At 43.3% G+C, this 70,749-nt stretch overlaps 6 protein-coding genes across 11 annotated transcripts in view; 4 read left to right on the forward strand and 2 right to left on the reverse strand.

Annotated features, from left to right (window-relative positions):
- The window catches only part of LOC101777956 (putative receptor protein kinase CRINKLY4), a 4,112-nt gene extending 3,042 nt beyond the window's left edge, over window positions 1-1,070 (forward strand). For both annotated transcript variants that reach the window (XM_004979086.4, XM_004979087.4), the window contains exon 4: window positions 1-1,070. This exon is cut by the window's left edge and continues 2,113 nt beyond it. In XM_004979086.4, coding sequence (XP_004979143.1) covers window positions 1-630 — 630 coding nt within the window. In that variant the 3' untranslated portion in view covers window positions 631-1,070.
- Window positions 1,071-16,781: 15,711 nt separating this feature from the next.
- On the forward strand, window positions 16,782-17,918 carry LOC101779565 (tetrapyrrole-binding protein, chloroplastic). Its single transcript, XM_004979091.4, has one exon. It carries the CDS (start codon window positions 16,973-16,975, stop codon window positions 17,771-17,773), a length of 801 nt encoding a protein of 266 aa, XP_004979148.2. The 5' UTR covers window positions 16,782-16,972; the 3' UTR covers window positions 17,774-17,918.
- A 146-nt stretch (window positions 17,919-18,064) lies between these two features.
- LOC101778618 lies at window positions 18,065-23,640 on the reverse strand. Of its 2 annotated transcripts, XM_004979089.3 has the most exons (12): window positions 23,443-23,637; window positions 22,575-22,648; window positions 22,400-22,475; window positions 22,231-22,303; window positions 22,101-22,152; window positions 21,967-22,028; window positions 21,725-21,788; window positions 20,996-21,053; window positions 20,826-20,912; window positions 19,880-19,973; window positions 18,398-18,531; window positions 18,065-18,296 (listed from the first exon to the last, which is right to left on the reverse strand). In XM_004979089.3, exons 1-11 carry the CDS (start codon window positions 23,541-23,543, stop codon window positions 18,439-18,441), a joined length of 834 nt encoding a protein of 277 aa, XP_004979146.1. In that variant the 5' UTR covers window positions 23,544-23,637; the 3' UTR covers window positions 18,065-18,296; window positions 18,398-18,438. The 2 variants fall into 2 exon arrangements, with proteins under 2 accessions (XP_004979146.1, XP_004979145.1); XM_004979088.3 differs by lacking the exons at window positions 18,065-18,296; window positions 18,398-18,531 and adding an exon at window positions 18,760-19,161 and having other exon boundaries at window positions 23,443-23,640.
- A 1,856-nt stretch (window positions 23,641-25,496) lies between these two features.
- On the forward strand, window positions 25,497-30,287 carry LOC101779958 (endonuclease III homolog 1, chloroplastic). Its single transcript, XM_004979093.3, has 11 exons — window positions 25,497-25,741; window positions 26,371-26,495; window positions 26,716-26,779; window positions 27,176-27,217; window positions 27,843-27,961; window positions 28,436-28,502; window positions 28,815-28,906; window positions 29,155-29,292; window positions 29,371-29,475; window positions 29,583-29,666; window positions 29,822-30,287. Exons 1-11 carry the CDS (start codon window positions 25,636-25,638, stop codon window positions 29,954-29,956), a joined length of 1,077 nt encoding a protein of 358 aa, XP_004979150.1. The 5' UTR covers window positions 25,497-25,635; the 3' UTR covers window positions 29,957-30,287.
- An 18,980-nt stretch (window positions 30,288-49,267) lies between these two features.
- Window positions 49,268-57,447, reverse strand: LOC101780633 (mitogen-activated protein kinase 14). Of its 4 annotated transcripts, none has more exons than XM_012848541.3 (10): window positions 57,237-57,444; window positions 55,173-55,580; window positions 53,111-53,238; window positions 52,962-53,021; window positions 52,288-52,437; window positions 52,047-52,202; window positions 51,745-51,956; window positions 51,134-51,235; window positions 50,900-51,039; window positions 49,268-50,043 (listed from the first exon to the last, which is right to left on the reverse strand). In XM_012848541.3, exons 2-10 carry the CDS (start codon window positions 55,567-55,569, stop codon window positions 49,784-49,786), a joined length of 1,605 nt encoding a protein of 534 aa, XP_012703995.1. In that variant the 5' UTR covers window positions 55,570-55,580; window positions 57,237-57,444; the 3' UTR covers window positions 49,268-49,783. The 4 variants fall into 4 exon arrangements, with proteins under 4 accessions (XP_012703995.1, XP_004979152.1, XP_004979154.1 ...); XM_004979095.3 differs by having other exon boundaries at window positions 49,268-50,046; XM_004979097.3 differs by lacking the exon at window positions 57,237-57,444 and adding an exon at window positions 54,378-54,450 and having other exon boundaries at window positions 49,268-50,046; window positions 55,173-55,391.
- An 8,109-nt stretch (window positions 57,448-65,556) lies between these two features.
- On the forward strand, window positions 65,557-65,973 carry LOC106804461. The gene has a single exon (XM_014805627.1). The coding sequence runs from the start codon at window positions 65,557-65,559 to the stop codon at window positions 65,971-65,973; it is 417 nt and encodes a 138-aa protein (XP_014661113.1).
- The last annotated feature ends 4,776 nt before the right edge of the window (window positions 65,974-70,749 follow it).

Consider the following 70,749-nt stretch of genomic DNA (forward strand, 5'->3'; position numbering starts at 1 on the left):
GATGTATACAGCTTTGGAGTTGTTCTCCTAGAGATCTTAAGTGGCAGGAAAGCGATTGACATGCAGTTTGAGGAAGGGAACATTGTTGAATGGGCAGTACCACTGATCAAAGCAGGGGACATCTTTTCAATCCTTGATCCAGTCTTATCTCCTCCCTCAGACCTTGAAGCCCTCAAGAAGATTGCTTCCGTGGCATGTAAGTGTGTCAGAATGCGAGGGAAAGATCGGCCTTCCATGGACAAGGTGACAACCGCTCTAGAGCATGCCCTTGCACTGCTGATGGGCAGTCCGTGTGTCGAGCAGCCCATCCTGCCGACTGAGGTTGTTCTCGGAAGCAGTCGGATGCACAAGGTATCACAGATGTCCTCAAACCACTCTTGCTCAGAGAACGAACTTGCCGATGGGGAGGACCAGAGGATCGAGTACAGAGCGCCATCTTGGATAACTTTTCCCAGCGTGACCTCATCTCAGAGGAGGAAATCATCTGCCTCGGAAGCTGATATCGCTGGCCGAACAACCACTGAAGGTAGGAATGTTGGGAGCAGCATAGGTGATGGATTGCGGTCACTTGAAGAAGAGATCGGCCCAGCCTCACCGCAGGAGAAACTGTACTTGCAGCACAACTTCTGAAGAAATGTTGTGGCTTCCTGCTATTTATGAGCACCATTCCAAGTTCACACCTGGTAACCTGTCGCTACATGGAAAGCATCCCAGTGTTTATGCATCCTACAGTGGCAAGTCATTTAAAAATGATAGCTAGTTTGTAGAGTACTCGAACAAAATTAGCATGCAGGGGGATTCCTTTGTAGATTTACAGTCTCTTCATCTTTTTTTTTCATGGATGTTAGTTATCTGTGCATGGCTTCAGTTGATGGGTTATCTTCCACGATTAGCTTACAGAATTGTATAGTTTCCTCAATCCTTTGAACCGTTTATTTTGGTTTGTGATGTTTCTTTGGCAACAAATTTGCCAAATTGCAGTGCTAGCCTGTTAGATCATTAGATGCATATCTGGGTTATCCAGGAGCAAATTTCATATGTTCTTGTGGAAGGTTTCTTCAGTTGCTTGATTTGTTATTCTCAGTAACCGGTTGGTTAGCCCATTCTTCTTCAGTAAAACAGGTGAGATGTGGTTCTCAGGATTCAGGAATGGCTGCAGCCATGTTTCATGACCAGTTTAGGATGCTGCTTTCAGCATAATGAAGGCTGGTTGTTAACTAATTAATGCTACTTGACCTAACAAACTCACCATTATGTCTGTTGAGAATGCTTCTTTCAGAAATCATATTTGCAAGACCGTACGTACTGAATGAGTTCTGTTGCTTTTGCGACAGATGATACCCATCAATAATGTCTTGCATCTTAAACTTTTTTTTTGTCTTTTTGCAAATTTGTCTCCAAACAAATGTGCCTTTCCTTGTCGGACACCATAAATTCGATATTGATTCATGCCATTGCGAAATTTTTGTTTTGTCCCCATCAGACTGGAGGAAGGACCATTATGCCTCTAGCTACATTTTGCAAGTATTTCTGTGGAAATTTTGAAGGAAAAAATTGAAACCTGGAAAATAAAGTATCATGTGATTTTGCAAAAATTCTGGATTTAATTATAATTTATGCATTGAGACAAAGGAAAAATAAAGTGGGGTGAAAATTAAAATATCTTCCCTTCATTTTTTTTTTTGAGCTCGTTGGCCTCCGTAATGTTGACAGACTCACAGAGGCCCGATGGCCCTCATTTTCACTGGGTGAATGTCAACAAAAATTGATACCCTGCAGAGGGAAAACTACGTTGGCATTAGTCAACAACTTTCATAAAGAAAAAAAAATTGGTACAACGTACGTTACCATTGTTGTTAAGAGCAGTAAATGTGATCTAGATGCCAAAATGAGTGCAAAGGGATGGAAGTCAAAGTAAAATGTAAAAATGTGAATATGCATGCACGATGCACGAGAAGCAAGTGTGATAGGAGCGACTCGGGGGCGACACTTCCAGCGCCCGCTGCCCCGACCGAACCCACGCCCGGGGCTCCTTGGCGCTAGGGCGGTGGGTCTGTTGCAGTCACACGCAGGGCGCGCCCGGATCCGTGCTTCACCAGGCCCTCCAACTATGATGAGGCAGCGGCCCCTCTCCTGCTGCCAATGCACGGCCGGTTTGGGCTTCCTCCCCGCCGTCAAGGCCGCCGGTGGGTCAGGATGTCGTCGGCACATTCAAGGTCGCGCTTTTACAAGCCGTGTCACCACGCTCCCCCCGGCAAGGTCGGGATGTTGCCGGCACATCCAAGGTCGCGCCTTTCCGGGTCGGGTCACCTAGCTACCCTCGACGGGTCGCTGCTTTGTTGCCGCCGGCTCCAGCCGATGGCTTCATGGCGGACACCCGGCGCGGCGTCCACATTCGCGGCACCATGGTCATGGAGGAGGACGGTGGGGAGGTTGTCGTGCCACGCAAGAGGAGGGCGACGCGCTCACTGGCCTGTCCACCCGCCACCCGATGCCGGCTGACCTCGTCAGCCTGTGCTTCAACTGCTTCTGGGATGACCACGTAGCTACCCTCTTAGGTGATGGCGGTCGCTGCAGTGAGTCGCTCGCTCTTGGGTCGCTCCTGTCAATGGTTGTCGCTCATGAGACCATGCCTCCTCAAGCCGTCTTCTTCACTGGTAGGGATGGGAGGATGGGTCTTCGTCCTCCCCATGGTGCTTCGGGTCGCCGCCATCCCACGACGACTGCCGCTACCATGGATCGTCCCCAATCATCATCGTCGAGTGTTCCTGTGGGCCCTCAGCTCCCCCTCCCCCCATGGTTGTTTTTTGGTCGTCGCTGTCGCCCCTGTCGTCTTTGGGTCATTGTGATGCCGATCGCTAGCCTACGGATGTTCCTCATCATCATCGTCGTGGATTGCTCGCTACCATCCCATCGATTTGTCTCTTATCCAGACCTTGGTGGTCGACTGCGTGGAGTTGGTTTTGGGGGCCTTAGCAAAAGCTTTACCTGGCATTCACCGGTACAGACATCAGTTACGTTTCTTAACGTAGCTCACCTCGCTAGGGGCGTTGTTACGGCAACCAATCCATTTGGTTTTGCCAGGTGAAGACTTGGTCTGCTCCTCCGTGGACACACGGGCGATGGCATTGTTAGCTTCGCTCCTCCCTTGGAGGCATCATCCTGCATAACATTCTCTCTCTACCTCCGTTGGCTTCGGGTTGTCAAGCAATCGGTGATGTGTGCGTGTTCGTGGTGTCCTTATCTCCTGCAGGTTTCAATCGTCTTAGGTCTTTTATAGTGTGGTGGTGGTGTTGTGGTTTCCTTTCACCGGTGGAAAAACGGGCATTAGTCCCGGTTGGATAGGCTCATATATCTCAAAAATCCAACAGGGACTAATCTTTCGAGACTAAAAGCCCCTCCCTTTAGTCCCGGGTCATTCACCTGGGACTAAAGAGGCCGCCATGCATGCGCATGCAAGTGCATGCACGTGGCTCCTTTAGTCCCGTTGGTATTACCAACCGGAACTAAAGACTTTTTTTTTCTTTTTACCCTAAATTCTTTTCCATATTAATACTATAGTTGCTTCACTTATATATATACACCTATATGTATACATCCTTAGCGTACACTACTTACTATGTATATGCCCGTATTGTATGCATGTTGTATATATATATTTCATGATAGTATAAGCATAATATTAATTTTAACTACTATATATATAATTCTTAGTATATTATACACATCAAACTAGTATTTATACAATTACTATATATACAATAATTTGTCCTTGTAATTCTTAGGATCCTCCCATCGTGGTGTTGCTCAGTTCGGCTATTGAATGTCCATCGTAATAAAATTCTCTATTGGGATTTATCACCTTGTCCACTAAAAATCCTATGAGAGCTTCTTGGATTGCTAAAAGTCTCTCCTTCTCTAAGAGTTCTTCTCTAATATGCATCATCTGTAATTTGGAAATATGTGAATGTTACACCAATAATTAAATATAAGGAGCTAGAAAATGATTAATTATTAATATGTCTATTTTACATACAGTTATATTGTCCGATATCACCTTATCCCTCACAATGTAGTATCCACATAAATTATTCCCTTGTTCCTGTCTCAAGCACTTTAGTGGAGAACAAATAAGTTATGAAATATTTGTGTTATAGAATGTACAAAATGTGCAAACTTCATACATACTGGGAATGTTGTACTGAATGTATGTTTTTCTTTAAAATCACCATGGTGATGCTTACGAAATCATTTCCATACGCTGTGAATTAAAATAATGAATGATTTAGTGTTAGGTGAAAATTTAGGAATCAAACTTTTGTATAGAGATAAAGGTCCAGAATTATTACAAGTTAAGCATGTCTTGAATGTTTTGGTACTCGTCTTTTGGTTTCCTCAATGAATCAAACAAAATAACGTTGCTTTGAGCAATCATAATTATAAGGAGAATCTAGTGGAAACTGCGTACATAAATATTCATATTAGAGCTAACTAATATTAACTAGGTAACGAAAAGGAAAATAAAAATAGACAATACCCACACTTACTTAAAGTTGTAAGTTAGTAGTATGTATTGCTTGTAATTTTGTTGCTCCAAGAATTTGTATATTCGGTCCAAGGTATCCTTTAGCTAATACCGAATCTGATCTTGGTTAAAGCTGTTGACGCCAAATTTTGACATGTGTTTGGATAGGTGTCAAAGGAGAGGAAGGCGGCCGACGCGGCAAGCAAGAAGCTATAGTTGGGAATCGGCCGATTAGAGCTACAGTGTTTTGGCTGATTGGCTGAAGAAGTCAATAAAGGTTGGCCGATTGGGAGCTAGAATGGCTTGGCCGATGTGGGATGAAAGTGGGCTAGGGTGATGATTAGCCAGAGAAGAAGATTGGCCCGTGAGAAAATAATAACCAACTCTGACGCGGGTTGTGTTCATTTGTAAATATTTGTTATCTTTAAATTAGAGATAGATCCTAGTCGGTTAGGAAATCAATTGTAACAGGTTATAAATAGCTGCCTCGTAAGGCTTGTAAAAACAACACATCAATCAATACAACAAATCTACTTTTTCCTTGAACTTTACTTTCAAGTCGGCGACTTCGCCAAAAACCTTTTCTTTTCACGAGTTCGTACAAGTTGGCAGGGCTGCATCAATACAACCTCCGGTCGATTTGTAAGTTTTGCTTATTGAGTAATATCTAAGCTTTAACTTCGGGCGCATCGCTGTTGTTTTGTTTAGATTTATTCAACAGTTATCGATATTAACTAGAATTATAGGTTTTACCTGTTGTTTTAGTTTTATCACCAATTATCCAGCTTGAGACACGAACTGTCAGCTTTGTATCATTATTTTTATTTATCATCATATAGCTGATTAGATCTGTTCCAAGTGTTACTTTTGTAGCATTGTTTAAGTTGCTCTAGTGATTTCTTTCGCAATTGCTACGTGATCATCAGCTGTTTATAGCCGGTCATCTCTACAGTAAATCGGTCAATTCACTGATACACTTTTCAAGACAGATCGGAAACTTAGCCGATCGAAGCCCCTGGAATTTAACACTTTTCTTTCCTTGTCAATCAACAGGTCAGATTGACTGGCACGCCGCTTGAACTGCACCAGGGCGATAACCCGAATAGGAGCTAAGCAGATTCTCCTGGGTCGTGTGTCCGACACTGAAGGTCATCGACCGATTTTTAGCGTCAACAGAAGCCAACGTTGAAGTACGATTCTCGGTGGCACCTCTGAATTTGCATCCTACATAAAATGAAAGATAAAGTTAATGGGGTGACACACACAAATGATCTGAGCCAAAATTAATATTTAATAAACATACACTTACAGAACCCAGGCGCTGATGAGAGAGATATCAAGGGCATCTTGATGGTACACTTCATAAATATCCTAATTCCAACCACAGCAGTTTCTCACCTTCACCAAAAAAATCAATCGATTTAACAAGAAGAGCGAACATGACCCTTTCCTTGGCCGATTGCTCCATGTACCACTGATGAAATTTATACATCTTAGTTGAGAGCTTTTGTACCAATTCAGCCTGACTAGAGGCTTGGCTAACTCAAAAGACCATTTAGTTACAGTCTTTTCTAGAAGTGGCAGTTCGGCTCGCCCTAGAACTTCAGGAAGTAAGAGACATGTGTCTTCCATAAACTTAATGACATTGATTTATTGTTCTGAAGGCATAGCTGCTATAGCTAGAGCGTCTTTATCTCCTTGCTGATCTTGCTGCCCAAGCTGGGGGGATAGTACGACTGGATGATGACTCTCCTTATTTTTCCTTCCAATAAGACTTAACTAACGAATGATCGTAGTTCGATAGTAACATCTTCTTGACTTCTTTTTTCATTTCAATAAAAAACTTTAATTTGCCTGGATATACTAGCTTAACCTCCATCTCCTTCACTTTTCTTTCTACAGTGATTTTTTCAAACCACTCCCTTACATATGCTTGCAATGCCTCCTCCAATTCCTCAAGAGTCATATCGCCTACTAGCTTCTTAATAGGTTCAGACTTCTTTGTTTGCTTCCTCGGTTCTTTCGCCTTTGGTTGCTTTGGCTTGGAAGGTGGTGGTCGCAACTTCTTAAGAGGTGCTGCAAGTTCCTTGCACGTACCAGACTTTAGTCATGGCGCTACAGATGGTGATTGGGGAGAGGTGTTTTGGTCATTGTTGCTCGCACCTCTAGGATTCGATGGTGCTGGATACGGTGATCAAGCAGGATGCGACGGTCCCGGTGGTGACGATGGCCCTGGAGGTGGATGTGCTGCAGATGATGGTCTTGAGTTCTGAGGAGATGGTGGCTACGGGGGATCTATGGGAAGAAATGATGCCTCCTGGCTAGGGATGATGATGTAACGTTTGCACCATAGAATGAGACCGTGAAGTGCATCTCGTAGTGTCCTTTCCCCATCACCTCCCGGGAGGTCGAGCTCTAAGCCTTCATATTGACTATCACAAATCTGCTCTACCCCAACTCTAGAGTAGCCAGCTGGAATCGCCATGCCATGGCTTGTCTGCCATCGCGACTTTCTAGCGACATTTTGGGGAGCAATTGGCTGGCCCTCTTTTGTCACTTCGGTGATGTAAATCCTTCCCTCCATTATCTTTGTATGACCACGCGGCTTCTTTTGCTTCATCGATTTAGAGGGCTAAAAGTTCAAGATTCATTAATTAGTACATAGTAATAATGAATATGAAGAAGTTATAGATGGGGTAAAACAATGAAAATGATATATACCTTGTCGGAACCTTCCATAATGGAAATGTCTTGTTCCGCATTGTCATCAACGTTGTACTCCGGCTCATCATTGCCATCACCGGATATGTTGAGGAACATGTCCGCCTGGCTACCCTCATCCTCGGTGTAGGTTCTTGGAACATTTGAGCCACTACCGCCATCCTCTTCGTCTCCCATCTCAACTAATAAGGACATTAGTTATTACACACATGTAATGATAGATACATTAAATTAAAGGTTGTCTCAAGTAGTACAGTAAATGTATATACATGAAATCATACGACAATCATGAAATCATACAAAAGTTATCATATATAGAATCATATATATTCATAGACACATGATTGAAAATATACACTTAAAACCATATAATAAAACATGTAAAATTTATTACATGAAACTTACATGAAATTAAACATTAAAAATATTTACATGAAATAAATACATATGAAACCATACATTGTACTAATTTTCTATAATTTCCTAAGCATTTATACTAATTTCCTAAGAAGTTATACTAAATTATACTAATTTCAAAACATTTCCACTAATCTACTAAATTATGCTAATTTGCTATTTCCACTAATCTACTAAATTCTACTAATTTCTACTAAATTATACTAATTTCCAAATCATTTATCCTAAATTATACTAATTTCTACTAAAGTATACTATTCAAAGCATTTCCACTAATCTACTAAATTACAAAAAACTCTACTACTTAATACTAATTTGTACTATTTTCTATTGATTTCTACTAATTTTCTGTTGAATTTCTTGATTTTAAAAAACACTTCGGCTTGCATCAGCAAGCCCCTCGACTTGCGCCAGCGCTACCGTGCACGCGTACCTCATCATGAGGCGGCGGCAGCCAGGAGGCATGTGGTGACGACGAGGAGGCCGGGGATGGGGATGGTGCGCATGCGGCGAGCCGCGGGGCGACGACCAGGAGGACAACAAGGAGCCGCGGGCACGACGATCAGGGAAGAGGCCGGCGACGATGGCACCGCACCGTGTGCGGTAGTGTAACATCCCTGATAATTAGCAAAGCAAATCAAAGGGTGATCAAAGTCATTAAGCAAATAAATCACCATTTAACTCACTTTGGTGACTTGTCAAATTTCAAATGCACCTGCATTTTCTAAGTGTTGAAAACACCACTAAAAGGTACTTTCATTGGGTAGAAGTTAAAAACCAAATTTTATTTAAGAACTTAACTTTTGGCCAGTATGAAAGTTGTAGAACTTTTGAAACAACCAACTTTTGTTATTTGAGCTTTCACTGATTTCGAGTGGAAGGCTTTCAATTTTTGAATCAAAGTTCAACAAAATTTGGGGCAAATTCAAATTCAGCCAAGCCAGCGTTCTACCAATGTTCCAACCTTTTTATCTCAAATTCTGTTGAGAATTTCACACATAGGCTTTGTAGAAGTTGAAGTGTATGGTTTGGACTACAACTTTTATATTTGGAAAATTTGAAGTTTGAATTCTAAAAATTGAGAAATCAGCCCCTAAACATGCTGCCCGCGCACGCCACCGCGAACGCACATGCACGCGATCAAGGGGTGATCGTGCATGGCGTGTCACGGTGCGCCACGTCGGACCGGCTCCTTGGTGCAGTGACGCCGGCCATTCACCGTCAGCAATGGGATGGCACGTCCCCGGGTGCTCACCCAACCCACGCGCGTGCTATCTCCACCCCTCCACGCCGCATCTTCGCCGACCAATGCCCAGCCGCGCGCCCACACCCTTCTGATCAGGCTCACCACCGTGGCCGCCATGTCATTGCCTACTACAGGCCATCGTTGCCGGCCAATGCCCGCTGATGATGCAACCGGACGAGTGCATCGTCTCGCCCACTCACTGCACAGGGCAAACTAGATGCTCCACACGAAGGATCCCAGCCGGCCTGTCCTCACCGCTCGCCCACACACGCGCGCCGCCTCACCGAACCACCGCTCATGCATCTGCTCCGGTAGTGCCCGACCGGCTCCATGCTCCCCAATCACTGCCAGAGCTTCCCATGGTATCCTTATCTCCTCCACACCCCTCTGCCGCTATAAAAGGTGCTCCCCGTCCCTCGCCGGCGCTGCCCCGCCAACACTCCCCCTCCGCCAAAGCTCTGCAGCTCCGCCACCACACCCCTCCATCGAGCTCGCCTTTCCGGCCCTCACCAGAGCCCCAACCTTCTCCCTAGCACCACACGCGCCTCACTCGAACTTCCTGAGCCATTCCCCAGCTTCCTCTGCCGCCGTCGTCGCCGGAGCAGAAGCTCCTCTGCCGCGGCCACTACTTCACCGTCACCAGCCACCACCGGTCACCCTCTGCCCACAAGCTCCACAGCGCACCGACCCGACCACGCCGGTGCCCTTCACTCGCCCCCTCACCGCCGCCGCTCGCCGAAATCGTGCCGGCAGAGCCCCGGGGACCACATTGCAATCCTCTTTCTCTTTTTAGGGTCCTTAGCGCAAAGTGTAAGGGTATCATTGGAAGATTTCAAAAGGTCCAGGGGCTTACTCGCGAAACGCATATAACCTTTTCCATTTTTAAATGAATAAAATGGCTGAAACTCTAAAAATGTGTAGAGAAATGTAGAAAAATGCTAAAAATGCAAAATCAATTTTGTTAGACTCCTGTTGCACATGTCTGACTAGGAAAAATATTTGCTTCTATGAGATACGTCTTTTACCCTGATTAAATAACTACATGTGGTTTAATGTACATTTTATGTGATAAATAGTTTTCATGCTCAATAAATCTTGGAAACTTTACAGTAGCCTCTGTTAGGACTTGTGAACCTTCTGTTAAAAATTTTAGACTTAGATTGTCCCTGGAACTTGAGTTAAAAATAGATCTTTATATTCTACCATAGGGTGTTGTTTTATTTTTAATAAATTTTGTAAAAGTCAAATGCATCCTAAATTTTTACAATGGATCACTGGTATGATGATGAAGATTCTATAAACATTTCAGAACCATATATTATCAAATTCTTCCAGAACCAAGTTTAATAGCTAGATAAATGGTTAATAACAAATGTTAATTAGGAAGGGTAAAATGGTAAAAGCTCATTTGAGTTAGTTTAAATTTAAGAAACAAGATAACTTTCCAAATGAATATTTGGCAACCCTAAAATGACCCCACCTTTCTTTTGTGAAGTTTAAGCGGTTAGAACTTTATATGTGTACACAATTACCATCAAATCAAGCCTGGGTTTTAAATCGCAGCGCACTTTACTTTACTTTACGAGAAATCAAGGTTTAGTTCTTGTCTAGGTGAATGTGGTCGAAATGAAATTTACACTTCTGCAATAATTCATGGAATGCATCCTGTATGTGAAAGCATGGAAACTTGAACTTTTGCATATACATCTCGTGTAGAAGCGAATCTCGCCGACGGAACCTACGAACTACTCCCGGCAGCTGAGGAGAAGCCATCTGCGGAGGTGCACCAGATCAAGGTTGAGCAAGACCCTAGTCAAGCTTCAAACGACCTTCAGACTAACCTAGTACAGGAAGGCAAGCCCCGGAGCATAACCTTGATTTTAAAGTTTATGCAATACCTATAGTGCTTATGTTTGTGCATTAAGTTATTAGGCGTTGCTTGAAACCTTAGTTGCATGAATCTAAGCACCTACGCTTGAATACTAGTATGATAGGTCGAGTAGTTGTAATGCTAAATAGGAACACGGTAAAAGTCGAGTGATTTCCTGTCACTCGCGAGTTATAAGAGTTGCCTATTTACTTATGCTGAAATCATAAGGTTGACGGGCGGGGCTGGCAATTGGTTCTGAATTGGTGGATTGCCCCGCCTGTATAGAAGATGAATGTGCTAAGGTCGAACCGTGTCGGTGATTGTGGTCAAGTGTTTGAAAGTACTAAACTCATACCTAGTATGGGATGGGGAAGCCTAGTACCTGGTTGAACCGAGGCATGACTTTATCCCCCCACTCTCTCTGGAACGAAGTTCTCCTGATGCATCATGTGGGTACAAGTGTAGTCATGGTACGGCGACATTCCGAGACCGTGAGGCCTTGTATCCAAGGGAAGTGGGCCCTATCCACGTGCCTAGGGATTGATGGGAACAGCTGACATGTGTGGACCCGGTGTGGTACGCATGTGTTGTGGGTTTAGGTTCACCTTGCAAGGTTAAGAAACTTGATTCGAATCATCTGCCTCTCACAGTTTGAGACTGCTTGATCACTATGTTGCACTGAGTAAGAAGTGGAACAAAGGATGATGATTAATACTAATGCTTGATTAATTTTGCTTGTTCACTATGCTTGCTTAGAATAGGTGCTTATTTAGAATGGATAATCAACTAGAATTTGCTTCTGAAATTTGAAAATAAGGATCTACCTTAGATGCTTTTGGCAAAACAAACCCCTCCACCAAAAAGCCTTGCATGTCTAGGAGTCGGTGGAGTAGTCACCACCTAACGGGTAATTCTTATTGAGTATTAGTATACTCAGCCTTGCTTGTAGCTATGTTTTCAGGTAATATTGATTTTGAGGAAATGGTAGCCAGTTTGACTTGGCCGACCCAACTCCCTCCGGGTTGGACGGTCGAGTGGAACTCGTCCTCGGTCGGCGAGGAATGTGGTGATTGATATCATGGCAGGCTTCACCATGGTATTTTGTATCGACGTTAGACCTCTCATTGTTTTCCACTGCTTGAATTCTAAAAACTTTAATTTTATGCATTTCAACTTCTGAGTTGTAATAACTAAATTTGGGACTTGTAATAATTATCTGGATTGTTGTAATCTCTGGACTCGCCTTCGCGTGAGTATGCTTTGTTTCGATCCGAGACAAGTGGTTTATTAGGTGAAACCCGACAGACTACCATTTTAATTCGATTAAAGTGACCATTCGCATTTGAGGCGGGGTTGAGTACACTTTAGCCTGATTAACTTGGGTGGTTCTACCACAGGCGGCCGGCCGGCGGTGCTAGAGAAAGGGGTGGCGGCGAGGGTGGCGGCGCTGGTGGTGGAGGGGTCGCGCTAGGGTGTCAAGCTGCGGTCACGCCGGCGATGGCGGCGCAGGAGTGGCGCAGCTGGGTCGGGGCAGAGGACAACGGAGAGGGTGCACATGGGCGCTGGGGCAGAGGACGATGGAGACGTGCGGCCGGGGCGGAGGACGAGGGAGAGGCGTAGGGAGTGGCAGCGGTGGAGGAGAACGGGGCGACGCAGCACATCGACGGGGGCCCGCGGCGGCTGGGGCGGAGCAGACGAGAGGTGGCAGGTCGGGGGAGTGAAGTGTGGAGGAGGAAGGGGGCGGAGAAGAGATATTTATACCCCCCTAGTCGCGGATAGAGTTACCAACGGGACTCCCTTTAGTCCCAGTTAGTATTATCAACCGGGATTAAAGGGGGGTTTTAAGCACGGGCCCTTTAGTCTCGGTTGGTATTACCAACCGAGACTAAAGGTCCCTCCTTTTCGATTTCTACTGGTGCTGCAATTGGTTTTGTAGTTTTAATTTGTATATGTTTTAAGTTGCTTTGTACTGGTGTTGTTAAAGAAAAATAAAAAAATTACATATTTTGAACATGCAAAAATATATTAAATTAGCAAGTATATTTAAAATAAGTTTGAATCAGTTATTAATTCTATACTAGTTCATTAAGTTTCTAAAATAATTATTCTCGGGAAGCATGTTCTTTACAATTTTCAATATCCCCTGAAATACCTTATCGGACACACCATTTTTTGTCTTCCATTGTAGCATTTCCAGTGTGGTACCTAGTTTTTTATGCCCCTGCTTGCAATATGGGTACAACAATTTTTTTGATCATCTATCATACACTGCAACTTTTCTGATTCCTTCTCAGTTTCGCAGTCTTTATGTGCATCCCATAGCACCTGACCAAGATCATCAATAGGACCATCTTCTGCAAACTCTTCTTCATCAGTCTCGCCCATTATAGTATCTGCAAAAGCTTGGCCTGCAACCCAGTCCGTAATGTTGTTATCATCCTCCTTTTCGTCGTCGTCTTCCATTATAACCCCTCCTTCGTCGTGCTTGGTCCAAACCAAATAGTTAGGCATGAAACCGTATGTAAACAAGTGGCTACGAAGAGTCCCCTAGGAAGAGTAGTCCTTGTTACCGCATTGGAAGCATTGACAGCATATGATTCCCTTCTCTGGCTTGTTGGCTTTAGCCACTTCAAGAAAATAATGCAAGCCATTAACGAACTCCTTAGTCCGTCTGTTTGCATTGTACATCCGTTACCGGTCCATCTGCATCGTATTACGTGAAAAATGAACATAGTTCTTCGTATTAGATAAAGAACTTGATCAATATTGATAATTTACACCAATCAACCTTCGTAAAGATAAAAACAATTCACACGAAAATTACACCAATCAACCTTCATATCATTCATTAGGTCAACAAAAAGAAAAATGTTAGAATTCTGGAACAAGACAATAAAAATATATATACACTAAAGATTACAGGCGCTCCATAGTAGACTTCACATAGTCAATAATTCTAAAATAATGGTACAACATAGTAGAATATTATCCCTCCAAGCTATCTCTACACATGACTCAATCTTTTGTGAAGTCTATGGAGAGTCACCTCCGCTTCTCCAGTACCAGAAAATAATGGTAGAATAGAAGATCTTCGAGTCCACATACGCTGGCTGAATATCATAAAGGAATCTTGAAATAATTGTCCAAACATCTTTTGGAGTAAGTGCCAGATTTTCATAATAGAAGTATGGTGGCACATATTAGCTTGTCCAGGCAAAAGACTTGTTCTGAGCATGGCCCATTTTGTCAAGCCAAAACCAATCAAAAGCCGATGGGTTAAGGTCAGTGAGCAAATCTCTGCCTGAACAGACTATTGGGCCACCATACTTCTATTATAAGAATGTGGCTCCTAAAGACGGTTCGAAAACCATTTGAAGATTCTTTTATGATATTCAGTCAGAAGTTGTGGACTCAAAGTTCTTCTGTTCTACCATTATTTTTAGATTCTTGACTCCGTGAAGTCCACTATGGAGCGTCTATAGTCTTTAGTGTATCTTTGTTGTCCTGTTCCATAATTCTACCATTAAGTTGACCAGTGGGTAGGTTTATGTCACTCTAATTTAACATGCAAACTATTTATTTACCTAATTTTATTGCAAGGACTAAATATTAAAAACACATTTACTCTATTTTTAGCTCAATTTGATTGCAAGGACTATTTATTCAAGGACTAAATATTAAAAACATATTTACTCTATTTTTTCCCATTCCTAATATTGATCAAGTTCTTTATCTAATACTAATCATATATAACAAGCAATCTATCTATCCATCAAAGTCTAGCTCAAAAACATATATAAATAAAAAATTCTCTCCATTCTCTCTCATTCTAAAAAACTCATTTTTCTCTATCTCTAAAGCATAAAACAAAGTATAATGATAATAAATGAAGGAAGGATGAAATAGCTAAGCTTTACAACAATTTGGATGAGTGAAATCCCTACAAAATTGATGAAAAAATCGAGCAGCACCTGCCTAAGCTTGCCAAGTTGCCATGGAGAAGGAGAGCCCGAACCTCTGTGTGTAGCTCGGGCTCAGGGAGGAAAAATGGGATTTATAGGCTGGAAGTTTAGTCTCGGTTGGTAACACCAACCGAAACTAAAGAGCATCATCTAGTCCCGGTTGGAACTACCAACCGGGACTAAATGTTTAGTCCCGATTGGTAACACCAACCGGGACTAGATGTGATGTCTATAGTCCCGGTTGATGTTATTTTCTACCCTTTACTTTGACTTTTTTTAAAGACATGCATATCATGTTTTTCATTAAGAAGAAGATAATTACAACGATTCAATATTAGAAGAGACCCCAAAGTATAGAGTTAAAAGAATCACCCCCTGCGACCAACAATAGAAACACAACAACAGAAAAAACATTGGTAGAGAAACGACTTTTGAACCCAGGACTAAAAGAGCTTTAGTCCCTGGTCAAATTCCCACCACCGACGGCCACCTCCGACGGCTCTTTAGTCCCGGTTGTAACAGTTAGTAAAGCTAGAAGCATCGAGGGGAATCTGGTGGACGTTTAAGCTCCAACAAAGTGTACTGTTATTTTGCTTAAAATGATTTGTTTTTAAAATATCAAGAAGCAGGCTGAACATTTGAACTAACACAAAAAAATAAAACCGAGCATAATTTTTAGTTGAATAGTAGGCTCTCCAATTCACCTATCTTGGGCTTGGTTGTCCTTTACATCACGGGTTGCAAACGGCAAAGTACAAGCCAGGTGGCCCCACAAGCCTAGAGAGAGAGTCAGAGGGAGAGAGAAAGTGGCGCTATGCGGTCCACACGTCTCAATACCCCATGCCAAATGAAAATGCAGCCACCACGAATTATATACGTATCTATACCTCTGACAAATACGTGGACAATGTCCCGTATTTTATTTGTTTGGTTTAAACGAGATAGCATACGTGGCCTCCATGATAAACAGACAGACAAGCTCTGCCATCCAGAGCGTCCAACTCGGCCATGTCGTCACAGGCACACGTTCACATGGACCAGGTCCGTAGACCCAAGAAAAGGAACTTTCCAATTCCCAATGTTATCTTGATTCTTCTGTCACGCTAAGATAGTATGATTCATTACCAATTTTAGGAAAAGAAAACAGTTTCATTGTCATTATTACCGGTAATGGTTTTCTGTATTTCACGAGCTGCAAAAGTAAGGCCAATGAAACAACGCCCGTAAAGCATCATTGTTCATACATATCTACTCCCTCCATCCTAGAAAAATCGTCTTAAAAATTTCAGGATAGATTAACAAGAAAATTTTAGGATAAATTAATAAGGAGATAAAATGACCTCGATTGTCCCTATTTATTAGTCATATTTAGTACTAATTAGCTGTTGCATGCATACATGCTAAATTGGTATAATAATTTTTTTTGCTTGTTTTTTGAGATGTAATAATGAAACCACATACAAATGTGATTGCGAAAGTGCTGGGCGTTCTTGTTTTTTAAAGGTTCACATGATACTTCTCTTCCTCTTACCTCTTAATGAAAAACGTGCTATACACGTCTTAAAAAAAAGTACAACAAAACTACTAGATTACAGGAGGGATTAGCCCGGAAAGAAGAACGGAAACGGAAACGGGAATTTCTTAGGAAGTTTTATGTAGATTCAAACTTATATTTATTACACTTTAACAGGTATTCAGACAAAATCATGGTTATAGGAAAAAAAAAACTAGAATTGGAAATCGAAATTGCAGGGGGAAAATTATGTTGATTGGAACTTATATTTGTTATTTGAACCTGGATTCAAACCTAAATTTAAACATTATGATAGCAGGATTTGGATTCAAGTTTTTTTTGGCACGTGAGCAAAAGAATGCACAAGATATCAGAACTGTTCTGTGGACTCGGCCCACACATCCCATCCTCGCCTCCTTGGCATCTCTGCTGAGTAGCCACTAGCCAGTATCCTCATCTCACCCAGAACCCACCAATCACAGCCCTCCTTTGTATTCTCTCCCAGATGCACCCCCTACAAAACCACCACCAAAATCTCCCACAACCCCTGACAGATGACAACAAAAGTCACAAATACACACAAGGCAACACACTCTCAATTCTCCACACCACACGACCACCAGCTCGGCTCTCACTAAACCCCATCCACTCCTTTATCATCGTCTCCCTCCCTCTCATCTCCTTCCCCTCCATTCTCAGCTCAGTCCTCCTGCCATCAATGGCAAATGCTTCTCTCCAGTCCTTACTTCTTCCCCAACACCATTCTTTCGTCAACACTGGCGGCAGCCATGAGAGCTCCCCTTCTGCTCTGCTCAAGCTCTCCACAAACAACAGCGGCAGCATTTCCTTCAGGCTCTACTCAAACACCTCCCCCTCGGTGACCACAACCTCGACGGCCAACTCATCAGCTCCGACTCCAGTCACCCCGGCTGCGGCGGCTGACTCGCCACCCACCCCCTCCATAGACCTCCTCGGCCGCCAGCTCGCAGCAGGGGACTACCGCCAGGCCGATGAGACCACCCGTGCGCTCCTCATCGAGCTCGCAGGGGAGTCCGCACGGCGCCGAGGGTACGTCTTCTTCTCCGAGGTCCAGTTCATCTCTGCTGAGGACCTCCAGGCCATTGACAAGCTCTGGAAGGAGCACAGCAATGGCAAGTTCGGGTACAGTGTTCAGCGTCGGCTTTGGGAGAAGTCACGGCGTGACTTCACCCGCTTCTTCATCAAGGTTGGCTGGATGAAGAAGCTAGACACCGAGATAGAGCAGTACAACTACAGAGCGTTCCCTGATGAGTTCATGTGGGAGATTAAGGATGACACACCTGAGGGTCACCTGCCGCTCACCAATGCCCTCAGGGGGACACAGCTCCTGGGGAACATCCTCACCCACCCGGCCTTTGAGGAGAGCCAGGAAGACGAAGCCACAGCAGAGAGTGCCACCAGTGGTCAGAGCACAGATGATAACAAAGGGAAGGAGAGACCAAAGTTTATGAGAGATTTCAAGCCTAACTACTCGTTTTGAGGCTGGCCAAAAATGGCATGGGTGTTTGTGATGCAGAGATGCTGGCATGGTGCAATTGATTTAAAAGAACATGTATCTGTAGTTCTGTTTGTCTTACTTTGTCTTGAACATGCATGAAAAAATGTGCAATATATTATGAGTATAATTGGTTCAGGTGTTTGCTCTGCACATGAATGATGCTTGCAGACAAGAAAGTGTAACAGCCTGCGCAGGACAGCCACAAATCTAAATTATGAGGAAAGCATGGATGCAATGCATCTCGCACTCGATGGTATGTATATAGCGATAGAGTAACGCATTACCGATGCTGCATGCATTCATTCAGCAGGCAACATCCTTCCAAATACCATGCAAAGATTTGCAGGTACCCCATTTCCTTCTGCATCCATGATCCTGCCCGAAAATAGGAGCAGAATAGGATGTTTGTGTTTGAGGGCTTGAAGCAACCAGTACACAGAATGGTTGTTCATCATGGGGGTGATGGAGAACCACTGGTTTTCAGCTTATCGTCTCCACTTGTTTCCTGTCCAGTGAATGTGACTGACGTGAGAAAACCTACTCTGTCCATATCTTGGCAATTAAATGAGTCTATAGCATGATAGAAACTTTTTCAGGGAAAACTACCTCTCTAATCTCTGATGTATGTCACATTCCTTTTTTCCTTCTCATGCGCATGGACAGAGCCTCCGGGTATGCTGATGTGAACCGTCACATGTGAGCCGTTCATCCATCTGCATGTATAAGCATGCTCCTGGATTCTGAAATAGAAGCCAAATGAAAATCAGTTCCACATTTTAACTATGATTATTTTATGTTTACATGCACAACATCAATGTAGAAAGCACCACCACAACTGAAAATTTCAAGTCAATAGGCAGTACAGGCATTCCCTCATGCAGCATTGCGAGCTTAACAACTGCAGTCACTAATGTTACTCAATTGCGTATTTCACTGGGGTCCAATGCATAGATATCATAAGCAAGGAATCCACTGAAATTTTGTACTATTTCAATTACAATAAAGGAGACAAAGTTAACTATCAGCCATCTAATTTTGCATAGCAGGGATATCATGAGACATTGATTGTGAAAACAAACAACAATGATAATAATACGTAATATTCCTTTCAGAAGGTATCGGACAAAACGATGAAGAAAGAGGTGAACACAACTTAGGTGGCTTTGGGGACTGATGTTGATGCAATAATTTTTGTCAAAAGTAATCTGATAAATTTCTCATCAATCCATCAAATCCTCTCATATATCTCCACCCACTGTCATATGTGAATCTCTAAATCTTGCATCCAAATGCCATTTGAGATGCCACCAAGTAGATGCTTGTGGTGCTGACCCAACTTTGTCAGTGTCAAAGCAGAGAAATGATAATATCTGAAACATAATAGTTTAAACATATAAAGAGTGTTCAAATTGAAGCTGAATTTGTTCAGATGTATCCAATGAGGCAGTGGAATCAGAGATGGCATGATCAATAATGAATTTTATGAGGTGAGAAGTTTGTCAACTCCCAAAAGTTTATGTAACGATACCCTTCAGATGGGCAAGGATTACGTTATGCAGATAAACAGATTGGAAGCCATGGTATCTCTCTAATTAAGAATCTATGTATTGCAAAGAAAGTAGGATCATATCTTTAAGTTCCCATTTATAATTGACTTAAGGGTCAAAATATCTCCCTCTATATAGAGTGAGGGGATATATAGTATTTAGGTTCATTCAGGAGAAGCAAAGGGCTTAGCCATGGCCACCGCATTCCCCTCCCTCCTAAATTCCTAAGCACTAACACTTTGTTAGTAAGTTGGCTGACTATTTTTCAGAAATTGGCATAAGCGCAGCATTGAGTGGCAGTTTGAAGTATGTGCATTTTTTCTCGAACGACGCATGAGAGCTGCGTGTCATTTCATTTAAGGAAGAAAGAAGTATGGGCACAAACAGCATAACCAGAAGAGTGACCCATATAACCTGAGCTGTGAGAACTGAGAACATCGGATCAAACCTTTTAACAGTATGCATGTGGTGAAACTGCTAGAGATGAAACTGAGATAAACAATAGTCCAAGAAAAAAAAACATAAGTCATATTATTCATACCAAGCTGGTCGGAGCTTCATCAACAACTTCAGCAGGCTGATCTGGTCCAAGGCTGCGAAAGCAGCCGCTTTTGCATCTCATATATTTCTGCAAACTGGTTTGAACAATTGAGTGCAAGCGATCATTATCTTGCATGGATGTACAAACAGAAAACACACAGACACGAATATTGCTCCAGTTTGTATTATCTAATTTCCACCAAGAAAATTTCCCTTGGATGATGATGTAACATGAATGAGTTTATTGAGCATCAAGTGAGGATATGATGATAGATCTATTTTCACAGCAAGAAACAAAATCTAGAAGTAACAAGCTGCTATATGGCAAGCTGCCAAGCTAACACAAGTAATTATAAACAAGAACAGATACTTCCTATCATGAAAGACCAACTAACAAAATGATAAAAATAACAAGGTACATAAGATCCGGAGGAGGTCCATAGCGAATTTGCCTGATAATTTATATTAACGATATTAGTGATTGTGCTCATGCAGGTTTAATAAAAGTTATGTCTGCTTTACATTGGAGCCAGATGTGCCCTTCAATTTTCAGTGAGTCTTATACATGATATAAAATTATCTCAATGAAAACTTGTGTTGATGCTGGTGGATTGAAAACAGTTGAGAAGTAAGACATGTAAATAGCAAAAGAAACTTTTCAAGTTTTTAGGTGACAGCTTGGAATGTTTCAGGCGTCACTTTAATACTGACGGACTCATCCAGATACAGTCTACTGTTGGCTGTTAAATTAAGTTAGGTTCTGAGTAATCTCTTGGTCAACATTTACTTCAAGCCCACCCCCGATACAATGAAAATGTAACTTCCTATGTGACTAGTCAGCTAAAAAGTAATTGTTATAGCATGGCATGTGTGTCATTTGCAATTGAAGAATAATTGACTGAACTGTAACGGTGACATGTTATTTGAAGATAATCAATTGGACTTACATCTCACATTTGTTCAAGACAGAGAGCCTGCTTGGAACACATGACTGTCCTCTTACTTTGCAAACCAAGCTGCAAGATTCCCCTGGCCTAAAATTCATTTGAGATCCATAAAGCAGTTCCTAGGTTCTCATTCACTTTACAGATATGTGCTTAAAGTGGAAAGGCCTTACCTTCCTACTACGACGTTAATGCCCAACAACTTTGATACAGAACTAGATTCAGTTGATCCTGCAGAATATTTACATTCCATGATCATTTCCAATCATATAATTCAAAACAATGCATCATGGGCACTAGTAATGGACCAATAGACAGAAAGGTACCAGATTGTGAGCTGCTAGCACAGACTGTCCAGATTTTAGTCAAAGATAATAAGGGAAGATCTTATCACTATCAAAGTTCTCAAGCATCCATTTATAAAGACAATAAGTTAATAAACGGCTATCAATGTCATAATTTTCCCTAGGATTGATTCCAGGACATACCCTAAGTTACATATTTTCTGGTATGGCTAATGCTGCTACACTGTTGAAGAGGCCAGGAGATGGCTAGTCAAAAGCTAATTGCCATAGCAAGTTGGCCCTACCTGTATCTATATAAATCGCTACTTATGGCTCATGTCACATTAGCTTCAGCGGAGCTGAACCAGACTATTCGAAACGGGAAGGAGGTAAAACTGGGCTATTTTCCACTCCTAGTGGGGATTTGGATGTTTCAAAATATTAACATGCACATGGATATGAATCCCAAGGGTAGAGAGTATTAGTGTTTACTTAAATAATTCAGTTCTAGCAGTAATGATCTGAGAACATGGTAGTTTAGGTCTACCAGTAATGATCTGTGAACATGTTACAACTGAAGTTGTATTATGAAATACAATTCATAGTATGGACTCATACCCGAAGAATTTTGCTGCATGGCAAAACAATGATGGAAGTCACTGGCGTAGGCATTCTCATGAACCTTGTAAATGGAAAGAACAAATTAATTAGACTGAACTATTTGGACAAGCAGTTGTTGTAACTAATATTAAAAAATATGAAACTGCCACAACTCCTCATTTTAGGTAAAACAAGTGAGGTATGACATAAAGTAGAAGAATTGTTGTATTGGTACTCTATGGGGGAGGAAAAAGCAGTACCACACTTGCAGAGTTATGGCGGCATCTTCCCATGCAGAAATCAAAAACATTTGTGTATGTTCCTGAAGAAAACTAATTGTAAACTTCATGCACCATATTACGAATTCACCAATTAATAACTTCACACATCTTACCAGCAGTAACTGGCTTAGCTACCTTCAGCTTCAGCACATCTTCTTTCTTGGTCTGACAAAAAGGGCAAGTAAAAAGTTTAATACAATTCATTTTTGTATGCCAGACCTGGTACTCCTTGTTAGGATTTACCTTAGAAGGATTCAAACAGCAAGAAACACAATATTCATAAGAGTTGCAGCACTGTAAATCAAGTTTGCAGCCCCTGGATTATGTCATGAAGACTTATGTCAGGTTGACAGGGTTAACTAGTTCAGATGGAGTGTTGCATATAAGGTGCGACAAAAGATAGGAAACTCACTGGCAGGAAAAGCGATCCCTTGTTGTTGGGCAGCAGTGAGACCATGGATTGATTGAAAGTGCAGAGCACACATAACCTACAAGGGAAAGTGGTTTATCAGTGAGAAATGGTTGAAGGATAGTGCAGCATTGACAGGAAAAATAATCTAAGCAAGACAAAGGAACAGGAGTATTGCCATTATCATCAGAGATCAGATGCCGTCCCTGAACAGTGCTTCTGCATATAATTGGTTCAATAAAGCTGTCCTTCCTGCGCAACATTTAAAGGCCTGTCCTTAGCTTTACTTGAAATATACACAGCAAAATAGCTCTCATATTCGGAATGACAAGAATGTCCCAATACTAGACTGATACACATGCTGCATTATGCAATGAAAACTTTGTCCTGGTCCCAGAAACAAGGTTAAAGCGCAATATGATTACTGAACTAGTACCTAGTATCTGGAAGTATTTTTCATCAATCACCATCCCTACCCAACTTTTATCTATATATATCTTTCTTACTAGCCTAATCTACACTCCTCCCTTCCAAAATTCCATCCACACTAAGCTTCCTCATTGCTTCTCTCTTCCAATCCTACCTCACTACCAGCCCTTCTGCTAGTGATTTGTGATATTGCACGAAAATCAAACGGCCCAATGACAGAGGACCCCACTGACCATGAAAACATTGTCAAAGATTAGTGGCATTTACCTGTGTGCATCGGCACAGATAGCTACCGTTCCCATACTCCCCAATCAGTGGCTCTAGCATGAACAAATAGAACCGTGTCGAAACATAAACATAAAAGCATCCTGATTTTATAAAAGTAAAATTAGCTAGGCATACACACAATTTCCCCCTCACAGTATACAGATCAACAGAATCAAGCTTGAGGTCCGTCCCAATCCGTGACCAAGTGAATCCTAACTAGTCTGAATGCTAGCCTTCTCTACAGAGAACCTTTTTTATGCCGAGAGCTGAACTGACCGCGACGAGCACGGGGGCAAAGAGATTTGGGTCCTCTAGCATAGCAAAGCCAGCAAGGGAAGTGCGGAGCTCACCGGATACCGGAGACCGGGGCGGGAAAGCAGGCGCATGCGGCGACGGCGAAGGCGGCGGCGAGACGGAGGATCCGGCGGAGGAGGGGGCGCGGGCCAGCCATCCCGCCGGCGGGATCGGAGAGGCGAAAGGAATGGGGAGGAGCGGAAGGACGGAGTCGGGAGTGTTCAGGCCGTGCCGACGTGGCAGAGCCGTTTGGCTGCTGAATTAAAATTTGAAATTTGGGAATGGCCAAAATGAAAATGCAAAGGAATCCAGCATTCATGTTTGAGAGAAGCCTCCAACATAATAATTTTTTTAAAAAAATCCATTTTAACCATCATTAGTGTAGAATTGGACAACATAATTAAGAGTTTGCAATCTTATCTCTATCTCTTCAACAACAAGTCCCTTTACAATATTAATAAGGAAAAAAAGCATGCATTACCTCCGGTGATCTCTAACAAAAATCTAAAACTCAATCTCCACAAACCAGAAGCTAAACCCCCTCGACCCTATACTAGTCTGGCTTTTGTATTTGCTGGTATCCACGTCCTAGTTAGCAAAGGGGCGCGTAAAATAGCACGTGTAGCACCAAGTCGCTTTCCCCTTCATGCTGCCCGTCACTTTCCCCTTCACACCGTGCCCCCGCGGTTCTCGCAGCTCCCTCTGTCGCCGATTTTCTATATCATCCTGGGGCAAATGCACAAGGGAAGGAAGGCGATTCTCATGGTGCAAGCTAACTACTCAAATCCCCAAGGGTTAAGTTACCTGAGATACGGGCTTGGTGTTCTTTTGATTCCCTTTGACCTATGTTCTTTCGATTAGGGTTAGGGATCTAGTGCTCCACCTGAATGATATGGACAAGCTTGCTTTTAGATTTCATTATGGTGGAGAATTTTTCTTTTGATGGGAATAGTATGCAATATATCTCGCTGAGTCTGAAGGAATGTCTTACATAGGAGTATCTTACGTAGAACATGATTTGATTTCATTACCTGAGATTCTGACCCACCTGAAGGACCATGTAGTGGTTGTGGATGATGTTTTGATGCATTGGTTATATCGTGGTAAAGATCTAAACAATGGGCTTAGGGTGCTGCCAACATATGATAAAAAAAATATAGTAACTGAAATTATTATGATAAAAAACTAATTGTTAGTAGTATCTTAATCCACATCCTTGACCCTGATGATTGTGTTGCACCCCAAGTGGTATTATAAGTCAACAAAGAATAGTATTAAGAAAATTCTCCGAAGTCTATTAATATGGTTGGTGTGGTTGGACATGTGAATCATATAACTACATTGTGGTTATATTCTGCAATTGAAATTTAGAAACCGTGTAGTTATATCCTACATATGGTTTCTAATTTTAATCGCAACATATAACTAGTAGATTAAAGGTACAAAGATATAAAAACGGATTTGATTATATTTTGGAATAAATTTGTATCCTATTTAGAATGCATTTAATTTGAGAACAACTTATAGAATGAAAATGGTCATAGTTTTTTATTTGGAGGAGATGAGGTTATCCCTGTTTTCATGTTTTTTTCCTTTCTCATTCTCCTCTTTGATAGTAATGAGGGCTCGACAAGGTATAGGACTGAGGTTGCTGCGTGCGTTGATGTATGTGGCATATTGGTCCAACAACTTATAAATGCTCAATTTTATCCAATAACTTGGCAAATTGGTGCACCTACAGTTCAACATTACAACAACAACATATTTAGGAAAGCGAGACATATGAATTTTCTTTCGGACAATAATTTCTAATTTTTTTCAATAAAAGTTGTTGATCGTGACCAGGTTGTTGCTTCTCAACTGTGTGTATAGCTTATTTGTTCATTATTTACATTTGAATCTAATTTTAAATTTACGTCATTGGCTTTAGAAAACAGAGAAACAAGGACAAAAACGACACTTTATAAATTTTATCTTTATTTATTAGCCATGCGTCCAAATATATATATAGACTAAAATTTAATTCGAAAGTTTAGCTAGAGAGTTAGAGGCGATGCGATACACCACGGAGACTACCCGAGGTACCACAAACAAACAGTCACGCAGTGGGATGCAGCACCACAAGCCACACGCAAATGTTTCAAACGCGAGGAAAACAAGAAATCTCCAAACCCAACAAAGATGGGGTAACCGAACGACGAGCAAGACCCGCTCGCAGCTAAAACCCTAGCTTAGCGGCGCGGGCACGGATGCCCCTCGCTCTCCTCCTCTCCCGCATTCGCCTCTCGCCGGCCGCCATGCGCACCACCCGCTCCGCCGCCTCCGCCAGGCTAGTCCGCGCCGACCTCAACCCAGGTGTTGTGAAAACCCATTTTCTTGCCCTTTTAATCTCAGCGGATCTTCTTTTCCCCCTTTAATAGCCCATTGTTTAAGTTACGTACTATTTTTCTTGCTCTATTTACTTCGCCGTTAAGTCCAAAGGCTTTATTTCGTTTATCTAGTGGCGTAAGGACGGGATTCCTCTTGAAATGGTACTTATTATCCCCCAATTTGCTCCGCCTGGTCTGTGCCTAAATGTTTGCCGCAGAAATTGCTATCAATTAGTGCCTAGGCTGCGCAATTCGTTTAATATGTTGGGTGGAATCAGTGTCCTACCTGGATTAGCCTTTTCTTCGTGAGTTTAGGCTGCTCGTTTATATGATGCAAGGGGGAAATCGTTTTTTTTTCCCGGAAGTTCTTTTCATATATATTTCTTCTTTAATTTGCTCTGGAAACATTTGTTTGGTTTATGTGGATTGAACAAGATGAGTGGGATTAACACTTATGAGTTAATTTTTAAATCTTTGTTCCAACTTCAAGTGTACAACAGCTATCTTAATCTTCCTACAGCTATATCTGACTGTCAGTACCTGTTCGTGATTTTTTCAACAATTTTAATATAGTTTATGTCCTTGTCAATAAAGCATGTGTTTCATCCCTTGCAGTTGTACGAGAAGTGAAACGTGAATCCAGTATTTCATTTGACATTTCCAAGCCTGAATCACCTTCTGTTAAGAGGAAAAGGGTAAAGCAAGAGCTTGAAGAAAATGGGGAGCATCCTAAGAAGCAGGTGCTTGCTGATAATATAGAATGTGTTTACATGAATAAATCAATCTTCATGTGTTTCTCATTTTTCTTTCTGCACCATTGATTTAAATTGTTTCTCTTGAGCCGTAACTCTTTGATGCAAGTGTACCTTTTGTATTTAGCTACATTTATTTGCTCATGTTGTTACCTTAGTATTAAGTTTCATGCTCTCCTCAATCGGAAAATGTCCTATGTATATGCAGGCTGGTATTGTACCTGACATTGAGGATTTTCGATACGACAAGACCAAAGCATCGACATCATCAAGTAAGGCAACACCAGCTTTGGATAAGAACAGCTGATCAGATAATCTTTTTGAGTTTCTTCTCAATGGTCTCTCAAGCCAAATGTTCAATATGAGTGTGTACATATGCTTGGATTACTTGCGGTTGTGGAGAAGCTATTAAGGTTAAGAGTGTTTTTAGCACGGCCCTTGATTTTCACAATTGGGACTACTTTTTTCTTTCTCCAGTAGTCCAAGTCCAACTGGGTCTTTTAACTCGTAAATGATTTCAGTTATTGGTATTTGTCCATACTTTGCTATTAATATTTATTTTTTGCTTCGTGGTACCTTTCATCAGGATAATCTGCTTGCAATATTACAATCTTGTTTACAATATCTGCCATGTCTTGCAAAAAAGCTCTAACACTTGCCTTCTTCAGTCAAGGTGGAGAAAAAGGTCAGAGTTTCTTCAGTTATAAAAGGTACTCGTAGGTCATGTTCGTTTTCTTGTTATCCCATGTTTCCTTTTTGCAAGCTTATATCAAGGCAAGTCTATTAGTGACAACAATATCTCCTTGAAGTTTTGGACTAAGATTATTGATTATTTTTCATGTAATGCTCACATATTTATATTTCTTTGGGTTACTAAAATAAAGTCACTGGATTGAAACTCTGTTCTTCTAGCATGTGCCCAATCTAGCCACACTGCCACACACCCACAAGTGGGGTCTTACATGGTCAGGATATGTTGTGGGCTTTTCATTTCTCAGTTTCCCATACACAACTGTATTATCATAAAGTCCATAATTTTGTTATGTTTTGGAGCTAGATTATTTTCTTCATGATTTCCCCTTATAGTAATGCTAGACAAAAAAGACAATCTTGTTACAGTTAAAGTAATTGATTAAAAACTTAAATTAAACTTAGTGTTTCCTCATTCCACACATCAGTGCATTTTTCCACCTTCGTCATGTTGCGCCATGGAAAACAAATATGTTAAGACCAGATCTGTTGATGGCTGTATTAGGCATTTATTTCTTCTTCATTTGATAGGTATCCTTCTTATGTCCATGTACCATAAGAAAACTAATGTAGCTATTTGTGCAGTTGGAGCTCCAGAAAATTGGGAGGCAGTTCTTGGGGGTATTAAAAACATGAGGTTATCTGGCCAAGCCCCCGTAGATACGAAGGGCTGTGAAAAAGCTGGTTCTCTCCTTCCACCCAAGGTAGTTTTTGTGACTAAATCATCTTTTCAACTATATATTTTTTCTGTAAAAGATCCATTTTGGTATGACACCATGACTTGTCCCAAATTTCTTTCATGCTGGATACTAGTGGAGCTCTTTGGTTAGGCCTTACATAGGTAGCATTGAAGTAGTGCAATTCACCAGCCAATCCTTGTGCTGTGTTACCGTATAAAAATAATGCAGTTCTTTTTCCTAGTCTAGACATAAAAGTTCAGTCTGTGCATGAATTTTGTGCCAAATAGATTGCAAATTCACCACATTTATAGCTCTTTACTTATTCACTTCTTTATAGTAGAACTCATGCCTTTTTTTTCTCAGGAAATAATTTTGTTTATTCAACCCATCTAGTTTATCACTAATTTTTCCATTAGTAAAAGGTTTAGGTCCAATTGTATGGAATGAAGTTATGTGAATCATTTTCATCCATGAATCAATACTTCTCTTCCTGGACAGGAAAGAAGATTTGCAGTTCTGATATCAACTATGATGTCAAGCCAAACAAAAGATGAAGTTACGCATGGTATGCCTTCAAAATTTCCTTAATTGGAATTGGTTATGCCTGTTTGTTGAGAGCACTCAGTGACTCAAACATCGGTACCAATTATCAGTTCAGTCATAGCCAAAGGAAATTCAGTACAGCAAACTTTGTTCCTTTTTTCTTTTTCTTTTTTTTTTTTTTTGGGGGGGGGGGGTGGCGCTTGAGATTCTCTCTGGGCCCAGGAAATCTTTTTTTTTAAAAAATTTCATTGCTGTTTTTGTACTAAATCTAAATACTTGTCCTTCATAAACGCGCTGAATTGCTGATTGCATTTTTGGAATCAATTCTTGTCAGCTGCTGTGGAACGTCTCTCTGAAAATGGTTTACTTGATCCTGATGCTATAGTCAGGACTGATGAGGCCACGCTTGCAAACCTTATCAAACCTGTAAGTTACAAGGGGTGTTCACCTTCATCATTCATATGTCAATAATTAGCATGCTGGATGGATGTACCAAAAAACAAATGATGTTAGCAGCATAGAACTGCTTTTGTTATCACATCAGGTTTGCAAATACACCAGAAGTTACATTATCTGAAACTGAACATTGCTTTAGGCTAAAGATGCTTAGAAGCCAGAAGCTTACAAGTTTCTCAGATTGATGTCTCACACCATATTATTCATTATTTTATCAGGTTGGATTCTATCAGAGAAAGGCTCAGTTCATAAAAGAAGCTTCTAAAATTTGCCTTGAGCGTTTTGGAGGGGATATTCCAGATTCTCTGAATGACCTGCTTGCTTTGAGAGGAGTTGGCCCTAAAATGGCTCATTTGGTAATAATCTACTTATACCATTTGTGGTTGAAATATAAATAAAAATATCTTCATTGATACCTTTCTTCAACTTGACAGGTGATGAGCATTGCTTGGAAGAATACTCAAGGAATTTGTGTTGACACTCATGTGCATCGCATTTCTAACCGTCTGGGGTGGGTTTTCCGAGAAGGAACAAAACAGGTAGTTTGGATTTGGTTTGTGTTTGCTTCTCTTCTTGTAAGAAAATTACATTACTATCAATTATGAGGTTGGGGAATAGCCCTTATGTTGCTATGTATCATGCGCAGAAAACTACAACACCGGAACAGACAAGAATCTCTCTAGAGAAGTGGCTACCCAAGGATGAGTGGGAACCCATAAACCCATTACTGGTATTTTTCTACGAACTATTTCTTATTTTTAGCACTGCAGTACTTTTTTTCTTTGTTTATTTAGGTTGAAGGCTTTTGTTCTATGCTATCCGAATCCTTCCTTGAGTGCAGAAGTGCTAGTCTATGCTGAAAAAAAACTGGAAAATGTATTGTAGGTTGGATTTGGACAGACTATCTGCACTCCACTGAGGCCCAAATGTGACATGTGTGGCATCAATAACCTTTGCCCTTCAGCTTTTAAGGAATCATCTAGTCCAAATCCAAAGCAAAAGAAAACAAGGTCTCCATAGAACTTTGTTGATGACTGATCTGGCACCGAAGGTAGATAATGCTTTTGGGTTGTCCTTTGGTGGTAGATATTATTGGGCATTCTTTTGGTTGATCTATTGACGTGTGATCACCTTGGTGCGAGTACCATTGGCAAACCATGTATCATTTTGTATAGCTGTAATATGTTCAAGATGATGGTTAGACTTATCGTTCCTATCAGTTACTCTAACGGCCTGTTTGGAAGGCAGGTTGTCGGTCCAAACAGACCTGATGAAGACTTGCACATGCCTGAACTGAAAATTCTGCCCGTATGGGTGGTAAACCCAATTACATGTTAATGTTAAGCCTGTATATTCAGCCTTTCTAAAAGAAAATCGTTTGTCTGGGTTCATACTAATTTTACGACAGAAGTCGGGCTGAAGGACCATGAGTCCATCTGCAAGGACAATGAAAGCAATATGGCTCAGGAATAGGAGATTGATTAGGGTGCAGGCCACCAGGGTTTCATATATAGCTAGGGTCTTTAGGGTCTATAGAAACACCACCAATTAGGAGATCCTAGCGATAACATCTGATTAGGGGTGGTGCACGGCAACAGGCCTGTACGGCCAGCACCCAAAGGCCTAGCGATAACATCTGATTAGGGGTGGTGCACGGCAACAGGCCTGTGCAAGGCCCATAGGGCCGGCCAAGCTAACCTGTCTAACACACCCTGCAGTCTGATCGTTGGGTTGCTGGACATTCAGGCGTTGGGTCGCTGTACATTCATGCTGGATTTGAACTCTGAAAACATCGAGGATCACTAGTTGAAATCGTAGCTTCCATGAAGAATGACTTATGTCACTGTGAAGGCCAAATTCATCGTAAAGGAAGTTTTGTGATGAATTTCAATTCGTTAAAAATCGAGCGTCAAGTTTGTATTTCCGTGACGAAATGATCAAAAACGTCACAGAATTGATTTCATCTATGATGAAAAAACTTTCATCACGGAACCATTTCCTGTTCTATAGCGTGACGCGAAAAAGCGCGACGCAAAAACGTCAAAGAATATTCGGATCCACATGTCCCCGTTCATGCTGGCAGCTAACATGGCGCCGTCCACGCTGGCAAGTGACGTGGCTCGAATACGCACGCGACATGGCTTCGTCCACACTGGTAGGTGACGTGTCGGGCAGCACGTGTCGCAAAGATGACCGCCACGTGGCTAGCTAACATAAGGCCATGTGTCGAGATGATGCAAGTCAACGTGTCATTATTCTAAGCACCCATGTGTCTCCTTCTCGTATCGACACGTGTCGTCTTTTCAATCGGCCCACGTGTCATTTTCTTACGTGTCCACGTGTCATCTTCCTGTTTGTCCATGTGTCCTTTCCTGTGTGTCCACATGTCATTTTCCTATTGGTCCACGTGTCTTTTTTTTACATCTCCACGTGAAATTTTACTACTGGTCCACGTGTCATTTTCCGGCTGTTCCACGTGTCATTTTCTTAGAGGTCCACGTGTCTTTTTCTTATTAGTCCACGTGTCAATTTCTGATCAGTCCACGTTTCCATTTCTGTTTATGATAAATGTTCTTTTATGTTTTGCCCACGTGTCAGTTCCCGATTAGTACACGTGTCAGTTTCTTATTGGACCACGTGTCAGTTTTGGACCACCATGTGTCTGTTCGTGGAGGTTATACGTGTCCATATCATGCATATCCACATTCATACAGAACCATTTTATCACAAATCACCAAATGATACAACAGAGTTCACAGAAATGTAACAACCAAATAAGTTTATGACACCACCGCAATTATTTAACTGACAGTTCAGTACCACATAAGCACTGTTGGTTACGACAGAATGCTAAGTACTGCTTATAACACCACCGCATTTATTTAACTGCCAGTTCAGTACCATATAAGCATAGGAGGTTACAATGGAATGCTAAGTACTGCTGATAACAGTTCCACACACATAGGATCAGGGCTGAGAAGAGGCACAAGGGGTGTTCAGGTTCAAGATCCTCATAAGGATGACATTGCTCTGATTTTGTTGCTTCTTGAGCTTCTCATACTGTCTTTGAGTTCTCGCTAGTGCTTCCTCTGTTGCTTCAGTCTTCTTCTTTAGTTCTTCCACTTGTTGATGTAGAATAACTGAACCTTGTTTTTCAGAAGCAAGTTCTTGACAAAACGCTTCTTCACTAGCTGACTGAGACTTGGAGGAGTTTGTGGGTATACCATCATTCTTCAAGAAAGTGGTGTTGGAGCTGTTCTATGAGAGGACCTTGGAAACAACATCAGCACTAGGCAATGGTGGCTGCCCATCAGCAACATGTTCTGCCCGCATAGTTTCTATTGGCGCCTATAAAATGCAAAGGTGAACTATTAGGATACTAATTATAGTAAAAAAAAGATTAAGTAAATAAACTGGGAACAAAGGCAGACTGAATAACTGCTACTAAATAGTGTTAATTTAACACACCACTGAAAGATAGAGAAGCAATGAATGTTAAAACTATATGATGCAGCGTGTGCAGAGAAGTGTTGGAGAAAGGACAAAAGTTTGAAGAAGGATTTGATAAATGGTTTATGAATCATGTAGGTTAATGGCATATTATCATTTATGGAAGTGACTATCTTGTTGAGCATGACAACAAATAGAAATTAAAATTCTAAACGTCCAGCAAATTAGCTAATTCCTGGAAAAGCAAATAAGTATGTATAGGACTTACAACTGCTTCTCTAGCCACGTCACTCATACCCTTCTTGCAGTTGGTATGGCAGACCTTGAAGGCTTCCACTGCATCGACTTCTTCGTCAGCTTCATCAACTTGTTCCTGGGGTTCATCCTCGTTGACTTCAGCGTGTTCTGCATCCTTGTTCTTGTTCTTGAATTGATGTACCGAGAAGGTGGTCAGAGAAACAACAAAACCATAACAATCAAGCAGAAACAACTGATAAACACTAGACACCCTAATAATATTTTGTTTTATTGGTCGAATGTAGATGAGAGACAGACAATCAAGCAGAAAGAAAGAGTGGCACTTGCTACGAGAGACAGAATCAAGTGGAAGTGAGGCGTGTATGTACTCATTCAAGAAAGTAGAAGAATGAAAAGGTTACATTAGAAGACTATTGACACTTACATATGAATGTAATTGTGCAACGTAGCAGTGAGATCCTATTGCTTGAGGCCACCTGACTCTAGCCCAACTTTAGCCCTGTTTCGCTTGTTCTGATCAGAAACTGCTTGCAAGAGATGTATGTGTTAGTCTCTATCACAAGTACATACTTGAAAGCACACCAAGAGAAATTACCTTGATGTGTGTAGTTGACCACTTGTCAACAAGTTTACACCACTGTGCATCAGTCATGTAGGAGACATGAGAGGTTGTGGGTATCTCATTAGCAGGGGTGCCAACGAAGTGTTCCTTCTTCAACTTATACCACCTCTGCCACATCCCTAACTTGAATACATTGACACAAGCATCTGTTGTTGCCTTGTCCCTTCTGTCAATTGCTAACCTCCCAGTGATTAGAATTGAAATCCAGTTACACAAGGGCCATATAAGAGTTGAATGTAAAATAAGGAGTAGTATATAGGCACTCACAGATGGCCTTCCAAGAAGCCCTCAAAATGTTCAGTCTCTTCCATGTAGTCTTTCCAATGGGGAAAGATTGGAACTTGAAACCTAACAATAACACCAGCCTCTGATGCAAACTTGGCAGCTTGCACCGGTTCATGCGGCCTGGTGTTCCCCTCAGCAACAGAGATGGGCATCCTTCTCCCCATAGCTTTGGTCATCTTATCAAGCAAAATTCCCCTAGTTGTTGGCCTTGCCTTCCTCGGGCCACGTCTTTATGTAGGTGCTGCAGAGATTTCATTCAATTTCTCATTATTCATCAAATATAAAACCATCAGTGCGAAAAAGCTTGAGGGTCAACGAACCAACCTTCAGTTCTGGACTCCGACTGCCCACAGTCGGTATTCTGACTGGTCTCATCTTCATTGAGGTCAGGAGCATCATCACGATCTGCATCATATGGATATGACCAGTCCCTTAGAGGACTTGAATGATTGTTCACATTGTCATCACCGCTAGTGTTTTTTGCAACTAATGGCAATTCTTCTTGCACAACATTATCATCACCACTAGTGTTTTCTACAACTGCTGGCAATTCTTCCTGCATAGGATTTTCACGTGGTCCTGATGTTTGCAGCTTTTTCAGTAACCTTGTTGAAGCTCCAGGAGTGACCTCTGTTGGTGGGATTGACCTCACCCTCTTGGAATGTCTACCTCCAGGAGCTCCTATGCCCAGTCTGCATAGGGCCCTGCAGATTTAAAAGCAGAAGTTGCAAGCATGTGAACAAATTAGAAGCACTTTTAAGCTTTGGAAATATCTAGTGCTCTTTCTAAACATTGGAAATATCTAGTGCTCTTTCTAAGCATCCCCCACCCCTCGCCAAGATAGAAGATGCACCTCAATTGCTAGGGGTATCGTCTCCTCTTCTAATTCTGTATCATCATCCATCATCAGACTCTTCAACTTTAGGGATGTAATCTGATAAATCAGAAACTCCATCACGACATGCATCCCTGCTAGACCTTTTCCCCTTCTTGCCTGAACTTTCCCCCTTTTAAAGTAATTTTTTTCTTGACAATGAATTAAAAGCTGATGATAAACCACTAATGCCATGTTCTTCCATTCTTCTTAAAAAATTCCTTATAGTTGCTTCCCGTTCTCTTTCGTATTCATTTTGTGAAGGTTCTAACATGCGTAAGAAGATTTTAAGTATTAGTGACCTAGGTTGATTTTATATTCGTGACTGGAATTAGAATACAGACCCACTACAACCTCTGACCCCAAACCGTGGATGAATGTGTCACTACCTACAACCATAGAAGGTAGATGGATTTTGCATTCCTCTTGTTGCGGGGCGTCGGCGTCTGACCATTGTTAATCGTTGGGGTAGCTATGATGGTGAGGCTGCTATGATGTAGTGGTCATCGTCGATGTTGTAGCACATCCGGTGCAACGGGTGTCGTCGAAGGGGTAGTAGATCTGGTGCGGCGGTTGTCGTCAACGGGGTAGCAGAGTCGAAGAGGTAGCAGATCCTGTGTGGTAGTTGTCATCGATGGGGTAGCAGATCCGGTGCAGCGGTAGTCGTCGACGGGGAAGAAGATCCGGTGTGGCGATTGGGATGCAGCTCCGGTGCGCTCAGCGTCGTCGACGAGGTTGAAGCTTCGGCGTGGTGGCCTTCGGTGGAGGGAAGGGGTCGAGTGCCGGTGCGTTGGAGCCTGCTGGCGCAGAGGTGAAAGGTGAGAGGTGGAGGCGAAAGGCGAGAGGTGGAGGCAGATCTGAGGGAAGGGATAGAGAAGGGGCAAGGGATATGGGGCACGGGAGGATATTGTCACAAATACCCTTGACAGACAGGGTAGCGGTGTGGCTATTGCTTGAGGGTCCAAGGGACATTTCACCGGAAATATTTTTGGCTTCGGCGGCAGAGTTGGCGCCCAATGAAAATTTCAGACCGTGGTATCCCACCGACCCATGGACCCCACATGTTGGTGTTCTTAGAATTCCTTATGAATGCTGTGACCATTTCTTGTGAACAAGACTGTTTCTCTTTTTAATCTCCAATTTGAAATTTGAATTAGTCTCTCTCCCTCGTTAAACATCCAAATGACTTGATTCTTTTTGTAAAGTGCATCTAAAATTAAGCTCGATCCAATCGTTGCTCTGTGTCTAATCTCTTTTCTATGAAAATGGAGTCTGTTTTGAAATTGGCATGGTTCTTTCACTCTAGCTTTGGTCAAACATACTACTTCAATACACTACCTATAGTACTAATTTGTTTTGAATTAGTTTCTTGTGTTCCACATGATAGCTTATTTAATTCTACCCTAATGGCCTCCTTGCGATCTTGGGCGAAGCGATGGAGTTTTTGCTTGACCAGCCGTGCAGTCTTGCTCAAGTCCAAGGAGTGCTCAGCTAGCTCCCTGGGGACATCGGGCATATCGGATGTGTTCCAGACGAATATGTTCGAGTTTTCCCAAAGGAAACTAGTGAGCGCGAGTTCCTATTTCTCCGAGAGGTCGGTCCGTATGAGGGCCATCTTGGTCGGGTCATTTAGGCTGAGGCAGATCTTCTTGATCCTGGGGTCGAGTTGCAGCGCCGTGGGCGTCGGCTCCGTCTCAGGGATCGTTAGCTGGTCCTTGCTCATCTTCTGGGCCTCGGTTACCATGACTGTGGCCTTAGCTAAAAACTCTAGGGCTTCTGCGAGCTGAACTACTGATGAGGACATCACCTGCTCGGATACAACCACATTAGTAACTTTTGACTCAAAAGGTGATACAATTCTTTACCATGATTGTATTTGATACATTTGATGAATTGATGTTGCACCATGATGTGTGTTCGTTGTCAATTTTAGAAATACATACGTGGATCAAAAATAGTGTTAAACATACATGGAAGGTATGGAGGACCAAAGAAGTAGATTGGGGGCCAAGTCCAAGTATTCCCAACGTCCTCCACCAGGCCACCACATCACTTTTGGCCCAAGGAAAGAAAGAGATCCAATCCAACACGTTTTGGCGCTGGATTCGGACTGCAGCTCTACCCCAACTTGCAAGGGCCGCTACGACCTCATCCGGACTCCGTTTTGAGGGTTCAAGTACTCCTTGGAATCCTTATGAAGTCTATTTTCATATGGATCCAGATTCATATCCGTATCTATTCTGAGGCAGCCGCAATCACCAAAATACTACCGAGAGGTTTTCTGTCCAGAGGTGCTGCGTAGCCTTATTTTGGCCCAATGGGCCGTGTATCAAGTTGGGTCCATTAGGGACATGTCCTAGGGTTGGAGCATGACCCCAACACCCCCTGGTCGTCCTCCTAGGTATTAATAAGCAAGGTATAAGCTGCAGCAAGGAAGGATCACAAGGAGAGGAATAACAACAAAAGAAAAACCCTTCTCTTCTTCTTTATCGTTCTTTTCTTTCTTTCTTTCTTTCTGTCTTTCTTTTCTTTTTTTTTCTTTTCTTTTTTTTCAAGTAGCACAAAACTAAAATTTTGCAACAAGAAATAACAAGCTACTTACAACAATTAAATGCTTCCTTGGGAAGGGTGATTCAGTAGCAAAGTCAAACAAGTGGCTGTTTTGCAAAACCAGCAGATGCGCAAATCTCAAGGGTGATTGCGAAGTGCTCAGATTGAATTTGGGACCAAAGACAGATCCGTTGGAAAGAGGATAAGTTCAGGTTTCCAGATTGTATTCAAACTCCCTATTCGGACTCCTGATAATGGAAATATGGTGCTTTTCTTTCAGGATAAAACAGGACTTCGAATCGAATTCTGTTTTAAACTTGTGGGATTTCCTTTTTGGAGATGGAAGTATGGACGTGGATGAAACCTCCAAGGATGTGGTTTGGTTAATAGTGGTAAACAAAATAAAGGAATTTGGAAATCCAATCTGATTTGTGGAGAGAAACAAATAAACTCAAATCTGCGATAGTGACACAAACGTGACAAGAACTCGAAACTCTAAACGACTAGACGCTAAGACCAGCAACTTGACACGACGATGCAATCGTTAATTCAATAAGCCCTAACTAAGCAGTAATAGTAAAAGGCTCAAAGGGTTTTTTGGGATTATGGAGAACTAAGCTACTAATTTTTTTTAGCCTTTTCTATACTGTAGGAAATTAAAAACAGCAAAGAACTAGAAGTCTCTCACCGATAAACCTTGCTCTGATTACCAACTGATATGAACCCGCTAGGGTTGATTCCCGATCTTTCGATGAGAGAGGAGTGGATAACTTGATTGGTGGATGGAGACGACGTTCACGGCCCGACTACAGCCTTCCAAGTTGCGCCTTAGCAACCGATACACCACCTCCAATGGCTGCCGCGATCTTGTGGAGTGCGTCACCCGGCCACTAGGGCACTCGTCCTGCAAGCAATTGAAGAACAAGGAAGAACAAGTATAACAGGCAACTCAATTGCAAATATGGAGATGGAAACCAATCTGAACTCACAAAGTTGGGATTCTGAATCGAGTAGAACGGATGGTCTAGTCGACACACACGTCTACAAGGAAGTAGCAATGGCTAAACTTTCAACAAAATAAAATCCAATCTGTTTGTGACAGCTCTAATCCTTATTAATACCTAGGAGATGACTAGGTGGGTGTTGGGGTCATGCTCCAACCCTAGGACATGTCCCCAATGGACCCAACTTGATACACGGCCCATTGGGCCAAAATAAGGCGACGCAGCACCTCTGGATAGAAAACCTCTCGGTAGTATTTTGGTGATTGCAGCCGCCTCAGAATAGATATGGATATGAATCTAGATCCATATGAAAATAGACTTCATAAGTATTCCAAGGAGTACTTGAACCCTCAAAACGGAGTCCGGATGAGGTCGTGGCAGCCGTTGCAAGTTGGGGTAGAGCTGCAGTCCGAATCCAGCGCCAAAACGTGTTGGATTGGATCTTTTTCTTTCCTTGGGCCAAAAGTGATGTGGTGGCCTAGTGGAGGATGTTGGGAATACTTGGACTTGGCCCCCAATCTACTTCTTTGGTCCTCCATACCTTCCATGTGTGTTTAACACTATTTTTGATCCACGTATGTATTTTTGAAATTGACAACGAACACACATCATGGTGCAACATCAATTCATGAAATGTATCAAATACAATAATGGTAAAGAATTGTATCACCTTTGAGTCAAAAGTTACTAATGTGGTTGTATCCGAGCAGGGGATGTCCTCATCAACTACCTCAGTGTCGCATCTGTATAACGTCTACACATCGCTGTAGATGGAGAGGACTCTGTTTGGGGTCGGCATCTTGAGGACGAGGTAGGTGTGGCGCGGGATTGCCATGAACCTCACCAGCATAGGCCTACCAAGGTTGGCGTGGTTGGAAGTCTTGAAGTTCGCCACCTCAAATGTGAGGTGTTCCATGTGGTAGTTGGCCTGTGTGCTAAAGGTGACCGGCAAAACAACTGAGCCAATCGGGTAGAACCCTTTGCCGGGGATGATGTCGTAGAAGGACTCTTCATAGGGCTGGAGCCGCTCGAAGTCGAAGTTCATGCGCTTCAAGGTCTCGGTGAAGATGAGTTGAGGCCGCTGCCACCGTCAATCAACACCTTGGGGAGTAGCGCCCGATCTATGGTCGGGCAAACCACCAGCGGGTAGGACCTAGTGATCTTGCCTAGAGAAGGTAATAGATTGCTCTGACCAGCGCAGATACTAGACAGGCTTCACGGAGACAAAGTGCACCTCTCACTGGTGTAACTTCTGCTGGCGGTTGCTGCAAAAAGCGTTGCGACCGCCCACTATGATGTTGACTTGGTGCTCCAGTCGTTGGAATTCTCCATTCTGGTCGGCATCAGGCCGTTGGGCGTCTTGATTGGCTGGTCATAGTGCTCCTCTCGGCCATCACGCCTGCGGTTGTTGCGGTCGTCGCAGTCGTCACGACGGCGGTCGCGGTCGTCGTTGTAGCGGTCGTCGTGGTTGTTGCGATCGTCACGGCATGGGTAGTCGCGTGTGTTGTCATCCTAGCGGTAGTCGGTGCGGTGGTGTCGGCTTGTACTCTACCGGAGTGCCGAGTTCTTTGTTCAGAACTATGCAATCTCAAAGAGTATGACGTGCATCCCTATGGAAGGGGCATGTAGTGTTGAGGGTGTCATCGAAATCTTCCCGATTGAAGGTGGTTGGTCTAGCGGGATCAACTTCAGTGGCGAAGACCTCGGGGGGCCTTTTTCGAAGTCGGGAATCCGGGCGTGCTTGGGGTTCATCATGGATTGGGTGATCACAGTCGTCGGTTGGACGGTGCTTGACCCTCTGGAACTGAACTTTCGCTACCTCCTCAACGTCTGCTTGTTTGTTGACAAGTTCCATCATCTGCCCGACCGTCTTGGGGGCAGCCTCATACATCTTGTAGAACATTGTGCGGTTCATCAGATCGGAATAGAAGTACATGATGATGTCGTAGTCTTCAACACCGGCCAGCCTGTTGCGGTTCTCGAAGAAGCGGTAGGCATACTACTGGATGGTTTCATGTATCCTCTGGCGGACTTGACCGAGTTTCTCTATGTTGCCTGATCTGTTATAGGTAGCCTGGTAGTTTTGGGTGAAAGCTCTAGCAAGCTAACCCTAACTATCGATGATGTTCCAAGGGAGATTCTCTAGCCACAGGAGCGAAGAGGGGCCCATCACCACCGGGATGTAGGCAGCCATTTGGTTGTAGGTGTCATTGGTGGCTTTCACCGCGATGATGTATGTCTTGAGCCAGATGGTGGGGTTGGAGTGGCCATCATACTAATGTGGCTAGCCAGTCAACAGCCCTGAGGCGTGGAGTGGAGGCGGTGAAGCCATCGATCGCCGTGTCATCGTCATCATCGTTGAGGTAGTACTGGACGGGAGGAGCCTTGTGGCGTCTGCCGTTGTCGTGCCTGGGTGGGTTGTAAGCGTCTTTAGGGGTGTTGTACACGTAGTCGTAGTCGGTGCGGCAGCGCATTTCATCTTCCTGGCGACGGCGGTCCTCGCGCTCGGCATTGCAGTTGGGAACAGGAGCGCCATAGTGGTGGTCATACTCGACGCTATGGCGGAGCTCGGCCTCTTCACGCTCGTGGTGGCGATTGTTGAGGTCGGGGCGCATGTATTAGTGCTGACAGAGGTTACGCAACATGTCATGGAGATCTTGCTAGTGACCTGGTCGGTCTTAATTGTGCCAGTCCAAAAGGAAGTATTGCCAAGGGATATGGAATAGAGGAGGTCATTAAGTTTTGTGTTGATTTTATTTACTCAATTAATTCGAATGGGGTTCCAGTAATTACGGCACGAGGGGAGGCTACGGGGAAAAGGCACCCTTGGAAGGAAATCAAGTTTGAGCAATGATAGTGATTTGTTCCATAAAGCACACTTCACAGTTCTGCAACAATCATCCTTTATCGCTCCGTGTATCGAGGAACATAGGAAGATTCTATTTTCCCAATACTCGACGAAATCCGATGCCTGGATTATACGTCATCACATGGATATTTTTCTCTCTTGGTTGTGTCAACATATTATGGGTAACTCCACGATTCACGAGCAACTTGCTTGGTTAGCTAGGGACCTTCTAGCACAATCACGAAATTCTAAGGTTATGAGATAAATGGTTATACATTTTACAAGAGAGCTCAAGACCAAAAAAGCACCAACTAAAATAGTGGTGTCCGTATAGATGCCATAGGTAGCAACGGGAGCAAGGACTCATATTATGGTTTCATAGAAGAGATCTGGGAACTCCAATATAGACTGTTGAACACCCCTCTGTTTCGTTGCCAATGAATGAAGCTGACTAGAGGTGGCGTAACGAAAGATCAGTATGGAATGACAATAGTGGACCTAACCAAGACTGGATACAATGATGAACTATTCGTCCTTGCTAATGATGCGCATTAGGTTTTCCATGTGAACGACATGTCTAGCAAACCTAAGAAAAATTCAGAAGATAAAGAAAAAATCATATGAGCCAAAGCGCCACGTAGTTCTTCCAGATAAAAGAAAAATCGTGGCAGTCGAGGACAAAACAGACTAGTTAGATGATTATGATCATTTTGATGGCATACCTCCATTCACTGTCGAAGTTAACCGAAGCATCATGCTAGCAAAAGAAAAGGCTCCATACTTACACCACGATCATGACCAAGGAACTTTCATCAATAAGTTTTTTAACGTTACATTGTAATGTACTATATATGGTGCACCTTTATGTAATGCTCTATGGCCATTAGAACCTTTCAATTATATTGTAATGCTCTATGGTGAACCATTATTCAATCAATATAAACAATGTTAACTTAACCAATTGCATTTTTGGGCATTGAAATTATTTAATTGAAGAGTTTGTTGATCAATTGATGCATTAAAATAATTATTTAGAAACTTAATAAACTAGTATAGAATTAATGATTGATTCAAACTTATTTTAAATATACTTGCTAATTTAATATATTTTTGCATGTTCAAAATATGTAATTTTTTTATTTTTCTTTAACAACACCAGTACAAAATAACTTAAAACATATATAAATTAAAACTACAAAACCAATTGCAGCATTAGTCCCGATTGATAACATCAACTGGAACTAAAGACACTTTAGTCCCGGTCGACAACTCCACCGGGACTAGGAGGTATAAATATCTCTTCTCTGCCCCCTTCTTCCTCCTTACATCACTCCCCCGATCCGCCGCCTCTCGTCTGCTCTGCCCCGGCCACGGCATCCACCGCTGGCCCCCATCGACATGCCGCGCCGCCCCGTCCTCCTCCACCATCGCCACTCCACACGCCTCTCCGTCTTCCGCCTCGGTGCCCGCGCGCGCCCTCTCCGTCATCCTCCACCATAGTCTGGCCGCGCCACTCCCGTGCCGCCATTGCCGGCACAACCGCGGCCCGACAGCCGGCCCGACCCCTCCATCGCGGTGCCATCACCGCCGGCCTCTTCCCCAGCCGTCGCACCCACAGCTCCTTATCGCTACCCCGCGGTTTGCCACGCGCATGCCATCCCCATCCCCAGCCTCCTCATCGTCGCCACGCGTATCTCGGCCGCCGCCACCTCATGAAGAGGTACGCACGTGCTGGAGCGCTAGGGCAAGCCCTCGGGTTGCTGATGCAAGCCGGGTTTTTTAAAAAAATTAGGAAATAAATTAGGAAATTCAATAGAAAATTAGTAGAAAATAGTAGAAATTAGTATTAAGTAGAAGAAGTTTTTGTAATTTAGTAGATTACTGGAAATGCTTTGAGAATTAGTATACTTTAGTAGAAATTAGTATAATTTAGGATAAATGCTTTGGAAATTAGTATAATTTATTAGAAATTAGTAGAATTTAGTAGATAAGTGGAAATGCTTAGGAAATTAGTATACTTGAGTAAAAACTATTATAATTTCTTATAAAGGCTTAGAAAATTATTATAATTTAGTAGATTAGTGGAAATGTTTTGAAATTAGTATAATTTAGTATAAATGCTTAGGAAATTAGTATAAATGCTTTGGAAATTATAGAAAATTAGTACAATGTATGGTTTCATGTGTATTTATTTCATGCAAATATTTGTAATGTTTAATTTCATGTCAGTTTCATGTAATAAATTGTACAAGTTTTATTGTATGGTTTTAAGTGTATATTTTCAATCATGTGTCTATGAATATATATGATTCTGTACATGATAAGTTTTGTATGATTTTATGGTTGTTGTATGATTTTATGTATATACATTTACTGTACTACTTGAGACAATCTTTAATTTAATGTATCTATGATTACATGTGTGTATAACTAATATCATTATTAGTTGAGATGGGAGACGAAGAGGATGAAAGGTATATAATAGAGCAAATTATTGCTGGTGGTAGTGGCTCAAACGTTCCAAGAACCTACACCGAGGATGAGGGTAGCCAGACGGACATGTTCCTCAACATGTCCGGTGATGGCAATGATGAGCCCAAGCATGGTGTTGATGATAATTCGGAACAAGACATTGCCGTGATGGAAGATTCCGGTGAGGTATATATCATTTTCATTGTTTTACCCCATCTATAACTTCATATTCATTATTACAATGTACTAATTAACGAATCTTGAACTTTTAGCCCTTTGGATCGATGAAGCGAAAGAAGCCACGAGATCGTACAAAGATAATGGATGGAAGGCTTCACATCACCGAAGTAACAGAAGAGGGCTAGCCAATTGCTCCTGAAAAAGTCGCTAGAAAGTTTGTGAGTCAATGCGGGGCTATTGTAATGGACTATGTGCCCATCAACATTCAAGAATGGAAGGGTAAAAACGATGATCCATACGTGCTCCCACAGATACAGAAAGATATGTTGTGGGAAGATGTCAAGAACACTTCACACTTCCTGACGGCGTCGATGAAAAAGTTGTGAAAGACTGGACGCTGAAGAAGATGACAACCCAATTTCAGACCTTCGAGAAGAATCTGGATGCCAACTATATCAAGAAGGGTTGAACTCCAGATTTTAATGACTGGCCAAAGTTAAGAGATCACCGGAACTCATTTCTGGAATACAAGAGGAGTGAAGGTAGTGCGAACAAGGTTCGTGTCAACTCAGGCAATGCCTGGAAGGAGTACCATCATTGTCTAGGGCAAGGTGGTTGCTGGAGTACAATTCCCATATGGAGAAAGATGGAACAAGACCTAATCGATCGAGGTATCGTACCAGCGACTATTGACTGGCCCGATCGATCGAAGAATTGGTATTACGCTCACGGAGGCACCCTTAGCCATGAGGATGGGACACTTATTTTCAACGAAAGAATACGTGAGAAGGCCCTCAGGCTTATCAAAAATATTGAAGATTCTAAAGCGGGGAAAGTTCAAGTCTAATAGAGAGAACGATGAGCTGACTTTGGTGCTCGGGAATCCTGAACACTCAGGACGTTGCCGAGGCTTTGGGGTGGTTCCGTGGGAGTTTGCTTTCTGTAGGGACATCAGTACGTACAGAAGCCGGAAGAGAAGAAATGAACAACAAGAGGAGAGGTGGCGGCGCATCTTAGAAGCTAAAGTGCATGAACAAGATGTAAGAATGTAGGAAGAAATTAATCGGTAAGTGGCCCTAGCAGTTACGGAGATGGCCTAATCTGGAGCACTACCGGATCCCAACATCGTCGTTAGCCCTTGTCAACGCCGAAGTAGCTGTGCTTCCACACAGGGTCCCCGATGAGAACATGCCAAGCTTACCCGTGGTTGCACAGGATAATCAACGGTACCCTGTAGATGACATCACTCAACGCACCTCATGTGAGCTATACAGACCATTTGGCAACCTCACTATTAATGTATGTATACATACATACATACATACATACATACATACATACATACATACATACATACATACATACATACATACATACATACATACATACATACATACATATATATATATATATATATATATATATTTCGCAACCGAATCTACCGATCTTAGGATCATCTCCTCAGGGCTCAAGGGCAAGATTACCTACGCCATCTGCCAGGGCACCTTCTCTACTAGCTGATAGGGATCCTAGAATGAGTCCATGCATTCCACCAGTTGACAGGGATCCTAGTATGAGTCCATGCTTTCCACCAGCTGACAGGGATCCTAGCATGAGTTAACCTGCCCCCTATTATGAGCAAGGCTACACGGCAAAAGACGCCTTCATTTCCGCCTACTGCGGCTACAAAGAAGAAGCAGAAGAAACCAAAGGAGAAGCTACTAGAGCCCAAGAAAGCTTACGAGATGACTAATGAGGAAATCAACGCAGCAGTGGATGTTGAGGTTAAAGCTCACTTTGCATGAAAGCCTCCCATCAAGGAAGATCCACCACTTGATAAGGTTAAATTTCATGCTTTCATTAAAAAATGTCTAAAAAACCAGAGAAACCAATGCTATCTGACTATGACCGCTCAATAACAAAGTCTTATCACAAGAAGAAAAGAGGGTCAAGTATTCGACAGCTCAGAACCCAATCCAACCAATTGATTGCCCCACTCCAGGTGCTTTCGGAGTTTGATCAGACCCTTCTTATATTAGCCAAAGATACAAATCTCACCGCAGCTCAAATTCAAGGGGTGGATCACATCCCAAAGCACCCTGGGGCTGGTAAATAGAAATTTGAGTTAGGGAAAGAGCTTGTGTGGCCGCAGTTGGTGGACTGTCTTCCAACGAAGATGTACAAATTGCGCCAATGGTACATGAGGCTTCAACAAACGGTTTACTCATGATCGAAGTTTGGATTGGAGATCTACATTATTTGTGTGAGGATGCCATTATAAATGTGCTGCTTGAGGAACTTTATTTCCTTTATAATCAAGACACACTTGACAAATCACTTATCAGTTCCTGGGTTCTGTAACTGTTTAATTTGCTCTAACTTCAAAATCCCTGCTCTAGTCATTGTGCGACGTCTTATCTCCTATTCTATTTTGTATCATGCAGGATGGAGATTCAAGCTTGTTGGAGAAAAGGATACTATGACGTTGGCTTCATGGACCCGGATGTTATAAACGAGGCAACTGTAAGAGAACTTGAAGAATATATATAATTTCTTAGACAAGCAACATTACAAGAAGTACATACTTCTGCCATAAAACTTCAAGTGAGTGTGTTTCCCATCTCTTTTCTTTTTCGAACTAGCAGTTAAAAATAAGACTAACTAGCTTTTGACTATGCATATATGTACAGCTTCCACCGGATACTCCTTGTTATCGTGGTTGATCAAAACAAGGTCTATATCCTGGACTCTTTAAGGAGATCAAGAGATCAATACACCAACCTCATAGTCATGCTTAACAAAGCATAGGCTCGCTTTCGTCAACATCACTCAGGTGAATTCAAGGAGTAACTTGATATCAAGCTTGAATTCCCCGTATGCATTGAATTTGCACATGTTATGTCACTTCCTTGAACACAACAAATATTTCATAACTTCTTTTGACATATATGTAGTGTTTGAGATAGGATCCGAGGAATAATTTATACAGATACTACACATGTGAGTTCATCCATGACTTTGTAGGTCCAAAGCGTGTGACTGACCACGAACTTAGAGTATGTAGACAAAATCTTAACAATATATTAGTTCTAATTGTGCAGATTCATTAATCTAATATAATTAACCTTTGCTAATGACACAGATGATGCACATAAAGGAAGCACTCCTCGAGATGGAAAAATCAAAGCAATTCAAGAACAACTCGGTAGATTTCTTCTGGACGAGGTAGTAAATCCAGCGGGAGAGTTCCATAATGATGGATCAAATCTGCATCACCGTCAGGACTCGGGTTCAGAATAGTTGATCCAATATGTTGAACTTGGAAAGTTGATGCTATGTAATATTATTCATATATGTGTATGCACAATATTATCTCAAACAAATATGAAACACTAATATAGAATAAACAAAATAAAAAATAAAATGAGAAAAGAAATAGAAAAAAATACCTTAGTACAAAATACCAACCGGTACTAAATTGGTCTTGGCCACCAATTTAGCACTGGTTATTTGACATGGTACTAAAGGACCCCTTTAGTACCGACATAGCAATATTGGTTGCACAACCGGTACTAAAGGGGGTTTGGGCTCGGTACTAAAGGCACATTCCTCAGCAGTGATAAACATGGAAGGGGTGCATGAAATTTTACACATAAAATGAAACATGGTCACTACTCATAGACACAATGAGTCCATGAGGGAATGGTAGACATCAGCAAATTGAGCACGAGTACAGTTGACGGAAGTGTGGTGTTAAAGCACTATACCAGCACAGATTGTGGCTCCTCGTGACCACTTCACTTTATGTAACACTTGGCTTCCCACTGAAGGCCTAAGCATGTTGGCGTTAAGTGCCGCTACTTCACCGTACTGTGTATATCGCGCTCCGGCTCGCTCTTTTGTAGCTTTTGCTTCCCTGGTTTTTTTTGTTGTGTTTGATGATCTTAGAAAGTGTTCTGTATAGTTATGGGTGGTGTGCTCTCTTTATTTTTCCTCTCTTTTTTAAAAGTTGCTAGTTGTACTTTTCTGGTTGTTTCTCCTTTCTTGCTAATAATGTCTATGTCAAATCTATTGCCTTGCTGTTTTTTTAAGAACTTTAGAAGCCGATAACATGTTCCTTCTTTAAGGATATTGTGATTAATGCTAACTGGTCGCTGGCCATGCCACATTTTAATCGCTAATCATCCTAAACGGTACAGAAGTTGAAGAGGAGGATGAACGTGGAGTCTTTTCGAGAAGACATTCTGACCCACAATTCTCCATCTGTACCTCTGCCACTGCATTCACATAGCACCACTATATGTAATCCCGTATGTACATGTCTTCAATCCTGAAACGGTTGCTCTATTGACGCCCTCTCATGGGCAGATAACGAACTTAGAAGAATTTAACCGACATGAGGACATGCTAGAGAAACATCAACTATGTGAGAAGGGAAGTAGGTAGCAGAAAAACAAATTAGGACATGCATATTACAAGAGACATGACCCTCTTGAAGTACATACTGGCGCAATGTGTGGCAACTTGCGTGAAACAGAATTGAAGCATTTTTGCCGCCTTTATGGCCACTCTACCTTCTACTCCCTCCGTCCCAAATTATAGATCGTTTTGGCTTTTCTAGATGCATGGATGTTTGTATGCACCTAAATATAGTGTATGTCTAGGTACATGAAATATCTATGAACCTAGAAAAACCAAAATGACCTACAATTTGAAACGGAGGGAGTAGTGTATTTTAATTTGTCCATCTTACTCTCATGTGGAGCTATGCCCCGAAGCACGAAGGCTCACACAACATGTCACTGTAGTGCATTGACAGAAAGGAGGCCCTCGAACTGGCAATTTGCGCCGCCATAATGGCAGGGAGGGGACGAACAGTGCTACAGAGAGCATCAGTGAAGTTTTGGAAGGCTACACGTACTCTCTCCATTCCAAATTGTAGGTCGTTTTAACTTTCTCTAGGTTTATGTATATTATTATGCATCTAGGCATATACTATATCTAGATGCATAATCTAGAAAAGCCAAAACGACCTACAATTTGGAATGGAGAGAGTAAATCATAAACTAACATTAAGAACAGGAGGAATCGGGAATTAGGCCCGGACTAGAATAAGCTACACCATATGTACCATTGCAAGCGTGGTTATTTGATCCTTCACAGCGAAGTAGGGGACAGGAATAGCCATTTATTTTGTGGTAAATTCGCTAACCAGCTTGCATTGGCTAACATGGAATTGCTCGTGCTAGTCCTGATACAGCTATACAGCATATATATACTCAGTCACAGGTCACAGGCTCACAGCGCCATCTCTCCTCCGAAGAGTTTAACATTAACTGTTTCACAACCGACACTGATGTTTCTCACCGGAGGCACATCGAAAGAAGAAAGTACTAGACCAACAAGAACCGTGCATATTTATTCGAAATATATCGGAATGTGAGGTATCAAGGAATCAGAAAGGAGTGCAAGCTCTAGAACTCACGAATACATGATAATATCAATTTTTTATTTTAATATGCAAAATTTCCTCTACCTAAAGTAACATTACTCTAGTGGTCCGGGAAAAAAATACAATGACTCAGAAACAAAGACACCCTTAGACAGACTAATGCCTAGCACTTGATATATTGGTCAAATCTGAAACATCATATGTTCAGAGGGGAACCGTAGGCTTTCCAATTCCATACGTAGTACAAAAAATGTTGAACTGAAGATATAATTTGGACTGCAACTTGAGGGGAACTGAGAAAACAGAGTATAGTACAAACCATACGTTCAGACAGCCTTCGATAAAAGTGCGACACTTCAGTTGCACAAATCTGCATCTTCATTCCGTTCAAAAAATAAATATTATTACATTTGAACAAAAGGCTACAGGAAAATTTGACTGTTCAAATTCAAACTCCATATGTTACATTTTACAACAATAAGACCATGTGCATAATTCAGAGTCTGGAGCCACCAGCTTCAAGAACAAATTGATCAGCATCATCAGCTATGTCAGTAGCAGCCCCATGCTGCTAGTGCCACAAAGTTTTCACTATACACCCTACCACGTTAAATCTGAATCAATCAGCTAGCAATGTGGACAAGTCTAATGGTTGACCCAATGTACGTAAAAATCAAGCAGCCTGCCATGCCTGCTTGAATTAGGTCTGCAGTGCTTCAGGGTGTACCCGTCCTGAAAAATGTGAGAACTCTATACAGAACATCCTTTTTAGAATGTGTCATGTCTTGGAGATACCTTCCACAAGAGAACTGCAGATGCTTGGTTCAGATTGCTGATGAATTGCAGGTAAAGCTACCAGTGGCCATTCCGGCCATCAACTGTAGTAGGTAGTTTGTTTGGTATGTATGGCTTTGGTTGCCCAGTTTGTCTCACATCAATCCTGTCAGCCTCACTTGTTTCGCCCTTGCAGGTAGGAATTCTTTTGGGGTATGAGCTTCTAGGTGAGACACCATTAGCTATTCGTCTCTGTTCATATTGGTCAGCAGCAGGTGATGCATAATTACCATAACGCTCTGCAGAACCAACCCCTCTAGCAGGCCTCGTAGCACCACCTGCTGCCATACAAAGTGTAACAAAATTAAGAATAGAGAATTACACTCTATTAAAAGAATAGAAAATGTCATTAGGCAAAAACAACTCGAAGATATATTAATATAGATAATCTATATTTTCCAACACACCAGCTAGGCACTATTGCCAGGCATCAACTTTCCAGAACAGCAGCAGTTAAACAAATTACCAACAAAAGTAGACAACAAATTGCACAAAGAATTGAAACAAATCCGTCGTGCAAGTCCAGCACACAGGCCATTATATCCCGTAAAGTTTAGCATGGTGACAAGCTCAGGATGACCTGAAAGGGACGATCCAATCATCCAAATGGGCCAAAGCAAGAATTGAGGTGGGTACAGTGCTAAAATTTTATTCCAGAAGAAAATATCTGACCCTGCCAAAAGGTCACCAGCAGTGACCCAAAATTTCAAGAGCATTATAGAACAGAACATTCAAATTCAAAACTGATGAATAAAAAGGTAAACCAAAAAAGTAGTCCCCAAAGTTCAAATATAAGACAAATTCTGTATGGCGGGCCCATGAGCCCACATCTGTACATGTTGCAGGCACAAATTATTTTTTGGAATTTAAACAAATATGATTCTTTGGGAATGACCATGTTCAAAATGTCATATTGATGAAGTATAATTTACACGCAAACATGGCCCATTTGCACAACACCAGGGAATAAGCCATGTGCAAATTAGCAAATCAATGACTACCTAATGAACCAAACACATGATGCTAGGTAGGAATTTATTGCAGAATCTGTCACTAAATCTGCTGGGAGTTTTTGAAAACAATATTGAGCTATAGCAATATGCAAACAGCATGTCGTAGGTTGCAAGCGCTAACCTTGAGGAACTCTATTTGCACCAACAGAGGAAGAATCTAGCTGTGCTCTCCGTGCATCATCTCTGATTACACACTTTGAAAGATCCTCCGTGACATTGGTTGTGCTTTGGGTTCGGTTATCCGAGTATAACACGCTAGGCCTGTTTATGCATGAGTGCTAAGTATTAAGAAAACATGCACTCAGTCAAATGTTATCTTTCCATTTAATTTAAGCCCACAAAATGGAAATCTTACCTTGGTAGAGAGTTATGTTGCCTTTCAGGTGGAGCTGCTGTTGATCCCTTTGCATAATGTTCTTCAAGATATGCAAATTGCTTCTTAAAATGATCCACGGCACTGCAAGAATAATAGTGCAATTGAGCTTTGTACAAGCACGCAGCAGAGTGCAGTTCAACCAACCATTATCCCTCCCACTAGGACACAACAAAAGACAGTGGTTGTTCATTTTTCCTTTTTGACTTCAAATCTAGTCTGATCTTTTTTGTTACTATCCAAGTAAATTGAGTTTGAAACTGTATGCATGGTTAAAAAAAACATGTTCTGTACATTTTCTTAAAAATAGAAGGAAATAAAGTGTTTCCATGATCAACTCAAGTGTGCATTTTCCTTTACACTAAAATGACTTATCCACATTTCATTAGCATGCAAAACAGTTAACTGTCACTGTGCCATACTAATACTTATCAACTATTTAAACAATTGTAGCAAGATAAAAAAAATGCATAGAATGTTTGACACAGAACTAGAGAACCTAAATTTATATCAAAATAAATGTCTCAGGAATTACACTAGGAACTTAAGTCAAATGTTTTGAAGTAATGAGAAAAGACTCCATGACAACACACCTTGGGTACATGAAACCAGTTGACTCAGTCCCCTCAAGGAATTCTCTCAACATATTAGGATGATACTCCAGAATTTCTCTGTAGATGAGTTCCCTGATATCTTCTTTTGTAATCCTCCGCCTCTCAAACTCAAATTCCAGCTTCATGACCGGCTGTGCGGCTGGTTCTCTATCCACATTAGCTATGTTCTTGAAATACGGGTCAGCAAGGGCCTGAACATGTAAGGTGAATCAGCTATTGTCTTAACATTCAGGACAGATGATGCTACTTGCTAGTACAAATAAGAAGAATAAAAAATATACCTCCTCCGCACTTGGCCGATCTTTTGGATCAAAAGCTAGCATCCTCTCCAATAAACGTAATGCAAGTGGATCTGCATTTGGAAATTTATGAGTAAACGGTATAGGCTTTTTCCGCCTCATGCTGCTCAGGTAGCGCTTTGCCTTCTCGTTTCGAATCTGTTTCACAAAGAGTACATGTAGCTAAAATCATTAGAAAGTAATTCACAACTAATGACTCCTTTATACGTGAAATAATACCCACCCTAGAGATTGCTTCAGGAGATGGTGTACCCAGGAGATCTGTAATTATATCAAGTTGATGTACAACATTTTTCCCAGGGAAGAGAGGTTTTCCAGTTAAAAGCTCTGCAAATATACAGCCGATGCTCCATATATCTATTGCTGGAGTGTACTGCAACAATTCAAAACATATAATGTTCGAATGCTCCAGATAATCTACAGCACACAAACATGTGTAAAAGCTAAACTATCCAGCATCCCATTATATGCACAGAGAAATAACACCACCACCACCAGAATAGTCTTTTATTCTAACAAGAGTCACCAAAAAAATAACTGGCTAGAAAAGAGGCATTAGTAATAGTAATAATAGAAGTATTAATAATATTTAAACAGGGAAGTATGTGAGAAAAATTAATGTGCTTTGATCAAATAACAGCATACACCACTACAAATTTAAGTGGTACAAAGTGTGCAACATGTACAAGATTATATTTTATAGGCTTACAGCATAGTCAATGTATACAAGTACATCAAGTAGAACAAAAAAATTATGAAATTTAGAGCTCCTACAGGATCCTATTAATGTTCACCTGATTAACAGTACCAAAATAGATTACCTCAAGAAAAATGAAGGAAAAAATCAATGACATTCAAGTAAATGTGAGGACTTATATCAGTTAGAAGATCATTAACCTTGGAGAAAAAAGATCCACACAGCTCAGGTGCTCGGTACCATCTTGTTGCAACATAATCCTAAAAACAAAGCAACCAACAGAAAATGTTGAAAAGATGTGCAGGTATTGTATGCATTTTTGTTGGTCAGGGTTGAGATTGTTTTGTACCGTCCAGAAGATGGCAGTCGGAGTATCACTGAAAGCTACTCTTGCAAGTCCAAAATCACATATTTTGAGCTTGCAATCAGCATTCGCCAAAATATTTTTGGGCTTTAGGTCTCTGTGGAACACATTTGCTGTCAAAAAACAACGAGTTAAATACATTGTATTGATATTCACACTTATGACCAGAATAAGACAATGGTGCCATCTATAAAAGAATTTTGCCTTTCTGTTTTCTACTTTTATACCGCATTTAATTTTACAGCCTCCTTCGTAATAAAAAAATTTATCATTTGTTTGTACAAGTTGACTATTTCAACTAGAAAAGTATAACTTATGAAGGACTTTCATCTGAGACAACGAGATGACAATATACCTATTATTGTTGCAAGTCACTTATTTCTTAGCATAATAAAATAATTGGATTCATATGCGACAACCTATGGCTGATTGTTAGAAGAGGACTGCTTTACCCACCAGTTATCTTGTCGATCTGTCGATTGTGATGCAAAACTCAATCTGGAGCTACTGTTTTTTGATTTGGTTGGTAGCAGGAAAGGGTGGAAAAGACTGATGGCCCTTTGTGCGTCAGTTTTGGCCAGTGGTGGGTCTTACAGTAGATGGCTTAAACCTGGTGTTTTCTATTTCAAGACTCTTGTAATTTCGTTGCTTGCTAGTAATGACATTCCAGCTCACCCATAGTGGAAAAAAAAGGTTTGTATGACTCCATTACAACCATGTGCATGAATCCCATTGATTCATAAGTTAGTAACTACACATGTGATCTGAATCCTATATTCCCTGAAGAGTTATACAATCATGTTGCGTGTATAGCAAGGCTCATCTCAAGCATCCTTCTCATGGGAAATCTATTAAAATGACTGTATCTCTGCAACAAATTATAGGGTCTTAACTCTTAAGAGGAATAGTTTACCCAGTATTAAAAATAAAAGGTGCCAAACATATCCAGACAATCTATTTTTATCCTCGTATTAAAATATAATCAAATTCTAGAAGCAACAGAACAACACGTGCTGTGGGCAAAGTGTAGCTATAGGTAACTGGGGATAGAGGAACAAATCCTCAGGGTTTTGGTGGGGTAATGGTAGAGCGAAAGATTGCAAAGAGGGTGCAGATGCACTTGACAGATAGCTTCTTGACTCCTTCAACAGAGCCTGACCCCATATAGGAGATAGGGCCTAAAAATGAAAAATAACTGTTTGGTAAGTAATCAATCTTATCCAAACAAATTACATAAAGAGATCTTTAGCACCTAAATTTGGCTGGCTAGGGTCGAATGCTCCCTGCATGGGCACCAGCTATACTCGGAACCCCACCATGAGAACCTGATTGAGATGACGAAGTAATAAGAAAAATATCAAATTCCTGCAGGCAACGCAGAAGCTTGATTTGCTCCATAATGCAAAATCTTATTTCATTTCCAGACAGTGAGATGGCTTGACATTTATCGAGCTATCAAAACAAAAAAAAACAGAGAGAGAGAGAAAGAAGCTGCCATAGCCTCATTTTTTAAGAAAAAGATACCATAGCCTCCTTACTACGAGGATGCTGCTAGGCCCTGTCACAATCGTCCGAATGGGATCTACGTCGCTCTCATGGTGCAGCGATAATTAGGTATGCCAATAACTCTCTCTGGACTCTAAACTGTACGAGACGCACTAACACACAAATATTAATTGCAGTGACCAATCAAAATGATAAAAGAAAAGGTAAAAGAGAACAAAGTGTAGTTTTCCAGTGCCAGGTAGTTAGTCCAGCTAATTATATATATTTTCTAAAACTTTCTATTCCATTACTCCACAAAGAACCATGGGTATGTAGGCACGTTCCACCTGGAACAGTGAACACAATACCTAATTAGGAGCAAAATCTTTTTTCCTAAAACTGTCCTTTTAGCATGTGGGGAGGAAAAAGATTATACAAAAAATTGCATTCATCTAAAAGCCTAAAAATTATTGATGACAGATGACCATTCAAATGTATCCCTTGAAGCAAAACGGTTACAATATGGAGGAAAAAAAAGAATTACATATGACAAACTTATTACCTGTATGTATGTATTTCAATCCTCGAAGTAACTGATACAGGAAAAATTGATAGTGTTCTGGAGTCAAGTCATCATTAGCCTTTATAACTTGGTGCAAATCAGACTCCATGAGTTCAAACACAACATATATATCCTTGAATTCCCTCCTTGATGGAGGAAGTAAAATGTGTTTTATTTCTACAATATCCGGATGTCGCAGGAGCCGAAGCAGCTTGATCTCCCGAAGTATCCGTGTTGCATCAGACACATGTTCAAAGATGTCATTTATCTTCTTTATTGCAACTTTTTCACCAGTGTGAGTATCCAAAGCAGAGCAAACCACACCATAACTCCCTTTTCCTATGACCTCTTCTATCTTGTATCTGTTTCCCTCACCATACTCAGTGAAAAAATCCATTCAGGGGATGCCTGCATCACACAAGATAGTGAATCAATGAGCTTCAACAATGTTGTTCCCAGAGTCATTCTAGATTAATGATGCATAAATACCTGCAGATAAGCTAAAAAAAGGAGAAAGAAACCACAGCGCCACTAAGGATCTTAAGATATTTCTTTATTGCAAGCTTATAAATGACAATGTCCCTTTCTTAGACCTAAGACTGTTTGGTTGGACCATGTAAACGCAAATGTAAAGGGAATGGAAAAGTAGTGCTAGCAAATAAGGTTTGAGCTGACTATTGATTTGTTTGGATAGACCAAGTAAACGCAAACGGAAAGGGAATGGGAAACCAGTGCTAACAAAAGCAGTTTGAGCTGACTATTGATTTGTTTGGATGGACTCTGTAATGGTTACAAAGTGAGAATGAGCAAATAGCACAGCAGTGTAAGCAACCCTAAAGCTTTGACGGAAAAGTAAATCAATGATTTGCATCAATTTGGTGTAAAGGCACGAACTTTCTCAAACCAAAAGCAAAAAATCAAGACGAATCTCCTGTGAACAACAAGAATTTCAAATCCAATGCTGCAAGAAGGGGAAATTGACTCATCCCTGGATGAACTGTGGAACTGAGATGGCCCTGCCTTCCCTCATAACACTGATTGTCGTCGCCCAACTGGACAAGGACAAGGCACGAGGCCGACATGGGGGGGCATGACTGTTGAATGGAAGGGGAGGATGGAAACAACAAGAACAGAGGTAATTTTATTCTGATTACGTGCAGCACCAGCTGAATGGAATTTTTACAACACTGTTATACAATTACATGGGATCCCATTACAGCCCTACCAAAACAAACAAGATTTAACATAATCAGTCAGTGTTGCAACAAAAACAAACAATATTTAATCAGTTTCTGTCTTTTATGGCTATGTGTAAAATTTCAACAAATAATGTGCAACGAAAATTGGTTCAGCAATCAGCATTGACAGACGACAAATATCTATATATACCATTTTGGTTCAGCACATATCAAGAAAGTAGATCCAAACAACCAATCAGCTGCTGATAGAAATACCAACAAACAGAAATTATGATAATTCTATAGCCATATGCATTGAAGTTCAAGGTTCAACAATGATCCTTCCAGCCACCAAAAGCAAGTCGTCAACCTCACTGGAGATACAGAAATAACAGAAGGCCAGGGTCAACGATGCGGAGTACCCATTGAACTTTCAAGGGAGCTGGACGGATAATAATAGACAGCAATTCAACAACCAATCAAGGGATCCAGGCTTAAGCCCCCTGCCCAAAGGACTGATCCTTGCGGAGCATACAACCAAAGACATACAGATCCTACATATTGAAAAAGGCATATATGCCTATCGAAGAGTCAAGTGGACACGGGCGAACTAAGGATCCTAAAGCTGAAACCCCAAAATCTGGGGGGAAAAAAGAAAACTGCATCCGGAGCTCGACGGTGTCAGTCAATGTCGATCTAGTGCGCCTAAGAGCAGCAAGAACCCAATCAACGGATACAGCCAGATTAGTTACCCGGCACGAACACGCAACACAGTAAGAATTGGGGAGAAAGAAAGATTTGGTTTTGGTTTGTACTATTCTTCTCAAAACCAAATCTTGGAACACGGCGCTCCATCCAAGGAAGCAGGACTAGTGGGATTACTAACCAGGAGAAGAGGTGGGGGCACCAATCCACGTCCGCAAGGGAGGGCCAGCGCTGTGGCGGCTGCGGAAGGGTAAGCGGACTGAGGATGCGGCGGCGGAGGATCCAGCTGAGGGGTGGGAGGACGAGGGACGGTTGCCTCGTGCTCGCAGTCGGCAGCTTTGCGGTTTTTCCCTTTCTTTTCTTTTCTTTTTTTCCTACATTTGTCTAGATTTTGGACTTATTGAGCCATGCGTGTTGGGAGCTGGAAAGGCCGGCGGACTGTGAGCGGCCCATGCTCATCCGATTGCACTTGCTTTAGCTTTCGTTTATAACATGATTCCTGCGTGCAAAAAAAAGCATAATAGTGTGTGGAGACTTTGGTTACGTGTTGCCGACTATGGGGGTGTCGTATGTTTGGACACTAATTAGGAGTATTAAACGTAGTTTAATTACAAAACTAATTGCACAACCCCTAGGCTAAATCGTGAGACGAATCTATTAAGCCTAATTAGTCCATGATTTGACAATGTGGTGCTACAGTAACCATTCGCTAATGATGGATTAATTAGGTTTAATAGATTCGTCTCGTGATTTAGCCTAGGGGTTCTGCTATTAGTTTTGTAATTAGCTCATGTTTAATCCTCCTAATTAGCATCCGAACATCCGACGTGATAGGGCTAAAGTTTAGCCCTTGGTATCCAAACACCCCCTATATAAATGCATTCTGGATTGCACATGAATGTCATAGATCATAGATGGAAGCCATACAACATGGCCAATATGCTAAGCGGGAGTGAGTCTACCTCAACTAGTAAGGATGGAAAGTTTGGTTATACACTCTAACTATCCGGGTTCGAGTTTCCTCTAACTCGAATTTGAATGCTTTATTTCTTTTTCTTAATGAAAAATCACCTAACTCCTCCTAAGTTAATCTAATGGTCAACATGCTAGGGGAAAAATCGAATATATATGTTGAAGTTGCAGGTATGGAACAGTAGTCTTATGTAGGTTTGGTTTTTCAAATTTCACTTAAAAATATAAGAGAAAGAATGGATAAATCACGTTTTTTCTCTTGCAGATTAGAGCGAATTGCCGAATAGTTGTCCTATTTCTGTCGTGGTATGCTGATGCTGTGTATATTAGTATGTTTTGACTTTATGGTGCTTGTTGATGGTCGCTAAGTATCAAATATGACCGTCAATATGCTCAAGAGTAAAGGAGGATTGGCATTTCTTACATGCATATTTAGTTAAGAATAATGTAGTTCCACTTGTCCTTTAAGAATATTTGGTTGTAGGTGAATAATCATAAAAGTGAGGAGAAAGCACACTCTAAGGAGCAAGAAACACAACTCTAAACAATTAAAGGTTGCCACGTGTGCATCCCATAGATTGAAGGGCCCACAAACTACCACAACCGCCTCAATCCACCAGATAACATACACAACTGCCATTGGAACCCACTAGGTAGTCACCCGGAGAAAGGCGGTTGCGAGGTGGGCCCACAGGGGGTCGGCTGGTTCGGCTGACCCGCCCTTGGCTCCTCTCGTCCCTAACTGACACGTGGTGATGGTTGACAGGACCCCTATGTCAGTTATGGGATATTCCCATGAGATTCCCTGGCAGAACCGCCTCCGAACTCCTATAAATAGAGAGGCACCCCCTCCATTCTTAGACACACCACAAGTTGAATCACTCTCTCCTTCTTAGTTTCCATGTTAGTGGAGTTAGGTTAGAGTAGCTCTACTTCGGGGTTCCAGGTATCCTTGGAGTTTAGGGTATGGCTTTTGTATCTTAGATTCCTAGGTTGATTTTATTCTATTCTATGGTGTTGTGCTAGGCTTATACGCTCGTATGCTACCCATATACCCTTGCTATCATAGTATAGACGTATATACTCTCATGTGTACTTTTAGACCATGCTTCAGTACATACTCTGTGTGCATATATACCATGTATAGCTTAGTTGACCTATGCTACAACATCGGTTCAATGGCCATGTTTATGGTGGCTTCAGTCTTTGTCACAATAGCTTAGGATGGCTAGAGTGTTGTTAACAATGCAAGCATGGTGCTTGGATTGCTTAGCTTCATTGGATATGAGTTTACCCCATGGGCTTCTAGGGGTAGCCGGCAGGTGGTGACAGCCCCGTCCGTCCTTTGTAATTCCCCATGTTTGGGAAGTTCAAAAATTAGCAGTAACTTTACCGGGCAGAACCGGTACGGGTATTGTCTTCCCATGTGTGCCTGGGTGCATAGGCTTGTGTCCTATACAATGTGAATGTATGTTATTCTTGTATGATCTGTGAAGTATGTAGGAAGTACATATGAACCTAGATCTAACTCTTAGTCCTTCTCCCTAACTTAGTTACCTTGAGATGATTCTTGTATTTGTTATACTACCCTTCTATCATTATCTTACCCCTGCCTTGAGTAGTGTCTCTATCCATCTTATGATATAATCATATGCATAGTAAACTCTTTTGACTTAGCCGCCTTCCTTTGGTAAATATGATACCGTTGGGAATACTGTTGGGTGAAATGCTACAACAGTATATCCGTGCGCTTGCGGATTTATTCGTGATCGTTAAATATACCAACAAGCATTTCTGGCGCCGCTGCCGGGGAAGGCACTGGTTAAAAGTTTTTATGTTTATATTCATAGTTGATAGTGATTGTCTTCTCTGTCTTTGATGTGAAGACATGTAGTGTATGACTGGTTTCGACTTGCCGACAAATTTCACCGAGAATCCAGAGTCACTTGTGAGAAGGGTACGATCTCGTGTCGTTCCTCCTCACATTACTCTCTCAGCAATCAACCTAGCTTCCTTTGCACCATCTACATCAAACGCGATGGCCCAAAAGATTCTTCATGAGTACTCCACTCCCTCAACCTCTCAGGTGCTGAAAGGCCCTAAGGTGGAGATGGGGAACATGAGCTTTCGAGATCAAGGTGGGTCTCATTACCATGGTGCAGGCTAGCCCATTCTGTGTGAAAGCTAATGAGGACGCAAGCGCCGATCTGCAACAGTTTCTAGAGCTTTGCTTTCACCATCAGAGGGGTGAGTGAAGATGCTATTCATCTCTGACTGTTCCCCTTCTCTCTCCTTGGGAAAGCGAAGCAATGGTTCTATGCAAGCCGCACAGAGTGAATACATGGGATAAATGCTCTGCAGCGTTTCTAGCGAAGTTCTTTCTGATGGGCAAAACCACCGCCCTTCGTGGAAGGATTTTGAGTTTCTAGCAAGTAGCCTCTGAGTCAGTTCCCAAGGCATGGGAAAGGCTTCAGGAGTACATCCTAGCCTATCCTCACCACAGGATGGATAAGTGGCTCATTCTTCAGAATTTCTACAACGGGTTGACCCGACATCCCGGGGCCATGTTAATGCTGCTGCTGGAGGAGCCTTCTCTCACTAACTATTATTGCTGCTACAAATTTGATCAAGAAGATGCTCTCTAATCAAGGGTGGAGCGATGAGCGACTCCAGCCCCATCTGAAAGGTATGTTTACCGTCAAGGAAGTGGACATGCTTACCGCCAAGATGGACCTCTTTATGAATTGATTGGATGACTACACCAAGGAAAAAGCTACCGTGTCCAATGATGTCCAAGCCTTGGATTCTCACATGATGTGTGAGGTTTGTGGTAACACTGGACACTCAGGGAATAACTATCCCGAAACTCAGGAGGATGTATTGTACATGAACGACAACAACAACAACTATCGTCCACAAGGAGGCCAAGGGTGGAATCAACAACGCCCCAGGGCTCCACCCGTCGAGTACTACCTCGACGATGACAATGATACGACGATCGATGGCTTTACCACCTTCACCCCACGCCTCAGGGCTATCGATTGGCCGGCCACATTCAAGCTAACTATCAACGAAAAGTACGATGGTCGCTTCGACCCCACCATTTGGCTCAAGACGTACAGTACCATGGTGAAAGCCGCCAACGGCACTTACGATCAGATGGCAGCCTACTTCCCGGTGGTGATGGGTCTCGCTCTGCTCCTGTCGCTGGATAACCTGCCTGCGAATAGCATCAATAGTTGGGGTCAGCTCGCTAGAGCTCTCACCCAGAATTACTAGGCTACCTATAGCCGACCTAGAAACAGGGAGAAACTTGGCCAAGTCCACCAAAGGATGGGCGAAACTATTCGAGAGTATGTCAACTGCTTCTTCGAGAACCGCAATTGGCTGGCTAGCATTGAAGACCGTGACATCATCTGGTATTTCTGCTCCAACTTAACGAACCGCCCCATATTCTACAAGTTGTATGAAGCTGCCCCTAAGACGGTCGGGTAAATGATGGAAGTTATCAACAAACAGGAAGACATAGAGGAGGAGGCAAAAGTACAGTTCCAGGGCATCAAGCACCGCTAGAGCAATGACTACGATTAGCCGATCCATGATGAACAACAAGCGCGACCGGAATCCTGACTTCAAAAAAGGGCCCTGAGGTCCTCGCTGTTGAAGGTGACCTAGCCAGACCGACCTCCTTCGTCCGGGAAGAATTTGACGAAACCCTCAGCGCTCCATGCCCATTCCACAAGGACACATGTCATAATCTTCGGGACTACACAGTCCTCAAGAAAGAGCTCGGTGCCCTGGTGGAGTACAAGCGACCCCGCCGCAATGACTACTGTCAAGTCGACAACAGGCGCGACTATTGCCGCTGTGATAATGGCAACGACCGCGACGATCGCCACTGTGACGACCACTACAACGACGACCGCGACCGCTGCTGTGATGACTATGATGACCACGACGATCGCGACGACTGTGATGACCAGCACCAAGAGGAGTGCGCGACCAGCAGCACCCAAACACCCAACGCCCCGTTGCCGACCAGAATGAGGAGTTCCAGTGACCGGAGCGGCAGGTCAACATCATCGTGGGCGGTTCCAGCGCTTTCTATAGCAACCGTAAGCAGAAGCTGCGTCAACAAGAGGTGCACTTTATCTCCGTGCAACCAGTTCAATATCTGCGTTGGTCAGAGCAATCCATAACCTTCTCTAGGCAAGATCACTAGGTCCACATCCCAGATCCCGGGTCCTACCTGCTGGTGGTCTGCCCGACCATATACCGGGCCATACTCCCCAAGGTGTTGATCGACGGTGGCAGCGGCCTCAACATCGTCTTCACCGAGACCTTGAAGCGAATGGACTTCAACTTTGAGCGTCTCCAGCCCTATAAAGAACCTTTCTACAACATCATCCCCAGCAAAGGATCCTGTCTGATTGGCCAAGTTGTTTTGCCGGTCAACCTTGGCACGCAAACTAACTACCGCACGGAGTACCTCACATTTGAGGTGGCGAACTTTAAGACTTCGTACCATGCCATCCTTGGCAGACCCATACTGGCGAGGTTTATGGCGATCCCGCATCATACCTACCTCGTCCTCAAGATGACAGCCCCAAAAAGAGTCCTCTACGTCTGGCGATGTCGAGACATCATACAAGTGCGACACCGAGGTAGTTCAGCTCATAGAAGCCCTAGAGTACTCAGCCAAGACCACCACCATGGTAGCCGAGGCCCAGAAGATGGACAAGGATCAACTCACGATCCCAGAGACGGAGTCGATGCCCACAGTGCTGCAGCCCAACCCCAAGGTCAAGAAAATTTTCCTCGGTCTAGAAGACCCGACCAAGACAGCCCTCATAGGGGCCGACCTCTCTGAGAAATAGGAACTCGCGCTCACCAGTTTCCTCTGGGAAAACTCGAACATATTCACATGGAAGCCATCTGATATGCCTAGTGTCCCTAGGGAGCTGGCTAAGCACTCCTTGGAGTTGAGCAAGACTGCACGGCCGATCAAGCAAAAGCTTCGCCGCTTCGCCCAAGATCGCAAGGATGCCATTAGGGTAAAATTAAATAAGCTCCTAGCCGCCAGATTCATCCGTGAATGTAAACATCCTGACTGGTTAGCAAATCTAGTTCTTGTAAGAAAGAAAACCGGTGAATGGAGAATGTGTATCGATTACACTGACCTCAACAAGCATTGCCCTAAGGACCCTTATCTCTTCCGCGCATCGACCAGGTCGTAGACTCTATGGCTGGGAGCATCCTGCTCTGCTTCCTCGACTACTACTCGGGCTATCACCAGATCACCCTTGATCCTGTCAACCAAGATAAGACAGCGTTCATAACGCCCTTTGGCATCTACTGCTACAACACCATGACCTTCGGGTTTAAAAACACCGGCGCCACCTACTAGAAGGCAATCCAGGGTTGCCTCATGATGCAGCTGCACAGGAACGTCAAGGCCTACGTCGACGATGTAGTTGTGAAGACCAAGGATGAGGAAAGCTTCATAGCCAACCTCGTAGAGATCTTCAACAGCCTCCGAGCTTATCGTTGAAAACTCAATCCGAGCAAGTGTGTCTTCGGTGTCCCGTCTGGAAAGCTCCTGGGCTTCATGGTCAGCCAGTGCGGCATCAAGGCCAACCCCGTCAAAGTGGATGCAATTAGAAACATGGCAAAACCATCTAACAAGAAGGACATCATGAAGCTTACTAGCATGATGGCAGCCCTTAGTCGCTTCATTAGCAAACTCGGAGAAAAGGGTCAGCCCTTCTTCAAGCTGCTCAAAAAGGCGAATAAGTTCAAATAGGATGACGAGGCTTGCAAGGCACTCGAGGAGCTCAAAGCTTTCTTCACCACCTCTCCCGTCATGATGGCTCCGGCCGACCAAGAAATGCTATACCTCTACATCTATGCAACGACGCATGTTGTCAGCACGGTACTAGTTGTCAAGCGCCAAGAGCCCAGCCATGCACACATGGTGCAACGACCGATGTACTACGTCAGCGAGGTCCTCAACAATTCTAAGATCTGCTACTCACAAGTTTAGAAATTGGTCTACGCAGTTCTGATCTCATAAAGAAAGCTGCGCCACTACTTCCAAGCGCACAAAATCCGTGTGGCGTCCTCGTACCCCATTGGCGAAATCATCCACAATAGGGATGTTAACAGCTGAGTTGTCAAGTGGTCCGTGGAGCTCGGCGAGTTTGACCTTGATTTCTACCCACGTCATGTGATCAAGTCGCAGATCGTGGCTGATTTTGTAGCTGAGTGGGCGGAATCCAGAAGCCGCCCTGTCTGGAGAGGCTAGAACACTAGACTATGTACTTTGATGGCGCCCTTAACCTTGAAGGAGCCGGCGTGGGAGTCCTCTTCATATCCCCCAAAGGCAAGCAGCTCAAGTACATGCTCCAGATCCACTACAAGGCCACCAATAATGGCTCCAAGTACGAAGCCATCATCCACAACCTCCATATTGCCGTCTCCCTCGGAATCAAGCGCATTCTTGCTTATGGCGACTCCAAGATTGTCATCGAGCAAGTCAACAAGAACTGGGATTGCACCAAGGAGTCCATGGACACTTACTACGTAGAAATCCGCAAACTTGAGGCCCACTTCGATGGTCTTGAGTTCCACCATGTCCCTAGGGACTCCAATGTCACCTCCAATGTCCTCTCCAAGCTTGGCTCCAAACGCGCGCAGGTTCCAGCTGGCGTCTTTCTACAAGATCTCCAGAAACCTTCCATCAAAGGCCTAGAACCAGACCAGGTCAACGGCACTGGCGCTCAGGCCCCGGCCGATCCAGCCACCGCTGACGTCATGATGATTGAGGCAGAAGAAGACTGGCGCGCCTTATTCATAGCCTTGATCACCGACCAGATGGCGCCAGAGGACAAAATAGAGCATGAAAAATTAGCTCGGCGCAGTGCAAACTACGTCGTCATCAGTAAGGAGCTCCACAGGAAATCTGCATCCACAGGCATCCTGATGAAGTGCATTCCGTGCAGCGAGGGCCTCGACCTCCTGCATGAGATCTACTTGGGAACATGTGGCAACCACGCTGCCTCAGGCACTTTAGTCGGCAAAGCCTTCCGCTTTGGTTTCTACTAGCCAATAGCGGTAGCCGATGCAAAGGAGCTCGTCCAGAGATGAAAAGGGTGTCAATTTTTCTCCAAGTAACAACATCTACCTGCTTAGGTCCTGCGCACTATCCCACCATCCTGGCCCTTCGCTAGGTATAGTCAGACCCTTCAAAACTGCTACGGATGGCTACACTCACATCTTCATGGCAGTTGACAAAATTCACCAAGTGGATTGAGGTCAAAGCTATCACCAGCATTGAGTCAGCTAAAGCCGCTTAGTTCGTGGAGGAAATCATGCACCACTTTGGAGTGCTAAATAGGATTATCACCGACCATGGCAAGCAGTTCACAGGTTCCGAGTTCTAGGATCTCTGCCAAGACAATCTCATCGATGTGTACTACTCCTCACTAGTGCACCCGCGTTGGAACGGTCAGGTCGAACATGCAAATGGGATGGTCCTCCAGTCCCTCAAGTCCCGCATCTTCAACGACGCGTCCAAATATGCCACCAAGTGGCTACACGAGCTACCCCATGTCATCTGGGGCCTACGAACACAGAAGAGTTGGGCTACCAGCTACACCCCTTTCTTTATGGTATACGGCTCAGAGGTCGTCCTGCCATCCGACGTGGTCTTTGGCGCCCCACGTATCCAGTACTACGAGGATGGCGAGGCAGAAAAAAGTCGGCGGGTCGACATCGATAGCCTTAAAGAGCATCGCGTGGTGGCCCTCATCCAGCATGCACGCCACGAGCAACAGATATGGCGCTACCACGATCGGAATGTCAGGGAACGGTCCTTCAACGTTGGTGACCTAGTGCTTCGCCGGATCCAGTCCACCAAGGACATGCACAAGCTAGCTGCCCCCTGAGAGGGCCCCTTCATCATCAAAGAAGTCATCTAGCCAGGCACCTATCGTTTCTAGTGGGTGGACGGCTCAAGCATCCCCAATCTATGGAACATCAAGCATCTACGGCGCTTCTACCCTTAGATCCAAAAGCTATGGACTCTATTTTTCCTTTATATCGAATAAATAAAACCTCTATGGTTCTTTGCGTACCTACTGCCTTAGTGTTCTTTACACCCGAGCTGTTCCTAACGCTCAGGGGGCTGTCTGACCTGTTCAACAGCCCACTCACTTTCAAGCTCGAGGGCTTCCCCTATGCGCCGACCTTTAGGTCTCGCATCCTTTCTCCTCCCCCTCTCAAGGCTATATGACTAACTCGTGTGGTCGGCGTCCTAGCTCGAGAAACTGAGACAACCTTGCGCTCACCCCTCCTACAAGCTCGAGATCCGGTCTCACCAGGACGCTGGTCAAGCGAGGCTAGGTGCTTAGCGGCTACAGGCCTCAGCTACACGCTGTCCTGTCATATACACTAAGGGAGGGATGGAGTATCTTTTTCTCAGACTGCATACGATTAAGTTCATTACATCACATATTTCATCACACAAATTGATACACTACAGAGTTTTATTTATAGGTCCAAGTCGTTTACAATGCTCTCTGCTACATCTTGTTACTGGTCAGCCAGTTCCAGAAGCAAGTTTGCGTTGAAGTCGGCCGCAATTCTTATCGCAACACGCTCTAGGGCTAGACACGGGAAGTGTGTAGCCAGCAGTGCGAAGGCCTTCTTGATGCACTGCACCGCAGTATCCTTCAGCAAAGCCTTCAGCTGACCAGGTGCGGCCTTCAGGTGATCCAGCAGTGGCGTTGGTGCGGTTGGGTTGGCCCTGGTTGGACCATGTCCATCACATAACCGGCCTCCTTCCACAGATTCTCCAACTCCACTTCTAGCCCTGCAATCACATGTTGGTCACGCTGAAGATTACGTACAACAGCCTCTAAGTAGCGCTCGGTTTCCTTGCACGCGTTGGCTTCATAGGTCAGCTTCTGCGATACTGCATACTCACGATGAACCGCCGTATCATGATCTTGCTGAAGGCGTGCATTGGAGTCCTTGCACTCCTTGAGGTGCCACTTGAGCCTTTGCTCCCTCATCACGGCACTGCTCATTTGAACAAGTATACATCAGCATCAAGATCTCAAGGACAAACATGATTCAATGAGTCGGCATAACATACCTCTCAAGTGCGAAGTGAAAATTTCCTTTTCAAAAGCATGGTCAATATCCTTTTGTAGGAGTTGGTTGGCGTGCTTCACAACGTCCTCCTTGGCCTTCTTGAGGTTAGCCTCGAGCTGTTCCGCCCTCAGGTGGTAGTGCTCAGCTTGGTGGGCTGTGTCCACCCTCTTTTGTGCATGCTCAGCCAGACTCTGCATACATCCTAACAGTCAGAGCTCTCCAAACATACTGGATTTCAGAAACAAGTTCTCCCGGTTGATCAGTAGACTTACACTCAAAAACTTGGTGATCCTCAACGAAGACTGTCGCAGCTCGGCAAGAGCCTTCTGTTCTATCGCTGCACCTCCAACAAAGCCTAACCCGGAGAATTTTAAGGCACTAGTGTCTTGTACGCGACGTCACCACCCCTATTGGATCCTTCTGGCGGTGGGTCATCCCTGGGCAGCTCCTCTTGTTGAGTATTGGCTCTGGCCTCCTCATCGATAACTTGCTCGACCTTAGAGTCGACCACGGCAACATCTGCAGCCCTGGAGCCGGCTTCATCATGTTGCAGCATGGGAGTTGGCACGGCTTCTCCAATGCAACCTTCTTTGTCTTCTCCGGTCCTCGGAGGTGGCAACTGTTCAATAGTCCGGCCGCTCACCCCCTCGGTTTGGGCCGAGCAACTGGTCAGCTGCGCACCAACATCATCGGCTAGCATGGCGGTCCTACATTGCTAGTGTGACAAGCAATTCAAACAAATCAGGCGGCAACAGTAACTACAATATAGGTAGCATAAGCAAATTGCACTTACAGGGTGCTCTTCTTCTTCACCTGGTATTTGGGGCGCAATGGTGGCAGTGGCGCCAATGTATCTTCGCTGGACCCACCACGGATTTTCACCTTCACCACTTTCTTGAGATGCTCCGTGTCGGCCATAGTGGTCTCAAGGAGCTCCGACTTCTTCTTCTTCACGGGCAAGCTTGGTGAGTCGGACTCCTCGTCCGTATCGCTAGCTGACCTAGCTGTGCTGTGGAGGTCGTGCTCGGGGCGGCCTTCACCTTTTCCTTCCCCTTCTTGCCAGCCATCTTCCTCTTCGTGAGGCTCGGCTTCTGCGCCTTGGAGGTGGGTTGCTTCTGCACGGCCTGTCATGTCCGATGCCCAACCAGTACGGTATCTGGGGCCTGGCAACTTTCTCTTCGACGCCCTTGTTTGACCTAATGGAGGAGTTAGACTCCCACTGAAGGTCGGCAGGCGGATCGTTGGGCTCGTCGGTCGGGTGGAGCTTGGGTCGCTGTGGCTCGGGCCCCCTAGGAAGTGGTGCCGGGGAAAACAATATAAATTCATTGTCCTAGACAATTGACAAGCACAGTCAGAAACAATTCAACAATACAAAAAGTATGCAGAATCAATGCCTCCACAAGTCATATCGGGTCGGATGGCGGGTGCTTCAAAGAATAAGCCTTGGGGCAGCTCTTGTTCCTGATTACACCCCCAAAGAACTCGGACACCCGATTGGCGATTTCCTCCTTAGGTACCTTGCGCTTGACCTCCCAGGTTGGGTCCTCTGGCCCTGAGTACTCATACGCTGGGTGCACTTGGTGCTTGATTGGTTGCGTCAGTCTCCGACTGAAGTTAATACTGATAGCCCCGGTTGTCAGTCCCCATGATTTTGGGTCGGCAATCTTCGCCAGCAGCAGATTCACCTGGACTTGCTCTTCCGAGATCGATTAGTTTGACCACTTGGGCATAACAACTGGCCCATACCCCATACGCGGCGACAACTTACGTTGCTAATTGGCAATGGTGAACCACTCCTTATGCCAACCTTTGTTGGAATCCTTTAGTTGGAGGTAGAAGTACTCTTGGACTTTCTTCGCTCACAGTGAGAAACCACAACCCCCAAATAAACCATGGATGCTTCCCTTTGGTTGACACGTGCTTCAATTAATACAAGTATCGCTACAAGTCGAAATGTGGGGGGATGCCCATATACGCCTCACATAGATGGATAAATACGACAATGTCCAAAATTGAGTTAGGGTTCAGATGTACTAGCTCAATCTTGTAGTAATGCAGTAGACCATGGAAGAAGTCTCCACACGGGATCCTGAAACCGTGCTTGAAGAACAGTGCGAAGACCACTGTTTCTATCTTGTCCTCCGATGGGAACTTTTGGCTGGCAGTTGACTTCCAATCCAGCAGCGCCTGCGGCCCAAGGTGGCCCCAGTCGACGAGCGCCTAGATGCGCTCCTAGGTCATCATAGACTTCACCGACAGCATCGTTAGATCTGGAATGTTTGCTTGCACCATTTCTTCAATCTCTAAGCCTTGCGATTTGGATCTAATGGATGATAGGGCTTTAATGCGCATACGGCGGAACGGTGGCTCGGGTGGCAACGGCGGAATGCGCCCGAGCAGCTTTGGGACTTGATGCGGCGCGGCCTAGGGTTCGCAGGCGTGGAGGAGATGAGCTCAGTGGACTATGACGGTGGCACTTCGAGCATTCAAGATTTAAGTGAAATGGTTCTGTGGCCCCCTACGGATGGAATTTGTGGGCCTCCTGTTATTGCAGCACAACACGCGTGGGCGAAATCTGTGGGTTTTCCGTTAATGCGGCATGCGCGGGACGGAATCTGCGGGTTATCCATTACGTTTTTACCGGCCTACCTTCGTGGCTCCGCCAGTCCTCATCCTCAGGGGCTAGGCGTCTATTTTAGGTTGGCGTGCCTTCGCGGCTCTCCTAGTCCTCGTACTCGGGGGCTGGGTGCCTATTTCAGTTCAGCGTGCCTCCGCAGCTCTACCAGTCCTCATCCTCAGGGGCTGGACGTCTAATTCAGGTTGTCATGCCTCCACGACTCCACGGTCCTCGTCCTTGGGGGCTGGGTACCTATTTCAGGTCGGCGTGCCTCCTTGGCTCTACCAGTCCTCATCCTTGGGGGCTGGGCACCTATTTCAAGTTGGCATACCTCCACGGCTCCGCCAGTCCTCATCCTTGGGGGCTGGGCACCTATTTCAGGTCGGCGTGCCTCCGCGGATCTACCAGTCCTCATCCTCACGGGCTGGGTGCCTATTTTTGGTCGGCATGCCTACATGGCTCCACCAGTCCTTGTACTTGGGGGCTGGACATCCTATTTCAAGTCAAGGTGCCTCCGCGGCTCCACCAATCCTCGTACTCGGGGGCTGGATGCCCTATTTCAAGTCAGCGTACCTTCGCAGCCCTATCAGTCCCCACATTCGGAATGTAGGGGCATATATATACTCCGTTACAACCATATTCCCTAGAACGATTACTGGCAATATATGTTACAAATGCCTATGGCAACTCTAAGATAGCTGATATCCTAGGATATCGGCTAAGAAGCTACAATACAAAAAATTTACATGGAACATCTCCCAAAGAACGGTATCTCCGAGAAGCTCACCGGGTTCACGATACAACCTCATCAAGAGGATTCTTCTAGCATTGTTACCTCTTGACTTCATTAAAGAGACTGCGAAGGGAAGGAGCATCCTAGTTTTCCTCATGAGAATTCTTAAAGTATCGAGCTTCCAGTTGGGTGCTATTCATATCAAAGACTACAAGT

This window comes from Setaria italica, chromosome VIII (assembly GCF_000263155.2).
Source record: "Setaria italica strain Yugu1 chromosome VIII, Setaria_italica_v2.0, whole genome shotgun sequence".
Lineage (NCBI taxonomy): Eukaryota > Viridiplantae > Streptophyta > Magnoliopsida > Poales > Poaceae > Setaria > Setaria italica.

Bases quoted from the DNA above. Each gene is read 5' to 3' on its own strand.
- LOC101778618 (XM_004979088.3), bottom strand. From the start codon at position 23,543: ATGGCTGGCCCGCGCCCCCTCCTCCGCCGGATCCTCCGTCTCGCCGCC. The intron at 22,476-22,574 runs GCAATACTCCTG...TTTCCCTTGTAG, and splicing joins TCTGATCTCTGATGATAATG to GTTATGTGTGCTCTGCACTT. The intron at 19,974-20,825 runs GTAAGTCCAATT...TGTTCAAACCAG, and splicing joins GTCTTGAACAAATGTGAGAT to TTTGCAGAAATATATGAGAT.
- LOC101779565 (XM_004979091.4), top strand. From the start codon at position 16,973: ATGGCAAATGCTTCTCTCCAGTCCTTACTTCTTCCCCAACACCATTCT.
- LOC101780633 (XM_004979095.3), bottom strand. From the start codon at position 55,569: ATGGATTTTTTCACTGAGTATGGTGAGGGAAACAGATACAAGATAGAA. The intron at 52,203-52,287 runs GTGGGTATTATT...TTTGTGAAACAG, and splicing joins CTCCTGAAGCAATCTCTAGG to ATTCGAAACGAGAAGGCAAA. The intron at 51,957-52,046 runs GTATATTTTTTA...TTACATGTTCAG, and splicing joins ATCGGCCAAGTGCGGAGGAG to GCCCTTGCTGACCCGTATTT.
- LOC101779958 (XM_004979093.3), top strand. From the start codon at position 25,636: ATGCCCCTCGCTCTCCTCCTCTCCCGCATTCGCCTCTCGCCGGCCGCC. The intron at 26,780-27,175 runs GTAAGGCAACAC...TGCCTTCTTCAG, and splicing joins CAAAGCATCGACATCATCAA to TCAAGGTGGAGAAAAAGGTC. The intron at 27,218-27,842 runs GTACTCGTAGGT...CTATTTGTGCAG, and splicing joins AGTTTCTTCAGTTATAAAAG to TTGGAGCTCCAGAAAATTGG.
- LOC106804461 (XM_014805627.1), top strand. From the start codon at position 65,557: ATGGTCCTCCAGTCCCTCAAGTCCCGCATCTTCAACGACGCGTCCAAA.